Source organism: Castor canadensis, chromosome 8, assembly GCF_047511655.1.
Source record: "Castor canadensis chromosome 8, mCasCan1.hap1v2, whole genome shotgun sequence".
NCBI classification, from domain to species: Eukaryota; Metazoa; Chordata; class Mammalia; order Rodentia; family Castoridae; genus Castor; species Castor canadensis.
The window spans coordinates 128,383,514-128,455,602 of NC_133393.1; positions in this window are offsets into that span (position 1 = coordinate 128,383,514).

Here is a 72,089-nt window from a genome sequence, read left to right on the forward strand (position 1 = left end):
GGAACCAGGAGCTGGAGGATAGGAAGGAAAAAGGGAAGGGCTAGAAAAGGAAAAGTACTGGTTCTGAGGCAGAGTGGAGATACCAGTCTTTAAGGCCATCAGACAAGGTAATCTGAGCAGAGACACCTGAAGTCCCTAAGTCCATGACCAAGAATTCCTCAATACGCAGGGCTCTGAGCGGAGGCTCTTGGACTAGAAATGTAGACATGCATAAGAGCATTGTCATATGGGGGAGCCTGAGTCTTTCACTGTGACTCCTGACAACACTGCCAAGTCAGGTGCGAAGAGGGCATCTCCCCCAACCCCTTGTGACACCATGTAAAGCCTTTGTAATTGCTTAGGATTGGGCCTGAAAGATAACCCAGAATTTGGACTAGAACTGGATGTCTCAATTTTGTAGGTGTTAACTCCAATCACCACAGGTTTAATTAGTTCTTGACTATCTCATGCCACCCTTTGGTATTAATTCCATGAAAGGTGGGACTATATCTCTGCCATTCTCCTCTCTTTCCCTAGGTTCTGGTTTAGTGTCTAAGGTTATTTAAACATAGGATAAATATTTTTTGAAAACATAAATGTGCTCACATACATACATACCAAATTTAGTTGACCTTCCATATCAATGGGGTTCTGTATCTGTGTATTCAACAAATCATGGATTAGAAATATTTTAAAAAATTTAGTCTATATTGGACACAATACAGACTTTTTCCTTGTCATCATTTCCTAAAAATATAATTATTTATACAGGACTTGTATCAGGTATTTTAAGTAATCTAGAGATGATTTAAAGCATATAAGAAGATGTGTGTAGGTTATATGCAAATATTTCACCATTTTGCATAAAGAGTTGTGCAACCATGGATTTTGATTTGGTTGTTCCAGCTTGGATACTGAGGAACAACTACATTTCCTTTTTCTTCATGTCAAAAAGAAATCTATGAAAGTAAAACCTGTAAAAGTTGGGTAAGAATAGCTAAAATATAGGAGGCCTAGTTATTTTTATCATGATTATTTTATATAAACTATTATGTATAATTTATATATCATTTGAATACACTGAGATAAGCTTAATTTAAATATTGAATATACAAATTAAAAATCATTGTCCAGAGTAACTTTTTGCTTTGTAGCTTAGCTTTCTTAGCATTCTTGGCAGAGAGAAGAAAGTGATTTCAATGCTGGTCTAAAAGATTTACTCATGATGATTTTACAAGAAATTTAGAAGGACCTTCTGCAGGAGAAAGAGCAAGTGATTTTGATGTTGATTCAAGAGTGTCTGGTTAACTGTTCTGGAAATTTGGGCAGAGGAAAATGAATGCCAGCCTCCTTTTCTTGATATAGGGAATTGGTGTTATCCTGTGTTTTTGTTAAGTTGCTATGAGCCTTTGATTTTGGTTTTACTTTGTAGAATATTTTAATGCTAATCTCTAATTATAGATTGAGCTATCTGAATTTTCTCCATAGCATCCGTTAAGTTTCTGGACATCTGTTTTGAGAGCTCATTCTTAGCCACTACTTTGATTTTGTATATCCAGATTTTCATGTTATTTTTTTAAGATTTATACCTTCTTGTATAGTTAGCATAAAATGAACTATTATGGTATAATGCTGCCTGGTTGAAGGTAAAGTTTAGTGAATCAATAACTTGGTTATTTTAAACTTTGACTCAATTATCTTCACAAACATCAGTACTTTTACTTTTACACTATATAATACAGATATGAATACATTCAAATAAGTACTTAAAACAGAATATACACTGATAGTTCTTCTGTGGAATTCACCTCCACTACCATACATGCATACTTTCTTTGGAGAACACATATTTATTGCAATTTTTATTATGTATTATTAAAATGTTTTACTATCCTGACTTAATTTGTCTTGTGTTGCTGCTATAACAATACCACAGACTAAATCATAAATAATGGACTGATAAAAGGATAACCAATAGAGTTTATTTATCTTGCAGTTCAGGAGACTGGGACATTCAAGAGCACAGTGCCTGCACCTGGCGAGGACCTTCGTGCTATGTCACAATGTGGTGGAAGGCCAAGTTCACACTCTTGAGACAGAGAACTTGATCTGAGTTTACTTCTATAACAAATCCACTCTCTGGATAGTGAATTCATTCCTTCTATAGCAAAATTAGTCCACTCATGACTGAGGTCCCACTTTTCAATACTGTTACATTGGCAATTAGATTTCAATACAAGTTTTGGACAGAACATTTAAGCAATAGCACTTTCCTGATTAGCTTTATCTCCAGACTCTGAGAATTCTTTGAATGTTGGAATGTTTATTTGGTCTATACACCATCACTAAGTATTAATGACTAGAAATACAATTCATAAGTAAATGTTTAGTAAATATTTGCTTGAAGTAACACCAAGGATAACTGTTACCATTTATAAGATACCTAGCCTGTATTTTTCAGGTAAATACCTATTTGTCATACGTTCATGGGTTTTTGTTGGGTAAATACCTAGTACTCATATATTCATGAGGTTTTATAAATCAGTTATACTAATGATCGTAAAATCTCACAGTGTGGATGTTACATGTTTCAAATAAGAAAACCAAAGTTCTTTCCACTCCACCGTGCTGTGCAGTGAAAGATAGCTCTAATGAATGTTGTTGGCCTCTTTGATCCCTCAGAAATTTTAAGCTTTGCTTTTTAAGATGTACTTATTGGAATGATATCTATATTTTCTGGAGTTAATATAAATCTTATGGCTTTTGAATTTATTCAAAATCGTCTGATTTTTCTAGGTTTTTGAAGCCCTTGTTATATCTCACTGGTAAATTCCTCAATTTGTTTTGGGGTATACACACATACATAAATAAAGGCAGAACTATATGTATATGGACTATGTGTTTATATGGAATTATATGTATAATAGATGGGCATTATTCATTTCCTCTTTCCTTTTGATAATAGAATCATTGAGTTATAAAAGACTTCCTTGTCTGTTCTGCAGCCAAATGAGGTCAGCCATATGACTTCATTTAGTGTGTCCAGGTATAAATAATGCCTTCCATTTCTAAGTAACCTACTTCAAGAAGATGGTGCTCTTCTTTTGGACTTTTGTCCTGTAGAATGGGAATGTGAAGCTGGCAATCATTTGTCCTGCAGGTGAGGGCAATGTCTGTGGTGATGGTGGAGCCAAGAAAGCGAGAAGAATGGTGTCTCTTGAGTAACTTTGTGGCACTAAGCTACCTTGCAGCTCTTCACATCTCTGGACTATCATGGAAGATAAAAATAAATATCATATTTAAATCACTGTGTTTTGAAGTATCTTCTGGAAGTTCAATATTTATGACTATAATACATATGTAAATATTAAGATATGTAATATGTGTTACAGAAATTGAATATATATTAAATATAATACACATATAATTTAAAAAATAACATAAGATGCTATTTATTGGTCTTTCAGAATGGAAGGAAAATCTTCCTTACATTTTTTCCAGAAACAGAAGAGTAGCGTTGTTCTTGCTAAGAAAGAGATAGAGAACTATCTGGTTTGACTTATATCTGTTGTACAGGGTGCAACACTCAGTTTTTATCCCTAGCTATTTGTTACAACTACTGTACAATATTTGTTATAATAGATTTCAACACTGGTCTATAACAAGATAAAATTTATAAGTTTGGCTTTACTCTGCATAATAATGAGTACATTATAATATGCAAATCAATTTTAAGTGAAAAGGAAAATTCTCATAGAGATTTGTTATAATCACTGGAGCTAGGAATATGCTTTATTCCTAGAATAAATTTTAATTTAGGGAGTAGATGATGATTTGGTAATTACACTCTACTGTGACTCATGTTTCTTTCTTATTATTTCCTCACTTTTTCCCCAAGTCACCTCTTTACAATTTGTATTTATAGCACACTAGAATTAGAGTAAAAACTACAAAAAAATTATAAAGCTGGTGCAAACACCAGGGGTCATAAACTAACTTTAGTTTTAAATAATTAAAAGATCATGAAAGTTTTGAGTAATTGGCATTTGTTTTAAAATCAGCTAATCAAAAAGATTTGGATTGCAGAAACATGTGAGAAATAAAAATTATTCAAATGTCTATCAGCAGCTGCAAAACATTTTGGAACTCTTGGAAGAATACACATTATTTTTCTAGAAATTGTCTTATTCTGCAGACTTTTCCCCTGTAAATTTATTCCATGGAAAAGATTGCATTTATTTTAAAAGAAAATGAAAGATTCAGTTCACATTTGTTATAGTCTTAAAATTATGAAAATATACAGTTCTTTGTCCTTTTTAGTACCCTGGGTAAGGATGGATTTCATATTCTAACGTACTTAGAAGCAATGAATTGAAGATGGGAACAATTGACCACTTATTGACTAAGAATTATAGAAATGAACTTTAGGTTAAATCTAAGAAATAAAAATATCTGAACTTACTGTCAGTCTCTCTGCTTTAGTTATTTATTTTAATCAAAGACTTGCAATCATTGAGGTCAAATAGTCGGCCTGTCTTGAAAGTAGTCTGTGATAAACTGAAATGCAAAATACATAATGACGCATGTGCATGTTATGTATGAGGTGTGTGTGTGTGTGTGTGAATCTGTAGGGAAAAAAGTCAGGGACTCCCACATATTGTTTACTTACTCTGTTCTATCCATTTATTTTCTCATTTGTTATTCATGGAAACCCTGAAAAATAGTATATTCCAAACTTGGATTGGATATATTCCCTTTGGGAAGTTAAGGAGGGAATTCACAAGTCATACTTGAACATTTTTAAATGTTGATATTAAAAATTACTATGAACTTATTCTAAATTACGTGGAAATATTTGTGCTTATGACTGAAAGGTCAATATTTATTTCCACTATCAAGGTTCATGTGTCAAATTAATTGAGATCAAATTAAAAGAGTACCTTTTTCTTTGCATAAAGGCATTTTCTGCTCCCAGGGGTCTGGCTGCTCAGTAGAAGGACCTTCTTAAAATTGCGCCACCTAAAGTGTACAAAAGTGCCATACGGACTAGGGGAGGCCTTCAGGAAAGTTGAGCCCCATAGTGACTTTATCACTTAGACTTGTAGGGGTAGGGCAGCTTCAAAAAACTTGGAAGTGAGTATATTTGTTTGTGTATTGATTGTAGAATCCAGTTCAGCCACAAGAGTGCCCAAAGCAAGTGACTACAACCAGCCAGAACAAGGCTGAGATCCTTGACTTCGTCTTGTGCAAGTTGGCATTACCCAGGCAATTGAATAATTATAGGCCTCACAGGCTTGTAGGGAGTGACATGTTTACAAACTGCTTCATCCTCACAGCAGGGTCATTTTTTTCTTTTGCTTTCTTTCTGTTTTTCTTTCTTTCTTTTTCTTCCTCTCTTTTTCCCTTCTTTCCTTCCTTCCTTTTTTCCTTCCTTCCTCCCTTCCTTCCTTTCTTCCTTCCTCTCTCTCTCCTTCTCTCCTCCTCTTTCTCCTTCTTCTTTGTGGGACTGGGGTTTGAACTCAGGGCTTGACACTTACAAAGCAGGTGTTGTTCCAGCTGAGCCACACCTCTAGTTCATTTTGCTTTGGTTATTTTGGAGATGGGGTCTTGCAAACTATTTTCCTGGGGAAGATCTCATACCACAATCCTTCCAATCTCAGCCTTCCAACTAGTTTGGATTACAAGTGTGAGCCACTGATGCTCAGCCCACAGAAGAGTTCAATAAGAGTGAGCTACCCTTATAATAAGGGTAGGGAGCATATAAAGACAGAAATAGATTGAAATAATAATGATGAAGTCAGTGAATAATTTTCCAATAAATATTTATTGAGACAGTTCCCAGAAGGTTCAGGTATGTTTTAAGGATTAAATCATGAATTAAGTAAAAGTCTTTCCCTTCTTAGACCTTTCATTTTAGAATGAAAACAAAAACATATAAATAAAAAAACCTGTGCTATCAGTTAAACTGTGGTAACCTATATGAAGAAAAATAAAGCACTTGATACAACATAAAATGATGGGGTGCATATGAAAATGGGGTAACTATTTTATATGGGATTACTAGGCAAAGGCCCTGAAGCAGGACCCCCCTTGATGTATTTGGGAAGAGCAGAGAAGCTATTGTAGCTGCAATGATAGATTTCTGTTGGGAAAGAGAACCAAAAATAAGGTAGGGGTGGAGGGAAGATAAAACAAGCAATAAAATAATTTCTTACAGTCTACATTGTGGACTAATCTGTGGTTGGTTTTGCTGTTGACTTTGTTCCCAATATTTTTCTTTCAAATCGGTCACAAAATGATGGGTGTTAATCTCTACGGTTCTCGTCCCAGGCAGATTAAATAATCAGAGGTTACATTGCTACATTAAAAAAACTCTCCTCTTTAGCAGAGGATTAAATGAATATAAATTTATGAGTTTCTGCTTGTCTGTTTCTAAAAGTTCTCAAAATAGAAATTCATTAATCTCTAGGTAAATGTGACACCATCATGATATGTGCAATTTTAAGTTTAGTGCCTGGAATTAAAAGTATGATCTGCAAAAGCATTTCCTTAGTCTTTTACTTTTATTGTAAATTGTTTAAGGATTGAGTAAGTGGAAATGTTAAAAGGTGGTGCTTTACTCTCTCTACAACAAAATTAGAGATAAGGGGAAAATAGTTTCTGCTGGGTATTGGGGGGGGAGCGGGAGGGGGCAGAGTGGGTGGTAAGGGAGGGGGTGGGGGCAGGGGGGAGAAATGAACCAAGCCTTGTATGCACATATGAATAATAAAAGAAAAATGAAGAAAAAAAAAAGGTGGTGCTTTTACCTGTATATTATCTTATGTTGCTGTTTCTTTCTCACCAATTCTCCATCTGCTTTTATTGTTTTTTTTAGATGCATGTTAACCTCTGTAAATAGCAATCTGTCTGAAACTCAGAATTTATTGCTTTAAGCTATTAAATGGAATGATAAAATTAAAGGCAATTTATCACCCTCCCCTATCCCCATATTAACTCCCCAAAAATTTTGGAATGAAGATTTATTTTTGCTTCTAGTGGTTTGTAAATCACTAGAGTCACAACCTCTTCTGGGCTCCTTTAGTTTTGCCTAGTTCATTTGAAGGGCTCCTGTGTTATTTGAATCTCTTACACTGGAACATAAACATATTATCCTTTTACCTTGAAGTAGCACTGGAAATCTCAGGAAAGCATTCCAAATTATTCCATTTTAAGGGGTAATTAGGGCTACTTTGGATACTTTGGATCACTGTAGCACTAAGTATTAGTTAAAATAACATTCAAATGAACAGATTATTGGGGGAATAAGGATTCTGCTAAACATCTTGCATTCTCTCTTTCTTGTCCCACACTGCCTCTCCAATCTGATCAATAGTACTGATATTCTCTGAGGTGTATCTGGGACTGTCTTTCGATATCCAGCTGGGATCAGGACTTGAAACTCATATTTTTGATCTGTTAGAGGATCCATGGAACTCTCTGTGAGTAGGGGGCATTAGGGGAGACTGCAAGGTTGAAAAGGGGACAGGACTTGCCTCTTTCAGTCTGAACGTTTCCTGCTAATGTACACTTTCTCCCAATTAGTCAAATGAAAACTGGTGCTATAGTGAAGGGAGTTTGGAAATGTAATTAAGGTAAGAAATCAATCCTTAAGATGGGAGAGGTGGGGATAACTTTGGTGGGCCTGATATTATCAGGTTAGCTTTTCAATAGAATATTATTCTTCCTGGCAAGAGAGATTAGGAGCTTAAGTGCTTTTTTAATTCAAGGGATATTCCCTATCGATGGTTTTGAAGCTGAAAATGCCACATGACAAAAACTAAAGGCAGCTCCTTAAATTGGAGAATTGTTTCCAGTTGACCATCAACAAAGTAATGGGGACCTCAGTCCCAAACTACAAGAAACTCAATTCTGATAATACCTGATAAACTTGAAAGACAACCCTGAGCAGCAGCTCTAGTCAACACTTTGGTTTCAGCTGTATGAGCAGACACTTCAGTCCCTACCCTCCCATATATTTACTAATGCATATTAAATGTATAATATGAGGGGTTTCATTTTAATATTTCCATGCATGCAAATATTATTCTTCTGTGTTCACCTTCTCTGTTATTCTTTCTTGTCTTCCCTTCTTCCTCTTCCCATTTTTTTAAATCTTGAAATTTTTAAAAATGGTTTTAGTATGAGCTTTTCATATGTGGATACAATGTACTACAGAACTTTACACTAAGGAGTACTGTTTTAAACTGTGAAGTATATGGTGATTTGTGATACAGCAATAGAAAGTGAATACATTATCCTACATATGTTCCTTTTGGCTTCCAGAACCAATTGGCTATTGTCCACTCTGTAGAGGGTAACACTTTCTTTGCATTCATAATGCCAGCAGTAACCAAGCAGTGACTCTTATGTTGGAAAGGGTTAACTCTGCCCTCTGGGCCCATGGCAGCCCCGCCCCCCCATCCTGAGTCAATCTTTGTTGTCTCCAAGGATAACATGTCTGAGCTGAGGAGGACTATCAGCTTGTTTTTTGTCTATAGAAGTCCAGAAAACAAACAGATTTCCTTTATTTAACCCCAGCTCTGTGTCTTTTATTCAAGTTGAAAGTATTTTATATGTCATTCTCAATAACCTTGTGATTCCTCCATGTATTCATTCTATTAGATAAGAATTTCTTTAGCAGATCTCTCCTGGATAGTCCCATCTCTACTGGTGGCTTCTCCTTAGTTAATTGAATCCACCTAGTTGGATCCAATCAGTTGGCAGTCCCATCCCTACTCTCTTTACCAGTATGTCTTGCACATCCCTGGCCCCATTTCCAGAGCATGCTTCAGCATTCTTTGCAATCTGGACAGACCGAGAATATCTCAAATGGTCAAACGCTAGTGCATTTTTGCTGAATCTATTCTCTCTCTTATAGTTTAGTATATGCAGCAAGGAAAAGCCAGACTGTGCCTTTAACATTTTGCTTGGGAATTTCCTCCACTAAATGTCCTAAAGTAGAACCTAGTTTTGCTTTCCATACCACAGCACAAAATTCAGCCAAGGTTGTTGCCACTCTGTAACAAAGAATGCCTCTCCTTCAGTCTCCAACAATGGCTCCCCAGTAGCCTCTGAGGACTTACCAGAAACTATTACAATGGTCATATTTCTGGAAACATTGTGTTCATGACTATGGATTCTTTAACATGATAAAATGTTTTTTCTATATGTTCCTTACTTTTTTAAGTTCTCACCAGAATCATGTTTAATCTACATATTTTAGCCAACCTTTTTTAAAAGGCAATAGAACTTTTTCTAATCATACTAAAAATTCTTCTAGCCTTTACCCACTACCATATTCTAAAGCTACTTTCACAATTTTAGGTATTATTAAAGCAGATTCCTACTTCTTGTTACCAAAATCTGGATTAGTTTCTGAGGATGTTGAACAAAGTTATTATAGCCTAGATGATTTAAAACAATAGAAATGTATTCTCTCAGAGTTCTGGGGCCATAAATTTGAAAACAAGATTGTATTGGCAGGTTATGCTCCCTCCAAAGGCTTAAGAAGGGAGTCTTTCCTCACCTCCTCTAGCTTCTGGCTATTTCTGGCCTTCATTGGCTGTGGCAGCATAATTCTTGTCTTTGTCTTCATGAATTTCACATGGACTTCTTCCCTTATGTCTTTGTATCCACTTCTCTTCTTATAATGATGCTAGTCATTCAATTCAGTGTCTATCCCAAATTCCGTATGACATTATCTTGAGATTTTTTTTAAACTTAATTACATGTGATGTTGGACATAATTTTTTGGAGAACAAAATTCAATCTGCTGAAGATACCCAATAAAAACCTGTTCACCATGGATGGGTAAGCTCTGGTGGTCCAGACCTTACTTGTGTTCCTCATTGTTGCTGGGAGAATTAAGTGCATTTGTGTAACCCCAATGAGATAGGAGTCTGGTTTTGCTGGGATCTTTCCCTATACATCATTTCCATTTGCAGATTTTAATCTGTATTGTTTCAATTTAATATACCATAACCAGGAACATAGTAGAGGACCACAGCTTTTCTTTGCCTTGTGAGTCCCTCTAGCAAATCACTGAGTAGGAGAATGGTCTTGGAGACACCTGACACACTCTTCCTCAGAAACCTGAATTATAGTTCATCAGAACCTCTTTTTTAAGCTTGCAAATTTTCATATTCTTTATTGTTAGTAGATGCTTTATGGTATTGCTATGATTTTCCATTTTGACATTTTCAGTTCCTCAAAGAAGTTTTTACTTCTGTTTTTAAGAATATTTTATTTTTCTTTGCTCAAAAACATGAAGAAAAATAAAAGTGGTATAATTTCCAATGGATGTACCACTACCCTTACTCTCCTATTGTCTTGTTGTCCTGTCCACTTTTCCTGGGCAATGCTATTCTGTGTGGTGGTGACACTCGAGTCTATACCTCTAGCACAGACTGATCTGCTGTTCTATGCATGAACATCCAGCTACATTGATCATCTCTACTTGGTTGTTCTGTGATAACTTGCATTAAGTTTACTCTCTCCACCATAAATCAAGTGGTTCCTCCATCTTCTTCCTTCCCCCATGTCTAATTAGTTTTTCCATTACTTTGACCTCCTGGTTTCTCTTGTTTTATATTGATTTCTCCATTCCCTCTGGCATGAAAGACCGTTTATTGTGAAAAGAGAATAAGAGTTGAAATGAGAAATACATGGTTCCAATCTTGGCTGTTTCATTTTATGGCTATTGAGACTCCAGGCCAAGTACCATGCAATCTTTCAGTCCCAGTTTCCTATTACAATAAAAAAAGGTAATCATTGTACTCTCACATTATTTGAGAAAATAAAAGCAAATGGGTATGATGTGTCTAGAACTTCTAGAATAGTCCCATAAATTGGACGTCTATTATTCAAACATTAATTTTATGCTTCTCTCTTTTGCCACTGTTCTCTTCTACCTGGATTATTATAATGATCTCCTAGCTGCTCTCCCCCTTCTCTCTCTCTCTTTTTTTTTTCTTGTGTGTTTGTATACATTTATTTAATTAGAAAGGAAATGTTTCCCAAAAGCTTCTCAGCCCCATCCCCCGCATTGGCCAAGAGAATGAAATTCCTTGGTTTGTCCAGACTGGGTTCACTCTCTCTGAGAACATTGCCCATACCTCCCAGTATCTGAATAAAAGAGTTACACTCTTAGCAAAACAAAGTGGGAATGACATAGGGTGGGCAACACTGTCTGCTACATGTCTGATGTTCCATGGGAGAGACTCTTTGCACAAGGCAATGCCAACTTTCAAAAGCTTTGTCTTTTAACATTTGTCTCTTAACCATATATGTGTATGTGCACACACAGTAGCAGGTGTGTTTCAGGTGCTCATAGTCCTGTTACAAGGGTAGCATGGTCATCAATTCCAAAATTAAGAAACCAGAGAGAATGCTGCAGTAATCCTTGCCTGCTATTGTGTGGCTGTGTTAGTGAGGCCTCATTAGTAATTAGGAAGAACTCAGGTTGAAGAATTAGATCTGGATTCTAACTCCAATCTGCTCCTTTCTATCTGTGCTGCCTGTCTTCATTCATTTTGTGTAGCTATAACAGAATACCCTAGAATGGGTAATTTATAAAGAATAAGACGTTATTTGGTTCACAGTTCTGGAAGCTGGGACATCCACGAGCATGATGCTGGTGAGAAAACAAGAGAGCTCCAAACTTGCTTTTGTAATGACCCATCTCATTATCACTAACCCACTCCCATCATAACAGCATTAATACATTTTTGAGGGGCCCTCTTATCCTAATCACCTCTTCCAGATCCCACCTCTCAACCCTGTTGCACTGCAGACTAAATTTCCAACACGTGAACTTTGGCAGACACCTTCAAACCATAGCACCTGGAGTAAATTATTTAATCTTTCTGAACTTCAATTTTCTACTGTGTAAGACAAAAACATTATCCTAAGTTAACTCTAACTCTCTAACATTCTACAGGTGTAATGTGATTTTATTGAGTGGCTCTGAGCAACCCTGCACAATCTACCGTATTCCTTTAAAACTGTTCAAAATGCATCTTCATGTTCTATGAACGGGGGAGGTCAACATTATTCTTGTATATAAAATTAGGACATAATGTAAGAGAACTAGACATAGAATACAATCTAAGAAAATTACAGTTTTTTTTTTTTTTTTTTTTTTTTTGCTATACTGGTCTCCCCCTTCTCTGATTGATTATCCATACTACTTCCAAAAACATGTTTTGAAGATACTGCTCTATTACCTTTTGGGGAGGGGCTTAAATTACTTCAATTGCTTTTTGAAAAGCTGCAGAATAAAATCCAATCATATTATTATGACAACTAGGAGTTCTTGACCTCATCTTAGGTCTATCCAGCCCTCCCATCTTTTATTCAGCTCCTTGGACTCTATCTGTGCTACAGTTGTATCACAGTCTTGCTGATGCCATTTGCTCTGCTCTCAAATGCCCTCCTCATGCTGCCTGTTCCTGGTACCTCCCAACCCACTTCCTACCCTCACGTAGAAAACCCTACTTATCATATAAGCCTAAGATCAAGCTGTTTTTGATGATGATGTTTTGGGACTGTGGTTTTGGTTCCTGAATCAAACACCCACATCCTCCTCCTTGAAGTTCCCTATTAGAAAGTGAAAGAGCTTTATAAATAAGGAATTATAGGTGAATGTGGAAATATGACTATTTTACTTTCTGGAAAAGTACCTTTCATTGCTCCATTGTTTGTCATCTCTGGTGAACTATATGACGGCATGTGGTTTTAGACTTACTAGAATAAGAGGGGTTTCCTAGTTCTCTTATGGAATCTTAGAATACCTTATGCATCAAAATAGATACATGAATGAGATTGGACTACATTCCCACTCTTATATCATAAAAGCAGGAAGAGTGGAAAGGTAGGAAATGGAAGAGTGGGTTGTGAGCATGGCCCATATGACTGTCACAGCTCAAGAACTGCCCCACTAAACAGCAGTTCCAGAAACTATTCTGGAATTTCACTAGGAAGGTTGACAACTTCTTTAAGAATTTGCTAAGACCTGACTAGAGAAAGACAGAAGTATGGTCTCAAAGTTTTCTCCTGACTTATGGGCAAAGCGGAAAGTATGAAGGGACAAATATTCCTCTTTCACCAACATACCCTTTTGAAAAACATGAGTTTATGTCTAATGTAGCCTCAGATATACCTGATGCATCATTCACACCTTCCCCTTCTTGTCACAGTTTGCCCTAGTTCTCATCTTGTACCTGTCTGTCAAAGCCATTTGCAGCTCTATTTCCTTGCTAACTGAAAGCTCATGGTATCCTTCATTACATTAGGAAGGATGGGTGTTTTTCTATTTTTCTGAAGTTTATAATTCCTGTTCTATTTAATTAACTACTCAAGAAATATTTGTTGAATTCATAAATTGATTGTGAAGCTTCAGGCAGGACCACTGGAAACTGCTTTCACCTTTATGGGTATCATTTTTCCCTTCTCCTTAGCAAAAGTAAAGCAAATATTAAGACCTAGAGTTTCTAGCTTATTTGGGGACTGAGTTGAAACATTTCACAAATTCATTTTGTGTACAGCAGGACCTTGAAATGTGCACTCTGAGATTACCTGAAAACGTGGTAACACTTTACCAAGAAGAATGCTTAATACTTTGGAAATTAGGTCATTCATTTTCTATCACTAAGGTATCTTGCAGTCATGGTTTATTATAGTTAATTTTGAAAGGTTAAAGGATTGAGATTTCTGCATTCAGAAATCATTCATATTCCAGGAGCGGATTCTTAATAATTTGGAGAGAGGTATATTTTATCAAAAGTGCTAAGTCTTGGAAGATGCTGCCACTTCCTTCATAAGAATTATGGTTCAATGATCTGTAGCTGAGACTTACTACAAGGTTTGAAGGAGTCTACTTTTCTGAGCTAAGGGATATAGAAAAGTTGATTGATTTTTCTAGGTGGGCAGGTATTCACTATTTCAAACCAAACATTCCAAAAGAGGAACAGGACTAAACAGGAAACCTTGTAGCTGAGGAAATATTTATGTACAATTGGGAAGAGAGAAGGGAACTTAGATGAGATTACTCTGTGCTCTGTATGCAACTGTGTCCTCCAAATTTCTCATACTGTAGCCTTAGCCCTTGCTGTGACTATATTTGGAAATAGGGGTTTTAGGAGGTAATTCATGTCAAATTAAGTCATAGGGACAAGATCCTTGTCTGATAAGATTGGCAACCTTATAGGAAAAATAAGATATTTTCTCTTGCTCTCTCTCTCTCTCCCTCCCTCTTTCTCTGTCCACACACTATGGAAAAGTGAGACAGTAGCCAACTACAAGACAAAGAAGTAAGTCTTCTTTAGACCCTGATCTCAGACTTCCAGCTTCCAGAACTGTTAGAAAATAAATTTCTTTTGTTTTTAAGCCATCCAGTCTATGGTGTTTTGCTGTGGAAGCTGGAATGACTGAGCATGAACTTGGGAAGATATTAGAGAGGAGGATTGAAACAGAATTTCATTTTTCTAGAGAAGAGTAAGCTTGCTAGGTTGTATATCAAGAACAATGTACTCAATAAACTTTATATGCCTATTTATTAGTTATCAACACCATTCTCCTTCTATTTAAAGCCTGATAGCTTCCTAAGGCCCACTCTAATCATATATGCTTCCTTGAAACTTTTCCATTATCTTTGTAACTGAGTTAGTCACCCCTCCTCATAGTTCTCATATGTTGCTTAAGCTTTAAATGACTCATGCCATGTTTTGTGTATTCCAGTTACTTACATGCATATATCTCTATGATCGCACACCTAACCTCAACAACTGGGTGAGATCATTCAGTACAAGGGTCTTTGTGCCTTTGAAAATTATAATTTCTATTTAAGTCATAATTTTTATCTTTGATTAATTGCTCATATATATTTTCTTAAATTCTTCTCAAATTCTTTGTGGAATGAGACTAAAGAAGAGGTTTGGTATAGAAGGAGAGAAAAATAGTGATAAAAGTAGCAAAGATTTAAAAAAAAACAGGTTTCATATATCAATATGCTTTATTTAATCCTCATAGAAGTACGATAAGTTAAGGACTGTTGTTATCTTAAATTATACAGGAAATAACTAAAACATGGAGAATTAAATAACTCCCAAGTCAATGGCTGATCTAAAGGTTTAATGTTGAGTAATTTAGCTTCAAAAGTTTCCTATTGGTGCTGTAAAAAATTACTACAAACTCAATGGCTAAAGCAGCACAAATTTATTATCTTATAGTTTGGAGGTCACAAGTCTAAAATAAATTTCAATGGCTACAGCCAAGGGTCTGAGTTTCTTCCGGGTGACTCTGAAGATAAATCTGTTCTCTTAGATTTCTAGCTTCTAGGGCCTACCCACATTCTTTGGCTTGGTCTTCTTCTGTTTTCACAGTAAACCATGACATTACCTTTCTCAGGGGATGATCTCTCTTATTGTCAATCTCTTCCCTATTTAAGGACTTTGTAATTACAATGGGCCCACCTAGGTAATCTTGTTGGAAGGTCATCCTTTACAATACATCTAACATATTCATAGGTTCCTAGAGTTTGGTTCTAGATATCATTGGTAGGTCAGTGTGCATTATTCTACCTACCATAACAACTCTGAGTCTTGTGAAATTAGCAACCACTTTTTGAGCACTTACGGCATACCAGATATTATGCTGGGTGCCTAAGTACAAACAAGAGTCAGACACAATCCATTCTTCAGTCTAGCGTTTTAAGTGAAAATACTGACTCACTATCAGAGGTTGTGTTCTTTGTTTCTCTGACAGTATGAGTCAACTACCCAAAGAAAACTATTGCCAATTCAATAGTATTTATTCCTTGGTTATGTCCAAAATCAGTCCATAAAATCCCGTGCCTCAGAGGAATCAACCACATGCTTCGATGTGTTGCCCTGTTAGCTAAATTAATGAGTTACAGAAAGGCTGTAAGGAACCCAATGCCTTCAGTGCAGTGCTATGTACTTTGAGCCTTTCATTTCATGTTATATTTGTTTATAATCCTCAGTGCCATTAAAGCAATAAAGCAAATAATACTTTTTCTGAAGATAATAGGATGACTGTGGGAAATTTTATCTCATAGAAAATATAATTCTATTTCAAAGCTGTACATGTTCATGTATCAAAAGTAAGACATTTAGAGTATTATATGAATCATTCAGATCCCAAAATACACTTGTGACTTAGTTAATCACAACTGTGGGAAGGAGTTGGTTTAAATTATAGAGTCAATCTTTTTCCATTGCTTTGGTGACTACCTGGTAAACATTTATTTAGCTTTTTAGATGTTTTGCATAGTTTTGTTGTCTCTCCATTAGACTATATGCCCTGAAGCATCTAAGAATGACACTTCTACCATATTTTTCATATTGCCTGGCAGAGTACTATGTTCATAAATAGTACACTATTACTATTTATTGAATTTAATTGCTATTAGATTTCCAGACCCCTCTCATATTTACTTCCCCCAATTCTGCCAATGCATAAGATAAAATGCGAAAATCCAGTTTCCCTGAAGGGAAGGGCAGAAGAAAGATGTGTAGGTGGGGAAGTAGTCTGAAAAACAAGGTGTCTTCAGGTCTGGGTCTTTTTTAAAGACACACAGCAGTATGTCAGAGATAAAAGTCAACAGTGGTCAAACCAAAAGCAAGGGCCAGAGGCAGACAATAAACCTTGGAGACTGGCAAAAGAAAGAGATGGTCCAGAAATTAAGCTGAAGATTATTCCTAATTGAATGCATGCAATTGTTGGATTTTAGATGCTCCCTATCCTCATGAGTGGAATTAATTACTAAGTTTAAATGTCAACAGTCATAGATGACAGAGGCAAGTATGAAATAATGAGTATTGTTAGAAATTAAAAGTTAAGGTTGAGTAAATAAGAATCCATAGCTGGATTGTCTGAGAGTATGTTTGTCAAGCTTTTACACTGTTCTTGATAGAACTAGCCAGGGCAAACAAAATTGAATTCATTCTCTGCCTTCACAAATATTTTGCCATCTGTCTAAATAGCTCTTTCACTTTCTCTAGGAGAGCATCTCTTATTCCTTTGAAATATTCAGATAACCTCATGCAACAGTTCCCTTGTGTTGCATACATGGAACTTTATGTGTCTGGAGACTTTTACCTCTGTCTAACTTGTATGGTAGGCTTTCCAGACAGGCACTAAATCTCCTTTAATTTCTTGAACTGGGGTAGGAGAACTCCCAATGCTCAGCAGATAAGAGCAAGTCCAATGGGCCCTTCAAGATGAAAGTAAGACTATTGAACAAGAAATTTCTGTCACTTTCTTCAGCCAAATGACTTTATAGCACTTGACACACTGTCTGCTACTAGAAATATTGTTATTCGGTTTAGGATATGTAGAATGGAGAAGGAACAAAAGTAGTATCAAGATTTACCTATGGTTTCCTTTCTTAAGAGGGCTTTTTTTTTTGTACCTTTAGTTAGAAAGTGATGTGTTCTCCAACTATCCTAAAGTGTGCAAATTCTTAGTTGTTTTCAAACAGTCTGTTCTCTCTTTCTGGACACATGGTTCCCGAGGCTATTCAACATCCTCCTAAGCAGTTATGCATTATCCCCTGAATAAATTTTGATTAGTACAAAGTGAATGTCAATGATGTACACAAAATTTACCTCATTCTTTAAAGAAATCTGCCAGCCCTGGTCACTCTGTCTTTTCCCATCTACTCTGAACAAACAGGAATGGATTTACATTGATTTTCATGCTAGAAAATGCCATAAATAGAGCAACCTCAGAAGCCACCTTTTCCAGATGGCAGAACTGCTGTGCCAAGTATTGCCCCTGAATAGCTGTATGGGTTAGACTGCCTATCCCCATTGAGCTGTAACAACATGGAGAAAGAAGTATCTACTTACTTGAACTGGAGTATCTTGAGGAGTTGTATAGCAGCTTAGACTTTATTCTAATAGTACATTGAGTAAAAATTAGGTAGAAATCATTCCTCTATACTGCAGAGCTTTTGACTTCATTAAAATTAGAAATCTCAAAAGAAATGAAATGAAATCTTAAGGCACCAAACATTGAGGAGTAGAACTCTGAGATTCTGACCTCTTTTTGAATGTGTAAGAACAAGAGTATCTAGAAATGTCAAGAGAAGCTGTAAAAAGTACCCATGATAAAACTCCACATGTGCTTTGTGAAAATAGAGGAAGTCCAAAGTTAGTTGGTCTCTCTTTTATAAGCTGGTTTTTCATTTCAGAGAAGAGTAGAAAAGATGTCCTCAGCATTTAGTAAAGTGGTAGAAAAAGAGTTCAATTCCAAATGTATTTTTGAAATGTTTTGTATAAGCTACCTAGCTGCAATTCAGACTATGTAGTGTTTTCTAGGTGTTATTGTTTGGTACAAAAATGTATATAAAGTCATTGCCTCTTGGGTTCTTATTATTTATTTGCACACAGTTTGAAAGTGGTCAAGTAACCTAAGAAATTTTAAGAGTTGAAAAACCCAAATGACTTTAAGCAAACTTGGTTGATCTTGCTTTGTGGTATAATGTGTTGTTTATATTTACATTTTTCCTAATTATATTTTTTGAGGTCATGGTATTAAGTATTACAGTTTAGAAGTATGATATTTCTAAGAGTTGCAGTCACTTCCTTCCATGAAAAATGTTCTCAACATTGAATTTCCCATAATCATTGGACAATTATATTAATTAATGTCTAGAAATGTTTAATTCTCAAAGATATTCACCAATATATCCTTAGAGAGAACTGACTTGTTAAAATGGCTTAACAGAAAAACACCAAAGGAAAGTTCTTAGTGTACAGCCTCGCTTCCTGAAATAAGTTCTTAATAGAGTTTGTTATGTAATTGCACGTTCAAATTGACAGCTTCACTGTATTTTTTAAGATGTAGATTTCTTTCTGTGTGTAGGTGCAGTAAAATATTCTGGGAGCTATTTTACTAAAAATAAGGCATCTGTGTCAATAATGACTGCTCATTGCACAATGTAATATCATTTGCACCTGCAAAGGTTCAAGAAGGTAACTTTAGGTGAAATGAAAAACCCTTTTATATAATTGAGCAACATACCATCCAAAGTCTTATTTATTAAAGTAATGGGGGTCTCCTTAATGATTTGCTGTCTTCCAAATCACAGCTTCTTCACATTATAGGCACAATGGTAGGATATACCTTAGTAGAATATATAAAATTAATAACAGCAATAGCTCCCTTAATCTATATGTTCTCTGTAGGACTCTCTTGGCCACGAATTATCTACCTGTAATATTTTGGCACTTGTGCAGTAACTTTGGATACACAGTGTGTTTCTGAATCCACAATTTTCATGACCATATGTAAATGATGTTCTATGCTGTAATAACTGGGAGTACAATTAGCCATGGTTCTCCCAGTCTTGGAGTCATGGAGTTTATTTGAAAAAAATCAAGTACAGATTATCCCAGAATATCTAATTACAGGCCATTCTGCAAATATAGGTGAATAACAAAGTAAACTCACAGGATGGTAGATAGAAAGACTGTTCCCAGCACCCAGAGTTAATGCCAAGGAACCCTCCCTATGTTTCTGTTTTGAAAAATGTAGTTTTTAAAAGAGAAAAAATAGAGGTTGGAACAATTAGTGATTGTTCCAACTTTTTGTGTGCATCAATTACTCAATATATATTTTTAGACCTTTTCCATGGGAAGAGTCCTAATGGAAACCTAATGGATCTTAATCTGTCAGTAAGATAATTAAAGCATTTCTACATAGCATTAATTAGCTTTTGGCAGCTGGGCATGAGGAAATGGGAAAACAGTATTTTAAAATTACAGGTAATTAGGTTATCTCTACAATGTGCTAAATTCTTTAGGCCCTCAGCTATGAATGAGGGTCTGAGAGATTGTATGAAAAAACTGAGACCCTCTACTCTGGCACTTTTCAATGTGCCATCATGAGGAAAGAAAGCAGATGTCTCTGGAAAGGCTCATAGATACAGAAGCAACACAAAGTTTAACTTTACTGAGTTTTGGAAGGAGCCATAATAGGCTTTGGGGGAATCTCACTGCTGTATCTTTATCTCCTACTATAGTGTGGGGGTGATAATTAAATCAGAGTAGGTGTTAAGAAGGCTATAAAAATATATACTCATTGATGGGATAGTTTTACAAAAATAGTGTTAAGGTCTCATACCCCTCGCAGTGATCTTTGTATAAGAAATGGCTGGCTGGAGAGGGAATAGAGCCCAGTCATGAGCTGTGGATCTGATTTTTTTCTGTTAAGGAGCCCACTCAGAGAAACAAACCCAAAACCATGCCCCAATCAATTGAGATTCCTTAGAGACTCAATAGAATTGTGTGAATGGAGATTATAAATGTGATGGAAATGTGCTTCATCTTCCTCGTTTCTTTTTTGTTTGTTTTTTTGTGTATCATTGATGCTCAAAGTAGGCCAAATATGCTATGAGAAAATTTTCCAGTTTTACTGTAACCACAACTTTGATTCCTTGTGCCAACAAGACTGGATTTTAGGCAACCATTCTGTATCAGAAATATTCTCTTCCCCAGTAGAGATGCATGCTTCTAGTTGGGGTGGTATTGGTATATTTTTCCAAGGTGGTTCCATGGCTTACCTGGATTAAGGGTCTGTGCAGTATTACAGACAGACTGCAGCTTTGTCAGAACCATGGTTGGCTGGGCCTTGGGCCTAATGCCAGCTTCCCTCTTCATGAGTTCAGGAAGTGGCATTACTGGTAATAATGATGACACTGTAAGAAAAAGAGGTATTGTATATTGAGGACTGTTCTAGCATAGGTGAATTTCCTTCTCTCTTTTGTAGAGGACAAAACTAAACCTTAGAAACTTATGTATGTTGCCCTTTATCAGTGTTAAATAAATTGGAGAGCTGTCCAGACTTTGTACTCTTGATTTTCTCTGCTGTTTCAATCATAACATTGTCATAGCTTCAGGTCATTCTCTCTTTTTACGCGAAGGGCCTTCTTATCAGAGTTAGCTTCTTAGTGCTTCCACAACAAATTACCAAAAACTAAGTGGCTTAAAACAATGGAAATAGGCGTGATGGTGCATACCTGTAATGCCAGCTAGTTAGGGGGCAGAGGTAGGAAGGTCAAGAGTTTGAGGCCAGCCCAGGTAAAGGTAGTGAGACCTTGATTTAAAATTTTAAATAAAAGAGAGGATACTGGGATATAGTTCAACTAGTATATAGTGCTTTCTTAGCATGTGTGAAGTCCTTGGTTCAATCACCAGTACCACAGAAACAAAAACAAACACAAACAAAAAACACAAAATGTTTACCTATGCCTATATCTTACAGTTTTCCCTATTTTTTTCCTGTAGTAGTTTCAGTGTTTCAGGTTTTTCATGAAGATCTTTGATCTGTTTAGAGTTGATTTTTATACAGAGTGAGAAATAGGGGTATAGTTTTAGTCTCCTGTACCTAGATAACCAGTTTTCCCAGCACCAGGATTGAAAAGGCTTTCCTTTTTCTGGTGTATTTTTTTGGCTCCCTGGCCAAAGATCAGATGATTGTAAGTGGTGTGGTTTTATTTCTGAGTCTTCCATTCTTTTCTATTGGTCTTTGTGTCTTGTTTTTTGTGCTAGTATCTTGCTGCTTTCGTTATTATGGCTTTGTGGTATAATTGGAAGTCTGGTATGGTGATACCTCCAGCCTTGCTCTTTTTGCTCAGAATGCTTTTTACATTTAGTGTTTTTTATTTTCCCATATGAATTTTAGGATTGATTTTTCTATTTCTATGAAGAATGACATTGTGGTTGATGGGCATTGCATTGAATCTGTAGATAGTTTTCAGTAGTATAGCCATTTTCAAGATATTATTCTGCCAATTCATAAACATGAAAGGGCTTTCCTTCTTTTAGTGTCTTCTTTGATTTCTTTCTTTAAGGTTTTATAATTTCTATTGTAGTGGTCTTTCACCTACTTGGTTAAGTTTATATCTAGGTATTTTATTTATTTATTTTAGGCTATTGTGAATGGGATTATTTTCCTGATTTTTCTTTCTCAGTCTATTCATTGTTGGTATATAAAAAAAACTATTTATTTTTTATGTTGATTTTATATCCTGTTCCTTGCCGAAAGTAATAAAAACAGGTCTAGGGGTTTTTTTGGTGGAATCTTTGGAGTCTTTTAAGTAGAGCATTGTATCATGTTCAAATAGGTAATTATTTCTGAGTAGGATTCTAATTGCCCAGGATATAAGAGCAAGAATTGACAAAAGGGACTGTATCAAATTAAAATGTCTCTGTACATCAAAAAAAAAAAAAGTTACCAGAATCAAGCGACAACCCGCAGAATGGGAAAAAATCTTTACCAGCTGTTCAACTGTTAAGGGATTAATGTTCAGAACATACAAAGAGCAACTATGTACAACCACTAGTTGCAGACCTACCTTATGACCTTGCCATGCCACTCTTGAACTTATATTGAAAAGAAGTAAGTCAATATAAAAGAGAGTTATCTGCACACTCATGTTTATTGCAGCCTTTGTCACTATAGCCAAACTGTGGAGTCAGCTGAGTTGCCCAACAACAGATGAATGAATAAAGAAAACATTACACATACATATCTATATCTATATCTATATATATACATGTATATATTCCAAATATTACTCAGCCATAAAGAAAAATGAAATTATGTCATTTTAGGAAAGTGAATAGAACTGGAGATCATCATGCTGACTGAGACAAGTCAAGCTGAAAAGGCCAAATTTCACAAGTTCTCGCTCATTTGTGGAACGACCTAAAATGATGATGGTAATGATAAGAATAACAATGGGGTGTTAATGCATATGGGGACTGTCATGTGGGGAGATCAGTGGGAAGTGGGAGGGAAAGCGGAAAGGATACTGAGGGCTGAAGAGGATGGAAGTACACTGCATTTATAAATATGAATACAGCATAATGGATGCACCAAACACAAAAAAGGGAAAGGGGAGTGGGAACATGGTGGAAGAAGTAAATTTGTTTGAGGTTCACTGTATGCATATATGGAATGACCATAATGAAATGCCTTCATCTTACTAATGTATGATAAGTTAAAAATAAAAACCAAATAGACAAACAATGACCAAACCCCCTCCAGAAAACAAAACAGAAACATATTGTTTTAAAGTTTTGGAAACTTTATACATAATCATGACATTGGGTCCTGTTGTAATCTTTTAGGGAGAATCCATTCCTTTCCTCTCTCCTAGCTTCTGTTGGTGGCTGACAATCCTTGGCATCCCTTGACGTGCTGTTGTATCACTAACACCTCTGTCTAGTCATCACAGGCATTCTCCCCGAGTGTCTCACACATGCACATAAGTCATTGAATTAAGACCCAACCTAATTCAGTATGATTTCATCTTAACTTGATTAGTACAATGACCCCAGTTCCAAGTTAGGTCAGATTCATAGGTACTGAGTGTTAGGACTGTAATATATCTTTTTAAAGGCACACAATTCAACTTCTACACTTTTTTTCCTATTGCTTTTTAAATTACTCACTCGTAATTTTTCCAAGAAATTCAGTTGTATGAAATAAATGTCTATAGGCATCCTCTGCTATCAACCTGATAATATGAAGACAGCTTGCAGCAAGGGTGTGCATAAGGAGCCTTGTTTCTTTTTAAAATGGAAAGTAGACAAAACACAAATCAATATCCCAAAGATTTATCCTGTTAGTGTGATGGGAAGATATTTTCAGTGTTTGCTCGTGAGCCTTCAGTGCAGCTCACGAAACAGTACTTTCCTCTCCAACCATGCAATACAGACAACATTATAGCTCATGTCAGATATTTCTTCCTCCGCTTGTTGACAGAACCACATTATTCCTTGGAGAATGGATGGTGCACGACCCCTCCCCCCATCTACAAATCTACACACATGTGCTGGTTGAGGGGCAGAGTAGAATTGCTTGGAATCAGAGGTTCTAATCAACTCAGAGCAGAGAGAGCTACGAGTGACAAGGTTGGAGAAAGCAATTCGGAGAAAAAAATAGGACTGCTAAGGTTATCAATAAAAAAAAAAAGGAGAGAAATGTCACTTCTAATTGCTACTAATGCAGTAAAACATGGTCACCGATTAGGGAATCCAAGCAGAAAAGACTCTTGGGTCCAGATGGTGAGAGGTAAGGCTATTATGTGTATTGAAACACCATCTGTATTTTCGAGAACACTGACACCATATTCCAATATCCAAGGGGAACCTGTGTGGATTTCTGCTTGCTCTAATTGCTGTAGTACCTGAAATGTATTTGCAGCCTCTCCATCTGCACCACATTTCTGATGCTTGCCATGCACCATTTGACAATCTGCAGCACTGTGCTCTTTGTGTGACCCCATCTTTCCCACTGCATCATTTACCTCCGATATGTTCAGCCGCAATGGCTTTCTAAATCATTCACTTAGCGACCGAGGGCAGAGTTACCTACCACCCACCAGGGAATGAGTCATTGTGTCATGAAGGTTGTGGAAAAAAAAAAGAGAGAGACATTTGTCAACAGATTCTGCGTGTTGTAGGAGATGAGTTCAAATGTAGGACACCAGCAGATTTAGTGGTGCGTGACAGATAATGAATTTTTGACAAGAAATGTCAGGGATCCTCAGAATGTTAAACAATAAGGAAAAGGAAATCTAAATGTTTGTTGTGAAATAGGCTCAGTGGGATCATGATTTAATAACAAAGCTCTTTCCTCTGCTAGAATCACTCTCTGAGAAACAACTCAAGGGGATAAGGCTCTTGAGTCATATTGTGGGTTTGCTCTATCACCTCATAGCACTTCCAGGATCAGAACTGACTTAGAAACAAACTCTGAGTTAGGAGGGCAGAACAGATTCTGCCAGGAAGCAGGTAGGGGTGTGTGTGTGTGGCCCAAACAATGTATACACATATGAGTAAATGTAAATAAAATAAAAAAGATTCTGTAGGGGAACAGAGCAAATGACTGCTATAAATTATAGTGACAATACTAGCTCAATGATTATTTGAAATAAAACTAGCCAACAGTTAAAAAAAAAAAACAACACTGAGTTAGGAAAAATTCAGCATTCTCACCATCCTTACCTCCACGGATTGAAAATTTTCTCTTCACTCTCCTGTCTATTAAGCTTTATTGAATGAATCCTCCTAAAAGTGATTCCTTAAGCAAATGTACAAAAATTGGAAAATATAAACGAGCAATATCTACAGATGTTTTGATACATACTATTCTGGGATTTCAATGTGTGTAGTGAGAAAAGTTTGACTCTGCACTCATTTTATAACCTATATTACTTGTAGAATGTAGTTTCTACATTCATGAATATATATGACCATTGAAATTTTTAATCAAGACATTGGCTTATAGTTGGACTCTTGGGCACAGAATGTTTCTATATTTTTGTTATTGCAAATATAGTGGAAGTCTTTATTATATTAACTGGTGGGTGACAAATGGTAAATCTTTATTGCCCCAATATGAATTTCTTTATGTGTCTTTATTTTTGCTTTTATGAATGAGCTATTCATAGGAATTTCTTTTCATTTCTTTTGGGTTTTTTTTGAGACAGTTCTCACTATGTGTGCAAAACTGGCCTCGAACTCACAATTCTCCTGCCTTAGTCTCCCTAGTGCTGGGATTTCATGACTATATCACCACACCTGACTCTTTTTTTTTAAATTCATTTATTCCTATGTGTATACATTGTTTGGACCATTTCTTACCTCCCCCCACCCCCTTTGCTTCTAGGCAGAACCTGTTCTGGCCTTTTCTCTAATTATGTTGAAGAGCAGACATAAGCAATAATAAGAAAGATAAAGCGTTTTTGCTAGTTGAGATAAGGATAGCTATACAGAGAGATTCCTAGCATTGCTTCCATGCACAAATGTATTACAACCTGAATTGATTCATCTCTACCTGACCTTTTCACTAGTTCCCAATCACCTTCCCATATTGACCTCTGTCATTTTACGGTTACTGTATTAGCTCCTCTGTAGTGGGGACATCAAACACTTTCAAGTTTTGGGTTTCCTACCTATCCCCATTCCTCCTGTATGTGCTCTCCCCTTAGCGTGTGACCCAAGTCCAACAATATTGCTGCATTTGCCCTAGATCTAAAGTCTGCATATGAGGAAGAACATATGATTTTTGGTCTTTTGAGCCTGGCTAACCTTGCTTAGAATGATGTTCTCCAGTTCCATCCATTTACCTGCAAATGATAACATTTCGTTCTTCTTCATGGCTGCATAAAATTCCATTGTGTATAGATACCACATTTTCTTAATTCATTTGTCAGTGGTGGGGCATCTTGGCTGTTTCCATAACTTGGCTATTGTGAATAGTGCCACAATAAACATGGATGTGCAGGTGCCTCTGGAGTAACCTGAGTTGCATTCCTTCAGGTATACCCCTAGGAATGGTATTGCTGTATCATATGGCAGATCTATGTTTAGATTTTTAAGAAGCCTCCAAATTTTTTTCCAGAGTGGTTGCACTAGCTTGCATTCCCACCAGCAGTGTACGAGGGTTCTTTTTCCCCCACATCCTCTCCAACACCTGTTGGTGGTGGTGTTTTTGATGATGGCTATTCTAACAGGGGTGAGATAGAATCTTAGTGTGGTTTTGACTTGCATTTCCTTTATGGCTAGAGATGGTGAGCAGTTTTTCATGTGTGTTTTGGCCATTTTAATTTTTTTGTTTGAGAAAGTTCTGTTTAGTTCAGTTGCCCATTTCCTTATTGGTTCATTGCTTTTGGGAAAGTTTAGTTTTTTGCGTTCCCTATATATTCTGGTTATCAGTCCTTTGTCTGATGTATAGCTGGCAAATATTTTCTCCCACTCTGTGGATGGTTTCTTCAGTTTAGAGACCATTTCTTTTGTTGTGCAGAAGCTTTTTAATTTTATGAAGTCCCATTTGTCCATCCTTTCTCTTAGTTGCTGAGGAGTTGGTGTTCTATTGAGGAAGTTCTTGCCTATACCTATTACTTCCAGAGTATTCCCTACCCTTTCCTGTACTAACTCCGGAGTTTTGGGTCTGATATTAAGGTCCTTGATCCATTTTGAGTTGATACTAGTACAGGGTGATAAACATAAATCTAGCTTCAGTTTTTTGCAGGCAGATAACCGCTTTTCCCAGCAACATTTGTTGAAGAGGCTGTCTTTTCTCTATCGTATGTTTTTGGCATCTTTGTCAAAAATAAGGTGGACATAGCTATGTGGATTCATATCTGGGTCCTCTATTCTGTTTCACTGGTTTTCATGTCTGTTTTTGTCCCAGTACCATGCTGTTTTTATTGTTATTAATATAGTTTGAACTCAGGTATTGTGATACCTCCAGTATTGCTCTTTTTCTGAGTAATAGTCTTGGCTATTTGTGGTCTTGAACTTTAGGGTAGATTTTTCAATCTCTGTGATGAATGTCATGTAGATTGCTTTTGGTAGTATAGCCATTTTTACTATTTTTACTATGTTGATTCTACTGATCCATGAGCACGGAAGATCTTTCTACCTTCTGTAGTCTTCCTCAATCTCTTTCCTCAGGGGTTTGTAGTTCTCCTTGTAGAGGTCATTCACAACTTTTGTTAAATTTACTCCTAGGTATTTGATTTTTTTTTGAGGCTATTGTAAATGGAATTGTTTCCATATATTCCTTCTCAATTTGTTCATTGTTGGTGTATAGAAAAGCTAATGATTTTTGTAAGTTGATTTTGTATTCTGCCACCTTGCTGTAGCTGTTTATGGTGTCTATTTTGGGGTACAGTTTTTTGGGTCTTTAAGGTATAGAATCATGTCGTCCGCAAATAGGGATATTTTGACAGTTTCTTTACCTACTTGTATTCCTTTTATTTCTTTTTCTTGCCTAATTGCTCTGCCTAGGAATTCCAGTACTATGTTGAATAGGAGTGGGGATTGTGGGCACCCTTGTCTCATTCCTGATTTTAGGGAAATGGTTTCAGTTTTTCTCCATTAAATATGATGTTGGCCAAAGGTTTGTCATATATAGCTTTTACAATGTTGAGGTACATTCCTTCTATTCCTAGTTTTCTTAGAGCTTTTATTATGAAATGGTGTTGGATTTATTGAAGTCTTTTTCTGCATCTATTGAGATGATCAAGTGGTTTTTGTCTTTGCTTCTATTAATGTGGTGTATTACATTTATAGATTTGCATATGTTGAACAACCTCTGCATCCCTGGGATGAAGCCAACTTAGTTGTGAATGATCTTTCTAGTGTGTTGTTGGATTCGGTTTGCCATTATTTTATTGAAAATTTTTGCATCGATGTTCAATAAGGAGATTGGCGTATAATTCTCCTTTTTGGAGGTGTCTTTGTCTCACACCTGACTCTTCATAGTTATTTGTAATTTTTAATTAACTTCTGATCCATTTTCAGGAGCTTTTAATGTATTAGTGGCATTATGCCTTTATGCAGCATATATAATTTTTACATTTTCCTCAAAATAAACTGCTTATGTTTTTTGTTTATGGTTATTTTTTTCTACAGTCAAATCTATTAACTCTTCATTTTTGATTTACCTTTAGGGATTTCATAATGCAAAATATATATTTGTTTCTATTTCATTGTAGGATTTTTACCTTTCTACTTTTTATATTTTTAATTTGGCTGAAAATACAAGGGGTGAGAGTCAAAGTTTATAGTTCTCATTGTAGTTAGACAAGTATTTTCCTCCATGTTCTTTGCCTCTGATTTGAAAGACTGCATTTTCCATGCTCTAAATTCACTTGTTCTACAATCTATGCATGGATTTGTACTTGTATTTTGTTTCTGTAGATTCTGACACTAGTATGACACCCTTCTGATTATTGTTACTTTATAATACTTTCTGCTCTCTGATAAGTTATATGCTTTCCACTAGAGAAAAATTAATATGTTGAACATTATTAAAGTGACAATCTTTTACTCTGCGCATATTCTGTTGATTAAAATGAAAGACACAAATTGAAAAAATTTGCAAAATACATATGTGATAAAGAACATATCTAAAATAAACAAATAACTCATATATCAACAACAAGAAAACAACCCAAATTCAAATAGGGAAAAGAACTGGACACCTCATCAAGGAAAATACATACATAGTAACCATGCCTATAAAAAGATGCCCAACCTATGCCATAAGGGGATTGCAAATGAGAAACAGATAACACAATACAGATGTCAGGATTTTTAAAATCCAAAACATGACAATATCAGATGTTGGAAAAAATGTAGAACAATGGAAGTTTTCATTTATTGCTGGTAGGAGTGTAAAATCTTACAGCTACTATAAAAATCTCTTACAAGAAGCATGATCTTAACAAATGATATAGCACACTGTCTTAGAGCTTTTTCCAAAGGAGTTGAAAACGTAAGGTCACACAAGAACCTGCACACAAATGTTTATAGTAGTATTATTCACAATTACTGAAAGCTAGAAGCAACCAGGGCATCATGCCATAGGTAAGTGGATGACCAAACTATGGTATATTAAGACAATGAAATAATATTCAGTGATGAAAAGCAATGAAGTGTCAAGCCATGAAAAGACATGGAGGAAACTTAAATGCATATTTCTAAAGGAAAGAAGCCAACTTGAAAAACAAGCTATGTACTACTGAATGATTCCAACTCTGACTCTCTTTTTTTTTTTGGGTACTGTGAACATTTTATTTTATTTTTTTTTAATTTTATTATTCATATGTGCATACAAGGCTTGGGTCATTTCTCCCCCCTGCCCCCACCCCCTCCCTTACCACCCACTCTGCCCCCTCCCTCTCCCCCCCACCCCTTCAATACCCAGCAGAAACTATTTTGCCCTTATTTCTAATTTTGTTGTACAGAGAGTATAAGCAATAATAGGAAGGAACAAGGGTTTTTGCTAGTTGAGATAAGGATAGCTATACAGGGCATTGACTCACATTGATTTCCTGTGCGTGGGTGTTACCTTCTAGGTTAATTCTTTTTGATCTAACCTTTTCCCTAGTTCCTGGTCCCCTTTTCCTATTGGCCTCAGTTGCTTTTAAGGTATCTGCTTTAGTTTCTCTGCTTTAAGGGAAACAAATGCTAGCTAGTTTTTTAGGTGTCTTACCTATCCTCACCCCTCCCTTGTGTGCTCTCACTTTTATCATGTGCTCATAGTCCAATCCCATTGTTGTGTTTGCCCTTGATCGAATGTCCACATATGAGGGAGAACATACGATTTTTGGTCTTTTGGGCCAGGCTAACCTCACTCAGAATGATGTTCTCCAATTCCATCCATTTACCAGCAAATGATAACATTTCGTTCTTCTTCATGGCTGCATAAAATTCCATTGTGTATAGATACCACATTTTCTTAATCCATTCGTCAGTGGTGGGGCATCTTGGCTGTTTCCATAACTTGGCTATTGTGAATAGTGCGGCAATAAACATGGGTGTGCAGGTGCCTCTGGAGTAACCTGTGTCACAGTCTTTTGGGTATATCCCCAAGAGTGGTATTGCTGGATCAAATGGTAGATCAATGTCTAGCTTTTTAAGTAGCCTCCAAATTTTTTTCCAGCCAACTCTGACTGTCTGAAAAAGGTGAAGTAAACCCCATCCTGACCTGTAGATGAAACCAACTGAATCCAATAAGACTCAATTGAAATCAGATAAACTTCAGCTAACTCCCAAACATTCCCAAACCTTTGTGTAAGAAAAAAATGTTTGTTACAGTAAACCACGTGGGGATTGTTTGCGATGCAACAAAAAAGCTGTGTCATATAATAGCTATATTATAATATATTTGTAAATCCTTCAGAGAGGTATTAAATATCCTTTCTCAGTTTTATATTTACAGAAATATTGCACATGTAGTACAGAGTTCTCAAGTAAACCTGACCATCACTTTGTTTCTCCTAATATTAATACCTTGCATTATTACAGTATAATTGCTACAATAAATGGAGAATATAGATATATAATTATAAACAAAGATTTATATTCCACATTAAGGTTTATGCTTTTTATTTTACAGTTCTATGCATAAGGAAAGTGGCTAAAAGAAATAATGTTCTTATTCACCATTACATTTTATATAGAATATTTTCATTGTCTGAGTGTACTGATTCCCACGTGATCTCCGTGAATTTGGAGGCCAAGATCAGAGGACTGTGGCTTGAGGCCAGCCTGGGCAAAAAACTAGTGAGACCCCATCTCAATCAATAAGCTTATTGTTTGAAGGTTTGACACTATTCACAATAGCCAAGTTATGGAAACAGCCAAGATGCCCCACCACTGACGAATGGATTAAGAAAATGTGGTATCTATACACAATGGAATTTTATGCAGCCATGAAGAAGAACGAAATGTTATCATTTGCAGGTAAATGGATGGAATTGGAGAACATCATTCTGAGTGAGGTTAGCCTGGCCCAAAAGACCAAAAATCGTATGTTCTCCCTCATATGTGGACATTAGATCAAGGGCAAACACAACAAGGGGATTGGACTTTGAGCACATGATAAAAGTGAGAGCACACAAGGGAGGGGTGAGGATAGGTAAGACACCTAAAAAACTAGCTAGCATTTGTTGCCGTTAATGCAGCGAAACTAAAGCAGATACCTTTAAAGCAACTGAGACCAATAGGTAAAGGGGCCCAGGAACTAGAGAAAAGGTGAGATCAAAAAGAATTAACCTAGAAGTTAACACCCATGCACAGGAAATCAATGTGAGTCAATGCCCTGTATAGCTATCCTTATCTCAACCAGCAAAAACCCTTGTTCCTTCCTATTATTGCTTATACTCTCTCTTCAACAAAATTAGAGATAAGGGCAAAATAGTTTCTGCTGGGTATTGGGGGGTGAGAGGGAGGGGGCGGAGTGGGTGGTAAGGGAGGGGGTGGGGGCAGGGAGGAGAAATGACCCAAGCCTTGTATGCACGTATGAATAATAAAAGAAAAAGGAAAAAAAAATTTTAAAAAAAAAGCTTACTGTGGTAGTACATGTCTCTGATTCCTGCTATGTGGGTGGTTGTTAAGTGGAAAGATCATTGTCTGAGGCCAGCCTGGGCAAAAACAAGAAACCTTACCTAAAAAATAACACTTTAAGGCAGTGGCTCAAGTGGTAGACCAGCTGCCTAGCAAGGACAAGTCCTGAATTCAAACCCCAGTACTAACAACAACAACAAAAATTTCATGTTTCAGTTATTTATTCCTCTTACTCCCCAAACCCCTGCTAACCACTTAGGTTTTTTACCATCTGAATATATTAAGTGTTCTAGAAGAAAATTCTGTTAGTCTATTAGTTAAAACAAACTTACTGACTTCCTACTACTTTGTATAAGATAGCTCCAGTTTTGTTTCACTGTCTTTCCTCTGTCTCTGCATATTTTTTCTTGTTATTGTTGAATCACCATTCAATGCAGAGATGATTATGATGACATAAATATTATTAGCATCTAAGCAATGTTACCTATGATTACACTTGTTTGTTTGTACAGCTACTCATTATTTTTTTGCTGTGGTTTTGATTATTTTTCAACAATAACTAAAAATATAACTCTAATTATAATCAAACACCTCAGTCATTTAGCTTCACATTTTTTTGAATCTATAGTTTTTGGAGATATCTGTCATGTTGCTCCAATCTTGATGAGCGTCTTTGTAGACATTTTGCGCAGTTGTTTTTTCCCTTGGTCTTCCCTTCATTATCCTCCTGAGTGACCATGCCTCACTCTTTACTTGGGTCCTCTGGGTCCTGAATCCCATTTCTCTCTTTGTAATGGTTTGGACTGCATTCACTTAGACAAGATAGAATTCCATTTCCCAGAATGCCCCTCCTTTTATAACCTTAAGTTACTACTGGCTTCGGAAGACATTTTGCTCAAGGTTTGGACAACGGAAGTAAATCAAGAGCAATAGTTCATTTCTGGAGTATTTGATGCAGACCATCACATACTGCCAACCTCCTTATATTGGAGATGGTGGCTCCTCTTATGCCATGGAACAGCATGTGGTACCACAGATCCTCCAGCTCCTCTCAAATTCTTCCTTCAATTTCTCTGAGTTCTGGTTCAGGGCTTGTGAAGCTCCACAAGAGTATGCCACCTTCTACATGTCACTCAGTACACTGAGCTTGGAGATGCCAAACAACAAATATGGGTTCTTTGCAGGCTCTGGTTTGTCTTCACAGGCTCCAGTTGTCCTCATGCCTTTCAATGTACACTTATTTGTTCTATATTGCCCTTCTTCTTGTCTACATCCAGTTTTCCTTCCTAACTTCTTGTCTGATTAACTTACAGTGTCTTGGGCTTGACAATAGTTGCCCCATGAGTACTTAATATGTTATAAGTGCTAATATTGCAATGAATTTTATATTCTATATCATATAGAACATTTTGATTATCTGATTGTATCCTAAATCATACACTCATTCTAATACTCTTCAGGTGAATTACTGAGAGATGATGTATAGCAAGTAAATTTCTAGAAATTTTACATGTCCAAACATATATATATATATATATATATATATATGTATATATCTCCATTATTTTCATGTTGATTGATAGACTATTAGACATAGAACTTTAGGTTGAAATATTTTTTCCACAGAATTTGAGGACAGTTCTATACTACTTCCCATTTCAAATATTGCTATTGAGAATCTGATGCCATTCTGACCTCTAATACATTGTATGTGATAGTTTTCATCTCTGGAAGTTTTTAAGATATATCTTTTACTTCTGAACTGTATCTCTGAAATGGTGTGATTGGATGTGCTTCTTTTTGATTCACTGTAATAGATATTTAGTGATCTTTTGCAATCTGGAAACTCATGTTCTTCCATCCTGTAAAGTTTCCTTCTCTTATTTTATTGATTTTTTCCTTTTTTCTTGTCTGCTCTGAACCTCCTAATGGGAAGTTACAACTTCTGAATTGATTCTGTAATTCTTTTTGCCTTTTTGTTCTGCTTCTTAAGAGATTTTTTCAAGTACTTTCTTGCTCTTTCTTTTCGCTATTTTCTCTGAATTTTGTGTTTATACCGTTATATCTTTAATTTTGAAGTACTTTTCCTTATTGTTTGAATCATTCTTGGGCCTTTGATCTTGTTTATAAGATGCATTACCTTCTCTCATTTTTGGTAAAACATTGACTATACAAATGTATATTTAAATTTATGTTCTCTCAAAGATTTTTCACTTTCTTTTTCATCTGCTTTTTGTTTATATCTTTTTGATAGAGACTGTCCCTGAAAGATCAGTGGTTCTTGACTGCTCATTCACATTTAAGAAGGAGGCATTAAGGCTGATTGGAATCTGGGTATACAGGCAGCACATGCTGATGCATAAGTAACTACCTTATAGGGGGTTCTCCCCCAACTATCACCAGTAAAGCTCAAAAGAAGCCCAACTCCTGTGATGTGTGTTAATCAGTGTAAGACGCCAAGAATGGGTGGGTCTTTGTTGGCTATGTCTGCCATGAAAAACTATCGTAGACCATGTTGCTTAAACAATAGATAATTTATTTTCTCACAGTTTTGGATGCTGGAAGAGCTGCGAGTAAGGTATTGGCATGGTCTGGTTTTGATGACAGCTTTCTTCCTGGCTTGCAGATATCTGTCATCTCACTGTGTGCTTATATATCCTTTGGGTGTGTGCAGAATGAGCAAGCATAATGTTGTCTCTTCTTATAAGGGTACCAATCCTATGATAGGTGCCTCGCCTTTCTGAACACAAAAACCTGGTAAACTTTCCAAAGGTCCCATCTCCAGATGCCATCACAATGGGAGGTAGGGCTTTGATATGAACTTGGGGTGCAAGGGAAACACAACCCAGTCCATAGTTGCCAGTGTCCACTTCAATGTGTGATTAGTTACTCAATTCCTCTGGATTCAATAGTGTCTTTCCTCTCCCCCTCCATTCTGCTTGTGGTTTTCAGTTTCTACAGAGAATAAATTACCTTCTGAGGTGACGGAAGAATAGTCACACATGTGGTAGGGATGGGATGGGATATAGCAATTTGCCCCTCAAGCAGACTTTTATCCACTCCTTTCACTTTTAGCACCTTTCCTCAGTCACTTTCAGAGCTACTTTTTGCCTCTACTTTGTTTTCAGCCTCTTCTTGTTTCTTTTCACTGGCTTTTTCTGTTTAAGCTCCATAAGGGCACAACTTTTGCCTATTCTGTTTGGTGCTCTAAAACAGTGCTTCACACATAGTAGGTGCTTAGTAAATAATTGGTGAATGATAAATGCAAGTCCTTAGCTCCACTTCTTGTCACTCTGTTGCATCAGTTATTTTTCCATCTTTTAAGTTTTATGGCCACCTTTGTTCTGTTTTCTTCACATGCATTGCTTTTGATTATGTGAGCAGTAGCCACTTAAAAATATTTTTTATTTATATTTATCTCTGTTCTTATTTTAGAGGGTTTTAAGGCAGAGTAGATTAAGCACATGTTTTCATATTAACATACTTACCAAGTATTAATTTACAACTGTTTTTTAAAAATGTTTTCTTTTGACTCTTTTTTTTTTAAATTCTCTGAGTAAAACATGAGGCTTTCAGATACAAATATTTGTGTTTTGGTTTGAAGATCTCATGGCTTCTCCAACTTTTTCTCTCATTCACTTTACTATTACTTTTAAATTTCAATAGAAGTAGTCCTCTGACCATTTATGATTTTTCCATGAAGTAAGTGCACTAAACTTCAGGAACTCTTAGGCTTTCTCCTTTCCCTGAACTTTAAATAAATTATGACATATTTATTTTGCAGCAGAATTAGGTGCCAGGAAAGACCAGAAAATCTATCCTCTATTTCTCGGATAAAGGTTGAACATCCTAGCAGAATTTGTATAATGACTCCCTCATTATTGATCAAGGGTCTAGAAAGTCTGGGGATTTTGCATTTTGAGAATTTAGGAGTAATTTCTGGTAATAAGCAGTAATGGGAAGATGGTTGTTCTGTATGTTTTGTTGCTAAATGCAGCTGTAAAACCAAGATGCCAAGTGGTATAAATGTGAAGAATATTGTCATAACACCCAATGTTTCCTGAAGTAAAATAACTCAGTTGCATAGTATTGTATAGTCTAATGGTCCTTTGACTTATTTTCTCTTGGCTTCTTACAGAAGAGTAAGTTTGATTATAAATTATGAATGTGAAAATTGTAAAATCTTATGCTTTTTATCTGTTATGAGTGCTGAAGATATATGCCTTTTATCTTTTCAGATTCATTCTAAGTTTGTTAAGCATCTCACCAGAGCTATAAGACTACACCTATTGTCAAGAATTAAATTTTAAATAAATTGACATCACTGGATGAGCTCTCCCTGATGACGAAAGTTTGTTGAGTTTCTAGCATTGCTTCTCTCTTACACAGACAGTAATATTATTATTGTTCTAAAGAGACATAAAAATTGTGTTACTTCAATTTTACATGTAAGAATTTTGTTGAATTCAGTAAAGTGTTTAGTAAGCAAAGATAAAACCTGGTGTGATAGAAAGCACTTGTCGGGCAGTCATACCAAAGGGCAAGAGAAAAGATACTGAACCATTAAATGACACACGATGTACAATCAAAAAGGACAGTGGTTAGAACACTGACATTCTCCAATGTGTTACCTATTAGTTTCTAAATGGCTAGAAAGTCTACTGGGCCCTAAGGAAAGGGCCAAGAATATGCAGGGGACTCTTGGCATACAGAAATATTTCAATATTTTAAAAACCACCATTGCTGTCTGCGGGTTGAATATTAGCCCTAGCCATGCTGAATTCGAATTTCTCTTATAGCAATTTCTAATAGCATAACCCAGAGGCCGTTCCCTAACCTCTCCGAGCTTAGTGTCTTCATTTGTGTAACAAGCTATAGCTCCTATGTGCCAATTTGCAATTCCTGTTCAGATTTTCTAGGTACATCTTTGACAAGGGCTCCCTAACCATGTGTTCTTAGGAAAGGAAGACTCAAGGGGAAAAACTATAAACTACACAAATGCATCACAAAGAGAGAACTGAACTCTACCATGAGATGGTCCTGTTTGGGAAATTAAGAAGCCAACTCTACAACTGTAACCAACAGATTTTCACTGCCATTGTTAAGTTCAAGATGGTTCCTGTGCCAAATCTGGCAGGTATTAATGACATTACTACCTGATCTACATGTGGGAGATGGATGACTTACCTTTTGCCCCAATTAACTCGGTCTGAATTCAATTCAATTTTTTCACTAGTGCATTTGAATGTTTCTTAAATGTTAAATTTAATTTCTTAAATGTTAAGTCCCATTTGGCATTCTAGTTATAAGGGGGTTAGGAAAATAGCTTTCTATCCTCTGTGGTAGAAAAAGGCAAACTGAAGGGTGTGAATTTTGAAATACCTGGTCCCCATTGTATCATACAATGTGATCTCTTTGATGCCTAAGGAAATGGTAGCATGTTATAATCTTCCTAAATGCCAGTTCTATCTGAAAGATTCTGTGATTGGCTGTAAAGTTTCTGAAGTCAAATTTGCATAATAGTGTTGGACAGAATTTTTATACTTACTAGAAAAACACTACTAGCATGTTTGTGCTGACATTAAAGATTTAATGGACTTTGACAGAGAAAAATACTATATTTTATGGGAATAAATGAAAAATTGTCCTAAAACACAAAAGCTCAGGTTTTTGAATCCAAAGCATTTATTATTAAGATTATACCCTACCAAAATTCTTGAATTTATTTTTAAAAAGCCCTAATTTATCTACTAATTCAATAACGGGTAATTTGGTATTATCTTTGGTTAGTCAGATGTGGTTTTAAAGAATTTTGTCTGTGCTAGCTTTGATATAATTTGGTGGGCTATGAACCCTTGTAAAGACAATCAGTATGATAGTTAAGTCTATGTGTCAACTTGATTGGACCCCAGATATTGATTAAAGAATATTTTGGGTGTGTCTGTGAGGGTGTTTCTGAAAGAGATTAATATTTAGATTGATGGGTCTATCTCTTCCCTCAAAGTCTGGAATAGAGTAATGACACTAAGACAGAATTCATCCTTTCTCCGCCCTATGCTCTTTGATCTGAGACATTGATTTCCTCCTACCTTTGAATTTGGAATCAGACCACTAATGCTTCTGCTTCTTGGGCCTTCAGACTCAGACTGGAATTATGTCATCTTTTGTCTTGGGTCTCCAGTTTGCCAACTGTACATCCTGGGAATTTTCAACCTCCATAATTATGCAAGTCAATCCCACATAATAAATCTCTTCACATGTACAGAGTATATACAAAACATATTAGGAGAGATGTATGTGTACAAATTACATGCATTTATATATTCTATAAGTATACAGCATAGAACATATAAATATATAAGAAATGGATACATATTCTATTAGTTATATTGGGTATACACATACACACATATATTCTATTGATTCTGTTCCCCTGGAGAACTCTGACTTATACAGTGAACTATGTGAGGAGTCTTGAATGATGCTGTATTTAAAAAATATACCAAACCACTGGATTAATCTTCCTATATGTAAAAGGGTAGAAAATGGTCTAAAAAGGAAATTTAATTTACCTTTTCCTTAATTTGCCTGGGATTAAATAAACTGTGTGAAATTGAGCTGCATTTACTATAAACATATGAATTGCCAATAACTTTTGTCCTAAGTGCAATTCATTCTTTATTGACATGACACAAGCTATAATCAATGGGTGTTATATGTCAGCAAAACTGTTGGAATTTTAGAATCTTAATTGCAATTGATAATGTATTTTACTTATTGTCTTTGGTTAAATTTATGATGTAGAACTGCCATTTTATACTATATACACATGTACTATTTATTAATTTTGCTGTTTTATCATAAAGCATCAGAAATTCCAGTTGTCTGGGAAAGACCACAGACCAGGAAATGATATTTCTGTTATCTAGAAATATTATTCTTGTATAGCAAGAAATGATTTGACACCATTTGTTACACATTCACCTCATGGATTACTGACCTGCTCTCACAAGAAATAATATCAATTAAGAGGTGAATATGGTGGAAATACTATGTACTCGTGTGTGAAAATGGGAAAGTGAGACCTGGTGAAACTATTCCAAGAATGGGGAAAGGAGAAAGAAGAGAATGATGGAGGGGGTGAATTTAACTCAGATATTTTGTAACCACTTTTATAAATGTCACAGTGTGCCCCCAGTACAACAATAATATGATAAAAAATTAATGCAAAACCAAAACAGAATAAAAACTTAAGAAAATGTCTTAAGAATTATGAAGGATAATCAATCACAATTTCAAGCCAGGGTGTGTCTTGGAGGCAAAATGGGTGTAGGTGGTACAGGGTTTATGAGGGACTGCTGTTGCAAGGAGAGATGTTCATCTAGATGAATCTTTTACAGTGCTTATGCGGAAAATAATCATGAGAACAAAACTAATTGAAAGAGAAAGGAGAAAGTAGTTCTTTAAGATCTTTCATTTTTGTCAACTTTGTTTCTCTTTTATAAGTGTTTTACATTATGTTTTGCTTTTCCATCATTCTAGGCAGGACAAGGGTCTTTAATGCACCATCAGTACTTGCTGCAGCCAAGGCCTATGCTCCTCCAATTCATTTACATCTAGTCTTATATACATCATTTTCAGAGACTTTCATGAATGGCTTGTTTTGTTTTTTCAAGAGTGAGGTAAATTATAAACCAATTTAGAGGCTATATGTAATTTATGAAGTTAAGTAAAAAACATGAGGAAGATTTATAAGCATTAAATTATGAAAATGAAAACAAATGTCCTCATAGCTCACCCATTAATGAGGAATTTGAGTGATAAGGTCCAGAACTCAGATGAGGCTGGCTTGCTTTCTTATGAATTAAGCCCCCGTGTATGCTTCTAAACTATAAATTAGCAGGATGAATCCACAAATGGAATGATCATTGTTGATTTCCAAACAATTAAAACCAAAGGAAAAACCTAATCTGAGATAAATTGTAAAAGCTTTTTTTCTACCGTCAGCAGCATTCACAGCAAAAACATATTTTTATGTTAGGCTGATAGTGCTAACAATGGAAGGCATTTTCTTTGGCAAATCTGATTGGCTGTTAAATTATCTTTATACAGTTGTCTTCCTGTTTTGATGCTTGTGAAAATCCAGTTTTCTTCAGAGTGCTGATAATTGTTTCTTAATATGAGTTTGTAATGCTGTGTTCTCACACTACTCTTTCTTGAGTAATATCTATCTTATCCTAATCTCCATCAAAATGGCACATTCCTTCAATAAACCGGGAAGTGTTTTTCTCAAGCCCAAGAACAGTAGAGAATTTTTTTAAAAAGTGTATGACTTAAAAAAACCTTGTGATTATAGTCAGGAAAGCAGATTAGCAAAGTATTGTCATGCTTTGTATGAAGATAGGAAAGGCTTCAAGGAAAAATCATACTGTAAATATCTTTATTTTTTCTCCCTTTCTCTGAGCTAGGGCCATTTGAACCATTGCCTTGAACAAACACATTTTCAACTTTTATTCTCTGTTCAATGTTAGTACTTATACTTTTATGAAATGCACAGGAAAAAGGCCTACTTGCTTTGAATGTGCTGAGTAGATTAGTTAAGTATGGTTGCTAAATCCTATTTTTCTTCCTTTTTTATGTAGTTGACACACAAGATTCAAAGAGGTATAAGTAGCATTGATGTGAGCCTGAGTTAAGGATCGGAGTGTTGACACTGTTCTGTGTGCTCATCTTATAAAGAGTTGATGTGATAGGACCACAAAGGACTCCTAATAGCAATGAAACAAAAATGGAAACTCAATCATGTTTTCTGAGTCTTAAGTGTTTTTATTTTCCTTTATTAGAGAGAATTTTGAATCACAAAGTACATTGCAACATGTGACTAGCTTTTCACACGATGCTTGTGAAATTCACTTTGTTGTTGTTTCTTTAAACAACCACGAGTCTTTAAAGAGTTCATGAGTTTCCTACATTTGTACAGTTGGGTCAAAGACATTTCAATTTCCTTCAGAAGAAACAGTAGTAGGAAAGAATTAATTTGAGTCATGTTACCAAGTGGAATAAGACATCTCTTTTATCTAAGAGATTTGAAGACAGAGTGCCAAGATGAGCCAATTTTCAGAGTTTCTAGATGCATCTATACAGAAAGCTTAATTTTCACCATCAGCTTATTCCTTGGTATGATTTTATACCTTACTTCCAATAAATTCTAAATCCAATTTAAGACATAAGGCAGGAAATATGTATGTTCATGTATGTATTATATATATTGAAATCACATTACTGGACAGTATAAAAAATTGACAAACTGTTTCATGAATTTTGTTTTCACATATAAGTTTTTCTTTTTTTTAATAAACAGAGATATACTACTTCTAGATGGAAAAACACCTGATTCTGTGTCTCTTTGGTTTTTTTTTGTATGCTTTTTTAATTTTCTTTTGTTATACTAAGAACATTTAACCTGAGATCCATCTTCTTAACAAACTTTGAGTTCATGATATAAGATTGTGAAGTACAGCAATAGATCCACAGTTTTGTGCAGTAGATCTTTGGATCTACTTTAGTTACTTAACTTATGTAACTGAAACTCTACTTTACTGAACAGAAACCTCCATTCCACCCTGTCCCATTTTAAATTGCCCATCGCAAACATCATTGTATGTTTTGTTTCTATGAGTGTGATTACTTACTTAAGTAAATAATTGATACCGGGTCTGTCTATGTAGACCAAGCTGGCCTAGAACTTGCAATCCTCCTGCTTCAGCTTCCCAAGTGCTAGGATCACAAATGTGTACCACCATCCCAGGCTGAGGGTGACTATTTCACATGCCTCATATTAAAGATAAGTATGCAGTACTATATTTGTCTTTCTGTGACTGTCTTATCTCACTTAGCTTAATGAGCTGTTACTTCACAACTGTTAGGATGGCTATTACTTTAAAAAGAGAGACATGTGTTAACCAGGATGGTAAAGAAACTTGAACATTTATGTACTATTAGCAGGAATGTAACTTTGTGCAGCTAGTATGGAAAGTAATAGAAGTTTCTCAAAATGCAAAATAAAACTACCAAATAATGTAGCATATCCAAAAGTAGTGAAATTAGGATCTTGAAGATAGAGCTGAACTCCCATTTTCATTGTAGCATTGTTCACAATAACCAAGCTATTAAACTAAACTAAACATCTATCAATGAATGAAGAGATAGGAAAACTGTGAGACAAACATATAATAGAATATTGTTTGGCTTTAAAAATATGAAAATCCTGTCATATGCAAAAACATAGAGAACCTGGAGGACATCATGCTGAATGACCCCATGTCTTGAGACAGGCTTTGAAATCAACCACTTTTCTTCAGCAGGTCTTGTTAGTGGCTATTGCCTGAATTTCATTGTCTACTTTCTTCTGATGGGGAGATCATCCTTTATCACTCACTGAATATATTTCAAGATTACGACTTCAAACTAATATTGCATCCAGTTCCCTAAGCAATGACGTCTTTTATAACTCAAAAGCTTAAGGCTTTGGAGACTAATTTTGGGATATTAGTTTTCTTTGTAACATAAAATCCACCAGATAGTTGATATATGAAGAAATCTGTTAATATTTCATATGTGTTAACTCTCTTCAAACTATATTAGTTATGGTTAACAGAGTCTCTAACGTCAGTCACTCACCTGAATTTCCCTGAGTTGGAGATAGTCACATGATGATGGGATTCACAGAGGCAGCGCAAGGCTGTCAGCACCTAGAACCACCTGTTGGGCTTAGAGCAGAGAGGTTCAGTTACAATAGAAAATAGTTGGGGGCGGGCAGAGTGGCTCAAGTGGTAGTGTATCTGCCTAGCAAGTGTGAGACCCTGAGTTCCAACCCCAGTACCATCAAAAATATATATATATTGTTGATGGTTTTGTTGACAATACAAGAAAAGGTATTGGTAGGAAATACTATTCTAAAATATAGCAAGATGGTAGGTAGTGTGTGAGAGGGGAGAAAGAAAGTATATGAATAGAAGCTAATTAGCAATCATAAATCCACTTCCAAATCTCAGATGAACAAGTAGTGCCAGAGACAATCCTCAGAGATCAATGCATCAGGGAAAGGGCAGGGATACAATTAACCTCATGGTATAGGAAGCCATGAATATGAGACAATGAATGTGATCTTGGGGTTAAAAAAAAAAAAGTGGAACCTGTTTAATGGCAATTGAGATCCAGTATCAGGGCTGGATCAAATTTATTAGGGCAACAACTTGTTGCTAGTTGTTCACATGAGGGAATCTTAATCTATTAACTCTCCCACCTTGCATTGGCTTTGATAGATAGAAACTAATGTAGACTTGAACCTAAATCAGAAGTTGCTGTCAAAGTCCTAACTCTGGGGAAAAGAGGATATCAGAAAGTGGGAGTTAGTAACCTACAGTGGAACTCCTCACAGATAAATCATATAACTGTAGAAATTGCTATTGTGCATATAGAAGATGTGAGGAATCTTTCATGTGCTTTGCTTTCATTACCCTACTGAAAGATTAGAAAAGAGAAATAAAAGCTACTTACGGCATCTTTCAAAGACAATTGAGACTCTGATTCTTGTTGTACATGCTCTTCTTGAACATAAATTCCATGTAATGCATGGCTTTGGTTTATTACAACAAAAAGTGTTTGGAAGGCCAGGAAAAGAGACACTTCCTTTGGTTGCTGGAGAATAGTACTTCAGGGAAACTAGAGAGACAAGGAACTCTTAGTAAATATTTTTGGAACTAAGAAAGAACTACTTGTCTTTTTAGCAAATATCTATTGAAATATGTGCCATGGGCACTGGATACATGAAGAAGGATGGCAGAAGTTGGCTGCCTTAAGGCAAGGGTGATGGAATGGAAAGCTGTGCAACTAGATAATTGCAGCACAAAATCATAGTTTCAATAAGGAGTTAATGCAACAGAAGGGAGTTAGATACCTGAAGTCATCGCTGCTTCTACCTGTGGCCCATCGTTCACAGGTGAATTATGAAGATACAAGCATTCCTGACAATATGAGTACCTTTCATTTTCATAGCAAATCAGTTTTTAAGATATTTTCAGTGTATCATTGTAAGTGCTACACAGAATCCATTAACAGTGGGATTGTCTCTATTTTATAGATGACTCTGAGCCAAAAAGTGACTCTACCCAAGCCACTCAAGCAGATAAGGGAACAGGCTAGATCTCATAACCTTATAAGTGCTTCCTCATGTACCAGACATTGCCTCCTTTATCATCCAATGAGTTGAGTTAAACATATTCTGATTTTTAACAGTTTTGCAAAACAGCCTCAATGTGAGTTGTCTTCTCAACTGATCCTGTCCTTAGGGCTTCTGTTTATCTGCCTAGTCCAGTTGTACCAAAAGTTTGTTAACTCAGTTTATTCAGAATCCCCTGACCCTTAGTATCTCAACAAATTCCTCATCCCCACCCTTGATATCTGATCACCAGAGCCTGCATTCTGCAAGATTTCTGTTAAATCAGTTTAACAAGAATTCCTTTACTCTTGGTATTTCCTCTTAGTAATTTTCCATCCACTGACCACATTCCCCTCATTGGCTGTAAATCTCTCACCGTCTTTGGAATTGAGCCAGATGTAGCTCTTCCTTAATGCCAAAGCCATGACACCTATTGCAGTAGTCCTAAACAAAATAAACCTTACTATTTTAAAAAGTGTCAGAATTATTCTTTTCTATAACACCCATATCTAAAATTGAAATTGTGCTTAAAAACTAGAACAGTAAAGATTTATAATTATCCTTTCAGGAAAACATATTAAAACATGTTAATCTTGAAAGTCAAAGTGTTATCTACTTATTTAACTTTATATACCCATTACACTGAACATGATACATTTATATAAATGTTTAATATATTTTTGGTAAATGAATTACTTTATGCTTGTTATAATTCATCTTATTACAAAGAGATCATTTTCTCTTCATAATCAGTATAGGTCTTGAGTCAACAGTCTTACTTATTGATGTTATATTAATCTTAGTAAAACCCTAATATAGCCTTAAAGTTTTTCATACCTAATCTATTTGTTGGTTCTGTTATTCAAATCAATATGTGCCCCTGTAGCAGGGGTAATTCCTGGAGTAAGCACTAGAGGAAGAAATGGTAATTCCCTTTAACTTTGTCTCCAAATGTTTCACAACAATAAAGAACATCACACATTACACAGAACAAGCAAAAAGACTTTTCACTTTGCAGTCTTGTTTCTTAGAAATGATTATTTACCTGTGTGTTTGGGGCAGGTTGGGTGTGGGGGAAAAACCTATGACTTGAGTTCATTTTAACAAATTGAACAGAAAAGTCAATCCACAGTTTTCAAAATTACTTTTTAATCTTATATGTAATAACAGCTGAAGAGAGTTATTTGCCTCTCACAGTGAGTTTTAAACTTATCTAATTTCTGTGGGGAATTACATAAAAAATTGTAGACTTAGCGCCTGCCCTGAAGGAACTTATAATCTAAAAGTAGAAAGAGAATAAACAAAAGTGAAAGATACTTAAAGGCAAAACAAATTTGCACTTTCCTAGTTTTAAAGGCTCCAGGGAAAGCAGAAATTTTCATTGCATATTGCACTCATAACTTTTGAAGAAAAAAAAAATCAATGCTTTTTCATATATTGCCAGCTTAATGGATTCTGTGATGTGAGCATTAAGAAATGAATGTAAGAGGTGAATAACAAACAAATCATAAACTTAGAGGAGATTTTTGGTTGAGATTTCCAACAGGAAAAGAAAAGAGACAGACAGAAACTTCAGACTGGAACATTTTTGAGAACCAGGAAATGTTGAAGTACTGTTCCCCTGGTAACCTTTGTGTACAGTGGTGAGTTAGCACAGCAGTTCCTCCTGTTTTTATATTGCAATCACGAACTTGATTGTCTCGTTAATGTGATTATTTTGCATTTCTCTCTTTTCCTTTCCCTTGTGTTTACTTAACAACAAGCCCTGAAATCTGGTGGTTGTTCTTAATTTGTCAAGAATGCAAATTCTTAGAAGCAAAGAAAGAAGAACTGAGGCAAAATTTTAGAGGAAATTTTAAAGACTTAAATTCTAGATAGTGAACTGTATGATACAAAATTAAATTTTCAAAGGAAACCCAAAGAAGAATTTCTGAATAATAACAAAGACATCATTGAAATTCTATCATCTTAAAAGATATTCTAAATTATAGGAAATCTAATCACTGGCACATAAACTATATTGCAAGTAAACAAAGCCATGTCTACTTGCAAATTTTTTTAAAAAAGCAATTGCTGTAACTTTGCTATCAGTTCTGTTGTTCAATTAGTTTGATGGATGTTTTTTCTAAGTGGACTAAATGTGAAAGATTACCCTTCAACCTCTTCTTCACTTCACTTGTTTCTCTTCAGATTTCTATTTCTGTCCTGTTTGTAACCCTTCTTCACACCATTGGGTGCCAAGGCTTCTTAATGGTCTATCATTTCCAATTTAGTTAAACTATATCACCCCTGTTTTGTCTTGCTTTGCTTTGTTTTCTTTTAACAACTCTCTTGATCTTGTTCTGCTAAGCACTGCTGGAGAAATTCAGGGGAGCTTGCCAATTGAGTTCTGTGCAATTAGGCCCTCTGTGCAGTTCTGCTATCTTTTACTCATCATTAACTAACTTCCTAAAGCATTTTCTTCAGCAGTTGTTCTAATTTGTTTTCAATTTCCTTCAGCCTCCAACCACACTATTGTCTTCTTCAATCTAAGCAAAGACTTTTTCTTCTTAGTCAATTCAGCCAGCGTTACTTTCCCATATTCTCTCCTCTTTATCTAAAAATTCACCATAAACTTTAAGCAGAAGTTTTCAATAAGAGAAAAAAAATGATACACTCAAATTAGGGTCATTCAAGAATAGGAGGGTATTAAAAGGAGTTCTTTACAAATGAAGGGGCTGGGTAGTCACCTAGGGCTAATAACCTCTGTGCCTGAATTGACAAGTAGATTAGAGGAGTCATTGGATTTTGAAAGAAGAGGGTTCTATAGAGTTGACCACCTTGAGTGGGGCAATGACCTTCATTTGAGAAATGCAATGAACCTAGGGTGACTTTGAGATGAAAGAGACAGAAGTTGACTTCACTCTTGTCTCTTTTTCTGATTTCTTGCCTGTTCCCCTCCATTCTCTCATGAGGTCCATAGATCAATTTGCCAGCACAGACAACAGGATATAGTATGGGTTTGGAGGGACAAATGGAAGATAACTACTTCAACAGTTTTTATTTTGTGTGTGTGTGTGTGTATGTGTGTATGTGTGTGTTATGTCTATTATATAAAACATAATTTTAAATTTCATGAAGGTTAAAGAATTGATCCCGCTCCCAACTTCTACAGAAGTTCAGAGCCTAGAATCAAAAATGTATAAGCCTATAAGTATTTAAAATACATGTGTAAGGCAGTAAATAAACATGTATAGAGATAGAATTCAAATTTTAAAAATGTGCTATTAAATAGGTGCATATAAAATACATTGGTAGTTAGAGGACGTAAGACATTACTACTGGATGAGAAAAATCACAGAAAATGTTCACATGATTGGGACCTTTAATAGTGAAAGAAACTTATAAATACAGAGATAGAGATTGTAGGAAAGTCATACTAGTCAGAGAGTAGTCTGAACTATGGCAGTGAGATGTGAAAAATGGGGGCATATATATAACAGGCATGAGATTTGGAGAATTTGGCTAGCATCAGGGGGAGTTTTTTGTATGGTTGATAACGGATGTTAATGAAAACTAACATCACTGTACTTACTATATGGCAGGATCATACTAAATAATTAACAATTCATTAATATTTTCTATGCAACAGATTCATGAATCACATGCTATTATTTTAAAGATGAAGAAACTGACTCTCAGAGCAATGATAAAAGCAAAGGAGCTTTTTGTGAAAATTCAATGGCATAATGATGCATGTTCAAGGCAAACACAGCAGCTGCCATGTAACAGATATACAGCAGATGCTAGTGAGTGTGATGGTTCATTTTATGTGTCAACCTGACTAGGCTAAAGGATGCCCAGATAGCTGATAAAACATTATTTCCACATGTGTGTGAAGATTTCTTTAAGAGATTATCATTTGAGTCAACAGACTGAATAAAAATGACCCTCATCAACAAACATGGGTAAGCATCATTCAATCTATTGAGGGATTGTTTATAGTAAAATGGAGGAGGAAGATGGGATTCACTCTATTTGAGTTGGGACATACATTGTTTCCTGCTCTTGGACATTGATGCTTGTGGTTCTCAGACCTTCAGACTCAGACTAGGACTAATATTGGATTCCCTCCAACCCCTATTCTCAGCCTTCCAAACTTGGACTCAATTATATCCCAAATTTCCTGCTTTTCTAGCTTGCAGATGGTGGGAGTTCCCAGCTTCTATAATCACATAAATTGGGCTGAGGTTGTAGTTCAAGTGATAGAGCACTTACCTACAAAGCACAAGGACCTGGGTTCAATCCCCAGCATCACTAAAAAGGGAAAGAAAAGAAATTATAATTGCATAAAACAATTACTGTATTAAATCAGTCTATCTCTGTCAGTATTTCCATCACTATCTCTTTCTACGACCTCAGAAAGAGGTCATGCTTTTCTAGAGAGCCCTAATTCAGTAAGTATAAGCCACCTGAATTATCTTGACTTTTAGCATGTAGTAAAGTTAATCTGACAGTAGTATTTGATGATCTAGAGTTGAGACAACAGTGCTGGTCAGTACATTAGTAGGAATAGAAAAAAATCATGTGCGTTTTGGAAATTATAATGTGATCAGGTTGCTTTAATTTGGCAAGTGATAAGATGGTGGTATAACTAAGAAAACAGAAGTATAAAAGGAACTCAACCAAACTGTGTTGTATCTCTTTGTTCCCTTTATTCAGAGAGAGCTTCTTGATCTCCCTAACTATCCATGCTTAGTCTGTCTTCTCATTACTCTTCTTTTTACCACATGGTAAATAAGAATAATTATGAACTTAAATTATGGTATATGAAATATCTATCTCTTACAGTTAGTTTTAACTCAAACTCTTTGTTATTTTTTTTTTCAGTACTGGGGCTTGAACTCAGGGCCTTCACCTTTAGCCATTCCACCAGCTCTTTTTTTGTGATGAGTTTTTCAAGATAGGGTCTTGCGAATTATTTGCCCTGGCTGGCTTTGAACAGCAATCCTCCTGATCTCTATCTCCTCAGTAGCTAGGATTACAGGCATGAGCCACCAGTGCCCGGTTCATTGTTACACTTTAGTCTATTGAAATACTTTTCTGCTTTCTTCATCTCCTGTTTCCCTTCTTTTTAGGTTACAATAATTATATTCATTTCCTTTTCTACTGAAAAATTTCAATGGCTCTCAGATGGCTAAAGAGTAAGTCAATAGTAGACCATACAAGCAATTTTATGTTGCAATTACAAAAGATGAAATAAATCTCTATGTGCTTTCATGAAAAGGCATCTATGTAAAAACATCATAGAATTACCTGTGCAGTGGGAACCTATTTTCACATTGAAACAACTTATATTCAGTAGATATTTTTTACTTGTTTGTGAACTTACATATAAAAGTTAAGAATATGCAATTCAAAGAAGGAATATCTACTTTAAATTAGTATTGGAGAAAAGCTTTTACTTTTTCACATATACTTTTAGGTTTTAGAAAGTCTCATAACAAGCTTTGTATTACTTTTGTAGTTAAAGTTTAAAAGTAGGAGAGCATTTGGGGCATACTATCCTAGAATATGGTACATTGGAATATTGACTAGTTTAAGTTAAATGAATTTGAGAAATGGTATGTGCAGGAAAGATTCTATGATGTTACTCTAAAGCAGATGGTAAGACTACCATGGACCCAGAGGAAAAGAGCCTCATTTCTCTGAGGAAGGAGGGGTGCTATGGAGGGATGTTAAGAAGAATCTGGATGAACAGGACTTGTTAAGTTTCCCTAGTTCACTGATCATAGTCTGTATCCCTGTTGGCTTGTCACATATGTCCACAATTCTCCATTCTTTATCAAACCTAACATAAAACCACACAATTGTAAACATTTCTATGGGTTATCATTTATGTCATGTTAAACATACTAAATAAATTCACATGCTTTTCCCTTGTTAATCTTTTATTACAGAGACCTAGCTGACAACCTAAAAAAGAAGAAGAGAAAAGATCTTTCTTCCTCCCCTACAAAAGAATAAAACACAGATGCATCAGGATCTTGAGATTTCAAGCCCTTCAATTTCATTGCCTGAGTTAGTTGTCTGTGCTTTCTTCGGACCATACTTCAGACAGCTTATTCTTAGCAACTTCATGTGCCATGGCTGCCTCTTCTCCCCTCCTCACTTTAGCAGCCATGGCTAATTGCTTACAGCAAGTTTTTTGTTGACCCTGGATACTGTTGTATAATATTTTACAACTTCAGACATACATTACAGTTATTTACTGGAGGTAGAAATTTTGCTAGCTCATTAAGTTCTAATTATTTATAAATCTACAATTCTTACTATTATCACAGTAGAGACTTTTCTACCATAATAACAGATAATTAATAAATGTTTGAATGAATGAAGAGTAAAATAATGAAATTGTCTTAAATTTATATACTTATCAGTCAAAAAGATCGCTTTCAAATATTGTTCTTACATTATCAATGATTATTATTTCATGTTATCAATAATTATCTATCTATCCTTCCACCCTTTTATTTACCTTATTTCTTATTTCTAAAGCTGAGGTGTGCCTTTGGTGGTTCACATTTTGGTAAGAATCTCAGAGGCACTATTGACTTGAAGGCTGTATGAGGAAGCTAAGTACAGATTAGGCCAGAAAACACACTAACCACACCACTAAGCACATTTTATACAATTGAAAATGATTTACTAGCATATTGAAGCTGATAATTATTATGCAAATTTGAAAAAAGATTACCAATTAAATTACAAATGCAGAAGCAATGTAAAGTAGTGATATGTTAAGTACTTAACGATAATGTGAAATGCAAAGGTCTAGTCACTTGCTGGTAGAGGAACTAGCCAGCCAAAGTAATAAAATAGAGAAGATTGCTCCTAAGAAGACGCTTTCCCTTTTTAATGGTGAGATCACCTCATGTCAAACACATAATGTTCCTGTTGACATAATTCAAGACAACCAGAAGAATATTAGTTTGGTTTAAGAGTATGTCTTGTCATTCAAGTTTAGGGATATTTCAGCTCCTGAAAAGGTTCACGTACAATAGAAATGGTATTTGTTCTGTGTGTGTAAAAACATTTTCAATCTTATATGTAACTCCTGAAAATACTGCTACCATTAGTCCCTCTCCAAGGAGCTTCCTGCAAATACCAAGAAAGAACACATTGTCTATTCATTTAGCATAACATAATAGAAACTTCTGTGTTTTCCTATGAAAGAGCCTAACCGTCTCCCCTTTTTTGTTTAGCTGTTGCTCTAAGTGACACATAATCATTAAGTAGCCAGTGAGTAAATATCCCTGGTGACTTGCATGCATGTGTAATAAACTTTACCCTTTTTCCTGTTAATAAGTCTGATATTAGTTAATTTTCAGGCTCTCAGCCGTTTGGACCTAAGTTGGAAGATGATGACAAGTTGTCCTCCAACAGATTTTGTGCTTTGGATGGGATGGGCAGCATTCCTTGTTCGCACTGGAGATTGCATCTGAGATCCTGGGACCATTGATTAAGTAGGAAAGGCCAATTTTCTTACTAGTCAGACTGTTGGATATCTGTTTGGGGTCCACTTGAACAAGGGTGGTAAGAGCGTCTTCTTGTGTTTCTCTTGCAAAGTTTACATTGGAATGAGAAAATACTGGTAGGAACTCATTCTTTGAGCATTGTAACCGTTGGTTTGAAAGCTCTTGATACAGATCTTTTCCTTTCCAGGAATAGCCATTGTATCTTGTTCATTTGCCTCTATCTTTTGTGTTGTTTGTCATAAGGAGGAGAATGATGGGATGGAACAGAGGCAGAACACAGATATATAAGCCTATTGTTTGAGATGGACCTATAGACTGGCATTTATGGGATGTTGATCAAACTGGATGAGGTTCTCCTTTTATCTTAGTTTTGTGACCTGAGAGCTTGACTTGGATGCAGAGAGAACTTTCTCTCTGGTTTTTCATCTGTCAGGCAGCACATATTGTTGGACCTGTGCTTGCAGGTGGCCAATTTCCAGGTTGAAGTCTGAGAATTTGTAGCTGACCAAACAGAAATGTGGGTAACCTGGGCAACCTATTTCAAGCTGGCATCCTATTGTTCAGTGCTAGATCTCAGGAGGTTCATTTAAGTCTAAATTCTAGAAAGTCTCAAACCAAGGACCTTAAATCATTTCCCTTGGTTTTGCTCAGCTGTCTTTGGTAACGGTATTGGACTGTGAGGTTGCATAGTCTGCACCATTTTGAGGGGTTCATCTTGGGTCCATGGGTAAGTCATACAAAGGCTTATTGGTATGAGCTGCATTTGGAATGAGTACATGCTTTGAAATTGGGTTAGGATCCTAGGCTTCTTTGGAAGGTACCTCTTACACTGGAATTTTCCTCCTGGTTTCTTGTTTTGAGGCCCTGTCCTATTTGACTGTGTTCTCTCTACCCCCTCATGTGACTTCTCAGTGAACAGACCCCAAACTTTCTCAAGACTATATACTTTGTCACTATAATGCAAACTCTCTTTTCTTTTCTTGTTGGCATGAATTTACTAAGGATAATTAAGTTCAATTTAAGATCTCTAATCTGTCCCCACAAGACTTTTCTCACTCCATTCCATTTTCTCAACTCTCTATAGCCACTAGAACTTTAGGTTCATAATCACTTCCCCTGAGGGAGCTCTCCAGAGACTCAAAGACCTCATGAGAAACCACCTGGGGCTACAGAGACTGATTGAAATGACTGGACATTTATTTCATCCACTCACATGAATTATAGAGATATCTATAATTATATGAATTATAGAGATGACTGGGCTGCCTTCTCAGCCCAGTCATCTGAAATTTAGTTCACAACCTCTAAAATATTACATATGTGGCAAAAGTCTCCCTTAAGATTTAACCCTCATATTGAGTAGGTAAAAACTTGCTCCATCTGTTAGAAACATAATTTGAATAAACATATACAAAGACAAACACAAGAACCAATTTATAGGAGCAGTGAATTTTATATTACTGTATTTATACTTGATGCGTGACTAAGACTTTGAAACCAAAGCAATAAAGATATCTACTTGAATCTATCTCAATGGAAACCATATGTGTGATATTTTCTAATCTTTGGATGCTATTACCAAATTAATAAAGAAGCTCTACTCTAACTGGATAAGAGAAAAGTAAGTGTTTATATAAATCAACTATCCCTAAAATTTTTTAAATGCAACTACTAACTCAAATGTTCAAGTTCACATGAATTGGGTAAATCATTGGTAAATTCAACCAGTTTAATATTGTTAGTTTCATAAAGTAGTATGTCTTCTGGGTTACCAGAATCTAGCATGATATCAGCATATACTTTTATTCTGCCTCAATGAACAAATCATATAAGCTTATGATATACCTGTTAGAATTTGAAGGTTACATAAATTATAAATTCAACCTAAGAACCAACACCCAAGTAATGATGCAATAAAAATGAATTGCATGACATCCATTACTTTATGTAAGCAAAGAACAGCAGTAAGACAATCAATCAAAAAAATCCCCACATATTCAAGTTTTTGGCTCTTTGCTTTTGTGGTTTTTGATAGTTGTCTAAAATGCATACGTTGTAAAACACGATTAGAAGGGAAGTAACCTATAATAGTGTTTATATTTAAACAATTCTCTTATTTCCAACTTTCCATTAGTCTTTTTTCTTTGAATTATGAAAATGTTGAATTTTATCAGCAATTTAGATCATTTTAGTTGTGTTAAATTCATTAATGTGATGGATTATTTTAATTTATTTTCTAATGTTAAAAATCTTTGCATTCCTGGGCAAACCAAATAGTCATTTTGTATTCCATTTTTATACATTGCTGAAGTTAATTCTATAATAATTGTATTTAGGACTTTTCTAATATTTTCTTTACCATATTTAGCATTAAGATTTAATAGCCTCATAAATTAAATTTAAGATTGTTCACCTGTCCCCCTCTCTTTTCTTTAAAATGGAATTTTCTGCTTCTTGACTTTGGAAAGAAGTTTTCAATAAACTAAATAAAGACATTTAACTTGGGGGAATCTTAGCTTAATGGGAACAAGAAACTAGATGTTTTAATATTTTTCTTGACTTAGGTCTAATATATAATATTTTTATTAGGAATTACCTATCACACATGTTTCCAATATTACTCTTCTTCATTCATACTATTTATTTAAGCCTCCTTAGTTTTTTTTCTTGATTACTCTCACTTAGGGTATTATTAATTTTATTAGCCTTAATTTTTCGGCATCATTGCTCATTTGTTTTCTACTTCATTATTTTTGACTGTTTCTTTAAATTCTCTCTGGGCATATTCTATGTCTTTATTTAACTTCTTCAACTGCATGCTTAGTTCACTGATTTTGAATCATCCATCTCATCTAATAGAATCATTTTGTAGTTCTATGGTGTCTGCTAAGAGCTGTTTTAGTTACCAGCTACAATTCTGACATGTTGTCTTTTCACTAGCAATCAGTTCTGCATATTTTGTCATTTTCAGGGAGTTCTTCTTTGACCATCAGTTATTTAGAATTTTCTACTTTCAAAACACCTGGGATGTTTCCAGTCAGCCTTTGAACACTGCTTTCTAGCATAATTGTTTTTCAGACAGAAATAATGGTTTCTTTGACTTCAACTTTTTCAAAAATTATGGGCTAGCATGTAGAAAATATTCAGAAATGGTCCAAGTTTATAAGAAAAGATTAAATGTTCTTTAGTGGTTTGTTAATGCTGTTGTTTAAAGTAGCTTCCTATCAGGTTATTATTTTTGTTACTAAAATGTCTATAAGTTATTTTTTGTTGTTGCTGTTTTAGGTCTACCATTACTCACAAAAGTACATTTAAGTCTCCCATGATAATGGTAAATTTGTCCATTTCCTTTATAGTGCAGTCATTTTTTATAAATCCTAGGTTGTCAGGAAGACACTATTTTTAATTGTTTATAGCTTTTTAATTAAAAGGTCTCATTTTCCACCACAGACTATAAGCTGTTTAAAGGCAGGTCATAATTTTTTCTCTTTTATTTACACATCTATCCTATTGTGTTGAATTATACCACTGGTGTGATCAAATACTTTGTCTTCCAGAAATGGCCACATTGATAGAATGGTCAAATAACTGTTGAAGGCAAAGCTGAAGTGCCATCTCAGGGCAAGTACCTAGTGAAGACTGGATTTCATATTCCAGGGAGCAATTAATATCTGAAGTCAACGGCTGTTATGTGGTTCGGTGTAACCAATATATGCCTTGTATGAAACAAGGTATAGAATTAAGAATGGCCTTATGTTCACAAAGCAGACAACATAGACCAGTGGAACAAAATAGAGAGCCTAGAGGTAAATTCAAGCATATACCATAAACTAATCCTTGACAAGGGCACCAAATGACACAACAAGGAAAAGATAATGTCTTCAGTAAATGGTGCAGAGAAAACCAAATTCCCATGTGAAAATAGAAAAAGAAAGACAAAGAAAGGAAAGAAAGAAACTGAATATTTCATACCACACTCACAAATCAACTCAAAATGAAAGAAGGATGGTGAAATATAAGACTTGAAACTATAAAACTCCTAGAAAAGAAACTGTAAGATAAGTTCATGGTTGCTAGTCTTGGCAATAACTTTTTTTAAGTTTAGGTCATAAAAGCAAAAATAAATCAGATTACATCAAACTAAAAACATTCTGTACAACAAAAGGATCAACAAAATGAAATGGAAATTTATAGTTTGGGAATAAATGTTTGCAAATCTTATATCTGGTAAGGATTATTATGGATTTAAATCTCATAAACCATGAGCCAAAGTAAATCTGCCCTCCCTTAAGTTTTTATCTCAGGTACTTTGTGATAGTAGAAAAAAGGTAAGAAAATGCTCAACATCATTAATCATCAGGGAAATGCAAACCAAAACCACTGTGTGATACTACCTCTTAACCATTAGGATGGATATTATCAAAAAGTCAAAAGATATGAAACTTTTGTGAGGATGTGGATAAAAGGGAACCCTAATACACCAATGGTGGTAATGCAGATTGGTACAGCCATTATGTAAAATAGTATGGAGGCTTCTAAAGAAATTGAAAATAGAACTACTTTATCATACAGCAGAGCCTCCTCTGGGTATATACCCAAATGAAATGAAATATCAACCATCTCAGAAGGATATGTGTATTCTCATATTCATTGCAACATTATTTATAAGAGCCAAAATATGGAAACAACCTAGTCTATGAATAAATGGATAGAGCAACTGTGGTGTGTAGATGCATGTATATGTACATACATACAGACATATATATATATGTATATTGCATTGTATATTTATATAATAGAATTTTACTTAGCCCTAGAAAAGGAGACCCTGCCATTTGCCACAACTTGGATGAACCTAGAGAACATTATGCTAATTGAAATAAGCCAGACATAGAAAAAAAGTATTGCATGCTCACACTTATATGTGAAATTTTAAGAAGTCAAATATACACAAATAGAGAATAATAAAACAGTAGTTACTAGGGATGGTGGGGGTGGAGGAAATGGGGAAATGTAGATTAGAGGATATAAAGAAGCAGACTTTTAGGATAAACAGTTCTGGAGATCTCATGTCAATATGAGAACTACACAGAATTGTTCTGTAATTGAGAACGTGGCTAAATGACTACTTTCTAACTGCTTTTGCAACAAAAACCAAAAAAATTTATGTGGAATGATGGATATGCTAATTTGCTTCACTATAGTAACCATTTATTATTTCTAAGTAGTCCATTAGTTCACATTGTATATCTTACATATACATAAGAAAATTTATCAACAAAAAAGCATGGCTTCATATACCACCATTCCCAGTGGCCTAATTGGGGAAACTTGTGCTTTCCTTTCCCACAATGCTGGATTTTAAAGGTTTAAAAGTCCTAGTTCCCAAAGCAAGACAGATTTTACCAGGAGAAACAGCAATACCCGTTGACTTGAAGCTATGCCTCCTGCCAAGGCATTTTGGAGTCCTTGCTGCAAAAGATCAGAATCCGAAAAGGATTTGCTTTCCTAATGGAAAAAAAATTGACCGTGATAACCAGGAGAAAGTAGACTACTGTTACAGTATGGATAGTGGGAAATAAATATGGTACCCAGCCAGTCCTTTAGTATGCCCTTGCTCACAGTGTAAGAAGAGTATGATCAGAGATGAGAACCTGGACCATACCACAAAGTAGGAACCAAGAGTAACAAAAGTGCGAGGTGCAAGTGATCACAGGAGGGGATGTCCTTTTGTAAGTTTTCCCTACAAAGAGGCCCACCTGGACAAGATGCTTCCAAAGTGGATTATAGTGGACACAAGACCCTCCTATTCAGGATTGAAGGACCTATTTCCTCTGCTGCTTAGAGTGTTGCTGGCTGTAGTCCCTCAATTGCAGCAGTTTCTGGGAATTGTCCTTGACTGAAGCAAGACATTTTCCTAGCATCATGACACTTTTTAATTTATATGCCTGCTTTCTTTTATATTAATTACTCAAATTTTATCTAGCATATTAATATTATAAAAATTAGATTTCAGTTTTGTTAATCTTTTTTATTATTTGTATTTTGTTTTTCATTATTTTCTCTCATTGTCTTTATCTTAGTTTTCTTTCTTTTTTTTTGCAGTACTGGGGATCGAACTGAGGGCCATCACCTTGAGCCACTCCACCAGCCCTATTTTTGTGAAGGGTTTTTCAAGATAGGATCTCACAAAGTATTTGCCCTAGCTGGCTTTAAACCACAATCCTCCTGATCTCTGCTTCCTAAGCAGCTAGGATTACAGGTGTGATCCATCAGTGTCTGGCTCAATTTTGTTAAGGCTCTCATCTTTATGATTATTATTTTGAAGAGATTGATAGTTCTTAATTACCTGATATGTATAAGATATGTAATCATATTTTCCCTTGTGTATTTGATTACTTTTAGTTTCTTCTCTATAAATTTTACACAGGTCATATTTTATTTTTTCCTATCCTTTATTTTTTACTCAGCAGCTGTTATATCTGAAATTTTAATTAAAAAACTTAGAATATGTACTAACAGAAATATATTCCCCTTGACCCTTTATCTCACTTTAGATGGGATATTTGAATATTTTTTTCAAAACATAGATTCTGCTGTTGGCGTTCAGAATTTATTATTCTATCAATTATATTTGCTTACACACTGGAATAGGATCTTGAGCAGCTATAGTCTGAATGGATTTCATTCTCTATAAATTTTTTACATTCTAAATCTAGGGAGAGTTTGAGAATTTAAGGTTCTTTTTCCAGTCCTATCACTTACAGTCATCATCTCACCAAATTTGAGGATATTAGCAAGGTCAGCTTTTTCAGAATCTCATCTATATTTTTCTTCTGAATTGTGCTGCTCTCTCTAGAGAGAATGTCAGTTTCCTACATCGTTCAGATTTATCCTTTATCCAGACACATTTGTTCTTGGATACCTGAGACCATGTACTGGGATCAGTGTCAATGTTAACTTTTTCAATAGTAGAAGAGGATCAGTCATTGATAAATTAATGTGAATGTTGTAAAGGAAACAAACTCACTATTGTGGAACTAATTAATAATTGGTTTCTGTGCTCCATTGATGAAAGGCAAGTAGTTTGAGGAACAAATCATCAGTATGAGCTGTATTTTTCTAGAACAATTAAATTATATTAATAGAATTGGTTAAATGAGGTCTTATTGACAGCACACATTTTCCTCAATTATCCATGCTAGTGAAAACTTACATTTAATAAGCAAAACAGCTTGTGTAGCAGAGTTCTTCAGAGAATCAGATCCAAAAGTTTCTGAGAGAGACAGAGAGATAGACAGAGAGAGGTGGTAGAAGACTGAGGGATTTGGCTCACATAATAATAGAGACTGAGAAGGTCCACAATAGGCCATCTGCAAGTTAGAGTAAAAGGAAGGCTCACGGCATGGTACAGACCAAGGCCTAAGAACTCAGAACCAAGGAAGACAATAGTGTATTTCTCAATCCAAGGCCAAAGGCCTGAGAACCTGAGGGCTGCTAGTATATATTTCAGAGTCTAAAAGCCAGATAACCTGATGTTGTTATGCTCAAGGGCAGGGGAAGAAGGGTGTCCCACATCCAACAGAGATAGAAATTTATCCCTCCCTTGCCTTTTTGTTCTATTATGGCCTTCAGCCAACTGGATGGGGTCTGTCCACAGCTAGTACTGTAAGCGAGGACAGCTGTTCTTTATCCAGTCCACTGATTCAAACGCCAGACTCTTCAGGAAACACATTCAAAGATGTATCCAGAGATAATACTTTACCAGTGATCTGAGTATCTCTTAATCTAGTCAAATTGATATCTAAAATGAACCTCAGCATATGTAATGTTATGTCAAAACCAATAAGTGAAGGCATATGACTATTTTTTATTTCTTTTTCAGTAACATTTAATTATTTCAGTATATTCTCTTATCTAAGTTGAATACTTATATATTTTATTGAATTTTCTTCCTTGTGAAGGGATGCCTAACATATAGGATATCTCTGTAGTGTGATTGGGGGAAAATGGACACATATTCTCTTCAGCATATCCATGTGAAAACTTCTTAACTTTCTATTTGTGTGAATAAGATTCTAGATAGATAGACTACTGCTTAAAACACTAGTAGGCTGGGTGTGTTTGCAGTGTTAAACCTAGTTTGAGTGATAGATGGTGAGGAAGGAGGGTAAATATGGTGCAAATACTGTGTGCACATGTATGTAAATGGAAAAATGATAGTTGTTGAAACTATTCCAGGTATAGGTGGAGGGGGGATGAAGGAGAATGGTGGAAGGGTGAATTCAAATATGATATATTGTAAGAACTTTTGTGAATGTCACAATGCACCCTCACCCAGCACAACAATAAAAAAATAATGATAAGGATATGGTTGTGCACACAGTGAATAATTAGGATCAGTGATTTCTGCTTTATTTAGAATATATCACTCTATTCACATTTTAAGAAGAATGTATATGATTTGGATTTTATATTTTATTTATGGCATTCTATTCTCTAATATCTTCATTTAATGAAGTCTTACCTAGCTGTTCTGAAGTGGATATGGTTTGAATGTGTTCCTCAAAGATTCATGTACTGTAAGGTTGGTCATCAGTGTGATGTTGAGGTGGTAGAGTCTTCATGGAGTGGAGCTGGTGGCAAGTCCATGAGGTACCATGCTGAGGAGATGCAGAACCGGAGTACTTCCTGCTAGATCAGCCTGTGCTTAGCTTTCCACACTGCAAAATATTAGAGATCAAAATTAGGAGAAAATTTCAAAGGGCATTAATATTATTATTTATCTTATAATTTAGCCAATTTTTTGTGCTTTAAAAAATTGCTCACAGGCAGGATATGCACATGATCCCAACTTAAAAATCATACTGGAGTTCAGAGTGCTTGAAAGAGTTTTCAAGGTCACATCGTCATTAGTGAAAGTATTCTCAGGTCTAGTGACCTTTAATAAATTCTGGTTTCCAAACACTACTGAGGTTTCTCATTCTTTGAGTTGGAAGCGATCTTTCTTTCCTAACTTGCCCTCACAGCACTTCAAAATTTCCAAGAGAAAGCAATCACATCCTATCTGTGTTTTTTCTTTTCCTCCTCTTCCTAAGTATCTTAAAAATAAAAGGGCATCCTGCCATCTTTGCCTTCCCCTAAACAAACTTCTACAGTGTGACAGACAGTTTTATGTGTCAACTTGACCAGTTTTTCAAATACTAATTTTTATGTTTTTATGAAGGTATTTTATAGACTTGATTGAAGTCCATAATCAGCTAGATTTAAGTAAGAGAAATCTGAGACAATGTGAGTGGTCCTCATTCCATTAGTAAAAGGTCTTAGTGCAGAACTGACGCATCCCTGAAGGAGAAATTCCACCTGTGGGTAACACCTTCAGCACACACAGAGCAAGTCCAGTCTGACGTTCAGATTTCAGACTTGCTTTACGAGCTCACACAATCACCAAAGCTATTTTGCCATAAAAAAAAACTCTTCTACTAGATTTGTTTCTTTGTTTGAACTCTGACTGGTTTCCTGTACATTCTAGGTTCTCTAATAACGTTAATTTTTAAAAAAGCATAGGATTTTGGTACTATTTGGTATTATGTATTGAAATTAAATTGAAGAAACTCATATAACTCTGAATTACTACATAACATACCATTTTAAAAGGATTAGGCTTTTTGACATGGTCTGAAGGATCTTAAGCTTGTTTTCTTGGTCAAACTACATAAAATGTTTGAGTTTGAGTTGGTGTTTTAGCTCTGAAGATATGCATAACTTGGCATTTTAGGAGTTTTTATGATTGCTGCAGTATCTAGATCTTTTATGACCATTTACATCTAGGTATTTATTGTCTACATTCTAAATTATGAAACTATAATAGCTAATAGACAGAAAGAGATTCATCCACTCTGTGCTTATAGCAGAAGGAATGTAGAAATAAATAGGCAGGCATTTTCCTAGTTCTTGCTACGGTAGCCAAGGAGAGCCATAATTTCTTGCTGAGTACCACATTGTACTTCCTTAAAATTCACAGTTGAACACTGAAAGGGCCTCCAGTTTTTACACTTACTGTTCTTTCCTAATGGGAGAGAGTTAGAGGCTGACACAAGACATTTTCCTCCTTTCCTCCTCCACTAAGTACAAATGTCTTGTTTAAGTCAAGAATAGAGAAGGTCAAAAGATGGAAAACCTCTGCACTCTAGCTCAGGAAATTCCTGGAATGCCAGGCTGTTTCTAATAACAGCAGGTCATTGCTTGTATCAGCCTGTATTGCTGAAATGCAATAAGCACTGATTATACCACAAGTACAAATGCCAAGTGATGCTCATAAATCTTGATAGAGACTTGAGTCATAGAACTCACATTGCACGTTGACTTTTTGCCTTGGTTCTTACTGAAAAGAAAGATTTTGGAGTCAGGGATTTCCATCTAAGAAGATGCTCTAAGTCCATTAGCTACAGGCTTCCTGGTGGTTCACAGTAACTATTTCCCTGCACACTTATTGATGTGTGCAAATGTTCTAATTCACTATTTCAGTTTTTTAAAAAGTAAAACTATTACAATGTCCTCTGAATGACTCTGTTCCTTTAATAATTTTATCTCATAACCTACTTTATTGATATTAGGCTTGCCATCTTTTAATGAGTTAAAAATTCATGATTTCTCTAAGAAATAAAACAGATGCTCAGCAAAATGAGTTTCGCATTCAAATAACCCTTGAACAAGGGAAGACTGTCCTAGGAAAATGGGACTCTACTTTGAAAAGAGTTTTACATGAGATTTTAAAACAGATTTTTTTTTTCACCATCATTTTTTCTTTAATCCTTACTGAGTGACTCAGAATTAGACTATTTTTCAACATACATAATTACCATGTTATCTGTGGCAATTTGCAGTAAAAATCAGCAAAAATGTTCTTGCTCCCAAAATGGCATCTTTGAGTGGCTTTTCATAAAGTGTGTCTTGCAAAGAAAATGCTCCTAAAAGTTTTTCACAAGCCTTGACATTTTCATTTGAAGTTCTGGGCATGATGGAAGCACCTATAATCTTCCCTCTCTCCAGCACTGGAAGAGGCAAGAAGTTGGACATAGTTTTTTTGGGGGGCTCTGCGGGGGGCTGTACTGGGTTTTGAATCAGGGCCTCTCACTTTCTAAGCAGGTACTGTACCACTTGAGTCACATTCTCAGCTCCACAGTCTTGTGAACATAGTTTTCGATAAAGATTATGGCCACTGACCAACATCATTAGCCTTGCCGTGGAAAAATAAAAGCTAAGGGCCAGTTTTCACCCTCTCAGCAGGCATTCATGAGTTATTGTCATTTATTTTAGAAAATTTAAAAAAAGAGAAATCTAAATGCCCTTTCTAAAAATTGCTAATTAGCAGATCTGGTAATGCACCCAGTTTAGGTAACAAGCCAAACACTTTTGACCAAATTTTTCACTTCTTTGAGTAAAACTAGAAGACAGATAGAATTCCAATATTAACCTTCTTTTGTAGCTTCCAAGAAACATCCTTGCTCCTCCGTGACAGGAATTTTGGTCTCTCTCTCTCTATATATATATGGATTTCACTGTTGACTAATTGACTAATAACTGGTAATGATCTAGAAACAGCTTCTGTCAAACCAAAACAAGACTGACAAGACTGAGAGAAAGAGCAGTGTTTTTAATGCTGCAGTCATAAAACCGGCTGCTATTTTTATATTTAACTGAGATATCACTCATCTATTTGGGAATTATTTGCAGTCTGAAAGGAAGCAGATTTATAACAAGAAAATACAGATAAACCATGAAAGGTGCACTAAATTTTATAACTTCTTAATTATGAAAGTAGTTCATATGTATGATATAAAGAAATCCAAACTGCTCATAAAGGCACAAAGTTAGAAGGAAAAGTTCTACATTTCTCATTCATTTATCATTTCCTAGAAGTTAGTCTCTGTTGGTGGTAAATAGTATACCTTTCCATACATTTTCTCTGCATGCATAAACATAATATCCAAACGTGTAAATACTGCTGATGCTGTGAAATGCAAATGTGGCCCAAACTTACTAAAATTTTCACACCATCCATAAAGAACAGAAAGTTTAGCATGCAACTATATATATATAAATAATTACATAAAGCTAAATCAAATATTTTATGTAATTTATATATCACTTCATTTTATTTATGAATCATATGACTCACTTTTCTCTCCCCAAAATATTGCTTATTTTTTTATATCAAGTATTAATGATAGAGGGAGAAAAATATGAATGAATTTGCCTCATTGTTTATGAGGTCTCATTTTAACTGTATGTGACATAGCAATCCCAAATTTCTTATCTCTATTAAGTTTGCTTCTATTTGGTTTTACTCACTGATGAAGTGAAAGGCAATGTTTTACAAAGAAATATGGATGCAAAGGGAAGAAATGTACCATTCTCTCTTATTAAATCATGGTATTCAGTTTTAAATCCTATCCATTCATTTTGTAGAGGTTTCTGTTGAATTTTGAGAAGTAAATTTCCATCTTTATTAATATCAATCATTTATTCTTCCCAATTTATAAGACGATGTTATAATTTTGTGCTATTAACAAGCAGCTTCTAAATCTAGTAAAATTGTGAACATGGAAGGTATTTGACATGTAAAAATCTCTTCTCCATTTTTTAAAAAACATGAGTTTTTTTTCCCAGCAATAAAATCACATATGGATAGATATATTTACAAATACCTATTTTTAAAACGCCCTCTACATATCTTGAGTTCTTTCTAACAGGTGCTTTACCACTTGAGCTATGCTCCCTGCCCTAAAACATTTAGTATTTCTAAATGTTTTTAGATAAATATAGATAAGCATTTGAATGTTTACCTTGTGAACCCCAATAAATTCTATGTCCTCTTTTGGAGACCTCTATAGTAGAAAACTGAAAGCCACATAACATTTCCGAGGAAGAGAGTTATATTATTACACTGCTGTTTTAGGGAGTTAAAACAGATGCTGGTCTGTTCTCAAGGCCACTTATGGGATGGATATTAGGGAAGACAGATTAAGATTAGAAGTATAAAATAGCACAGTGTAGAGAAATTAAACAATAAAACCAACATAGGTAACGGGTTAATTTGACAAGCTTCATGGATATTGAGTCAATAATTACATAACAGTAGGAGTCATGTGAGTGAATATAAGCCAGATAGAAAGAGAGAGAAAGAGAACATCTTAGTGGAAAAGAATGGCACGAATGGAAATAGGAAATATATGAGAACGATTAGGATTGTTTTATATTTAGAGCAGGAAGAGCTAGTGACCCTGTCAGCTCTTAATGGTTTTGTGATGAGTGGTCTTTATTCCTGTAATAGCAAAGAACTTTTCATTTGGACTTCAAATCAGTGTTACTGTGGTATTAATTGCCTAGGAAAACAAACAGCATGGCAACAGAATGTTTACCAACAAATTCTAGCTGCTCTCCATTAGTCATTGTTGTGCAATGATATCAATTAATCTTGTGGAAAAGTTTCAAGAGTCTTTACCCTGAGGAGAACAAGTTTTGTTGTTAGAGTAAAATATAATTTATTAAAGAATAAATATTAACACTAATTTCAACATCATCTTGTGCTTTAATAGATGATGACTGTTATAAATCTGCCCCCACAGAAAGAATACACCCTTGTCCCATCACAGCTCAACTTCAAAGATACTTTCTCAGAAATCATCATTCTTGAGATCTCCTATCCCCCCAAACATAGCATAATATAATATTTAAACAAATGCTGTATAGACCCAGTTTTGAGGTCCTGTGCAGAGGCCAAACAGTTCTCCTACTTGAGTATCGTGATCTTACTGGCACCTCATACCCTATACCACTCCTCACTTCCCTACTTGCCCCAGGATCAGACACCAGATTACCAAGGTGCTGTGGTTAATTTTTAATTTTAGGCATCAATTTGACTGTATTAGAGGATACAGAGATAGGTGGTAAACATTTCGTGTCTGTGAAGGCGTTTCCAGAAAAGATCAGCATTTAGATCAAAGGACTGATTAAAGAAGATCTGCTCTCTTGAATATATGTGAGCTCCATCCATTCTGTTGAATCCCAAAAGGTAGAGGAAAGGTGATTTCTTTCTACCTCCTAGACCCAAAACACTCTTCTTCTCTTGCCTTTGGACATCAGAACTGCAGGTTATCAGACCTTCTGAGTTTGGCACATACACCAGGGGTACCCATGGTCTACTTGGTCCTCAGACTGTGTTAGACATCAGATCCCAACTTCTCAGACCTTTTGGACTGAGTCTCAAGTACACCATAGCTGCCATGATTCTCCAGCTTGTAGACAGTGGATCATGAGTCCTCCTGCCTCCACGGTTTCATGAACCAATTCTCACAGTAAATATTCTCTTACATACTTATCTCTATATAGGTATGTGCTCTGCTTCCCTGGAGAACCCTGACTAATACACAAGGACAGCCCAATGTCCTAAACCCGAGAGAATGTTTTAATTAATCAATCACAAACCTGTTTTACCTGGCTCCCTTTTCTTCCTGCAGAAACCAGTAAAGATGCTTGTCCATTGGTAGTTCCCCTCTTTCCCTCTGCCTGATGACCGATCTTGGTCCTCCCCCAAGAGTTTTTGTGTGTTGTGTTGTGCTGTCTTCAGGAAACTGTGGGTATAACAATCTGTAAAACTCCTTCCAATTTCTGTCTCTGGATCTGCGTCTGGTCTCATCAGACCTCATCCAAAGTAATACCATATAGTAAAAGCATAAACCTAGTGTAGTTTGGGTATTCCTTGCCACCTATAGCATCTTAAGACACCTCTACCAAGGCATTTATTATATTAGCTTGCAATTACCTGCTCAATTGTGCTTTGTTCCAGTAGCCAGTGAGCTCCAGACATCAGGGATCTCCAATATTTCTCTAATTCTCATTTTTATCACAATTTCTGGCATACAGTAAGTGCTCAATAAAAGTAATAGGGATCTTTGAAATCAACATTGGTGAAATGAATGGGTAATGCGTTAGGTATAAAAGAGTACCACAAAGCTATTGTCTGGTCCTTATGCTATAAATTCTTCCCCTACCAAAGACATTGACCCTTATTTTAGACAAAAGCTACAAGAAAATATCAACTTGTTATATTCCTTTTTAAGTATGTGGTCCATTTTAGAACTATATTATTATAAGATCATCCTCATAACCACTAAAGTTCGTAAGTATAGTATTTATAAATGAAGCAAGTTATTCTATGTTTTTAAGTTTCATCCTTATCTTTCACTGTAATGGGTGGAATGGATGGTGTGAATGGCACAGAGATCTGCTGGCATCCTATTTCAGTGGTGATTCATTCTTTCAGCAGCAGTCTACAATGTTGTCTACTGCAAATAGTTCACAGCTGAGGTCTTCTCTAGGAACTGGTTCTAACCAAAAGGAACTGCTTAATCTAAGGTGATGTCCACTCCTGGGGGCAGTCTGCATCCAATTACTGTTCAGTATAGAAACAAATGAGGTAACTACTGTTCTTCTCTCTTTGTGAAACATGTCTGACGTGTCATTCTTCTCCAGAGAATGACTGAAGAGATTGACTGAAGTGCCCATGGCAACTCCTCCCAGATCAGTTTCTCCTTTGCCTAATCCTGCTTCCTTTGCTTCCCTCACTTCCTCACAGGTATTGTTCCTGAGTCTCTCCCCAGTAAACTCATACATGTGCATCTCTGTCTGAGTCTCTTAATTATTTCCTAGGGAAAGCAATTAACACACATGTTTATGAAATTAAAAGATGCACAATTAATCTCAAATGTGAAATTAACATTGAAAAAATTGCTTGACCCAATGTATCAAGTTCATACTTTTGTGAAAGACTAGATTTTGCAAACTATATCAGTAAGTACTAGATATTCTTGGATTATGAGGAATTTAATGTTCTATTTCTGTCTTGTTCACATTCTCCCAGTTTTGTTGATATTTTATACAAAGTTATTTGGAAAAATGTCTTCTTAAGAGAGAAACTAATTTTTTTGAAACAGGGTCTTGCTATGTAGGCAGGCTGACCTTGAATTCCTGAACTCCAGATCTTCCTGTCTCAGTCTTCCAAGTGCTGGATTGCAGGCCAACGTCAACTCACCTGACTTGAGAAGATCTATCTTATTTCTTTTAATTTTCACAGTAAAATAGAATTTAAAGAAATTTGCTGTACCTTCTTTAAAAGAAAGCCTGAAACATTAATATTATATTGTTATTTAACATTAATTATTATTAGCATTATATTAACATTAATATTGTGAGATAGTCAAAGTAATTGACAATATATTTTACAGTGTAACTAGACAAACAAACCACAATGTTTACAGACGATTCGTGATGTAAGGATACTGAATAGAAAAAAAAAATCCCAGAAACATATATAGCTCTTAACAAAAGCTATATATTATTATGTAATTATTTTTATAGTATTATCTAATGCTGTGCCAGTTTCCTTGTGACTATTTTAGTCATCTTTTACTAAGTATCATTTCCTAGGGGAAATGGCACACTCTTATGATTCTTTCTCATATGTTCCAACTCAATTTTATTTCTAAGTGTTAAACGTTAGTGTGACCCTAGTATAACAAACACGCTAAATAAAATAATCTAGAGAATGATTATTTGGGGTACATTGGAGCTTCCTCAGCATTACAGAGACTTCCCCTGACCTCATCCATCTCTGTTCTTATTTAAGATGGTCACAACATTATTGAGAAATTACTAAGAAAAGGTGGGGAAAGAGGTCCTTGTTTGTTTTTTTCTAACAAGAAAACATTCTAGAGTTTCTGAGAAAAAATAAGGAGATAGAAAAGAAAAAAGACATCAGCCTACTTTGAGAGCTGAAGTAGTTCAGATCAATTATTCTTTATGATCATATTTTTGTTTGCTTAGAATAAAGCAAGCACACTAGTGTTTTGCCATTTTGGCAAAGAACAGAACAGTAAAGGCATTAGGCTACCCTAGTTTGAAGTCAAATGTCTTCATCTGATTAGAATACATTTTTTAAAAAATAAATAGGCAAAAGAGCTCACAGACACAAGGACATCAGTCACCTGGCTGAAATGTGTTTCAGATAATTTTGTTTCTGTCTTCTACTGCCACTGTAATTGAGGTCGTTCAAAATTGGTGGCATTTTGCACTTTCTTGTTTTAAATCTAGAAAAAAGCAGAAGCAGGCAGACTTCTGGCTTTTGTTCCAGAGGTAGAACAAATTGTTAACTATTGCAATCAAAGTAGTTGTCAATCTTTCTCCTTGAAATCGCAGCTTCCTTGTGATGGGAAGTTCTTTAACACCACCATCTGTTTTTTTGTGAAACCTGGCATGAATGGACAGGTATGCATTAATTCCCCAGTTTTTGCTTATAGTGTCAGCTAATTTTGTACTAGTGAGAATTTCAGTATAGCCAAATAGTAGTTATATAGTGGTTAAGATTTATGGTCTCAAATTTGACCTGGGTTTGAAACTCAACTCTAACAGCAACCTTGGAAAAGTATGAGAAAGTATCTAAACTTGAGTTTCCTCTGCTCCAGAATGGGAATGATTATTGAGTCTTCCTTTAGTGCTATGGTGAGGAATCAATGGGGATCGTGCACAGAATACACTCAACTCTTGATCTGCCATGGGATTCTAATCTGCTTTGAATCCAGAGAGAGAGAAAGGGTATAATTTAGCAGTTGACTCAGTAACCTCACATTTGATGTTTTTGCTGAGAAAATCAAGTATATAAAAGAAGTAATAAAAATAGAGGTCAAAAGAACACCTGTTTTAATTATAGAAATCAGGCTGGAAGGCATATGTGAAGCCAAATGAACTTTCAAATCAGACTCCAGAATGAGGCAAGTTTGTCCACCAGCTTCAGGCTGCACAGCTGCAGTCATATATATCATGCTGTGGAAGAAGTATTGTGAATTAAGGTCAATAAATAATTGTTATCATTATAAACTGACAGTGTGATTGAAAACATGAAAAATATATGAGTTATTTGCTCTTCCATCTTCATTTTTCTAAAGTGAATATAATGATGTGTGTGTGTGTGTGTGTGTGTGTGTGTGTGTGTATCACAAGCTAGACTCAAATTCATGATCTTCCTGACTCAGTCTTCTAAATTCTGGGATTGCAGACATGTACCACCATGCCTCGCTATAATGACTTTTGTAGAAGTTAAAACTAATTTAAAAACTATGTTTAGTGAAAAAGAAAGAAATCTGTGAAAAATAAAAGCAAAAACATACTCAAGTATGTGTAATATAGAATAATAAGTGCTTTCAATGCTATGACTATGATAATAAATTATAGGCATATGAAAACAAATGTTACTTAGAAGAATGCATTTTTAATCTCTAGTGACTATACCTAGGCACAGAAATTGCAATCTGATTTGAAATATAGAAATATATATTCATTTGCAAGACATAAATTTCATTTATAACTGTAATATTGCTTGATGCAAACATCTCTATTTGATTCTCAGCATATAGCCAAGGAGATGAATTACATGTTTATTAGTTTGTGACATTCATGGATATTCTCTTCTCATTCCTCTGTATTTCCATATATCATGCTAACACCACTCTATCCCTCACTGTCTCTGCTTATTGATAAGGAGTACATCACAATGGGAATGGCACTTTACAGTGTTCTCAAATTTTGTTTCTATAGCAGAGGTAATAGACCCTAAGAGGCAAGGACACATGTGAAACAAAAATAAGTTTATCCAAAATCATCTGATGTAAAGGTCATGATTTTCTTAAACTATAGCTTATTAAAATTTAGCTCAATAGAGACCCAGGGGATGTAAAAAGATCATGGGTGTCTAAATATTTTTGAGAATTATGTAATCAACAATTATAATTTATTCTATAGATTTTTAAAAACATCATGAACAATATCTATTATTTTTTATTAACCTGTATTCATTATACATGTTAATGGAGTTCAGTGTGATATTTTAATACATGTATACAGCTTGCTCTGATAAAATCCAACTTCCATTTACCTCCCTAGCTCCTCTCCCAACCTCTAGCAATCACTCCTCTAAATTCAGATTGACTTTTTAAAAAAAACTTCTACGTGTAAATATTGCACTTATCTTTTTGTTTCTGGCTTATTTCACTTAACATAATGTCCTCTCTTTCTATTCGTTTTCCTGCAAATGACAGAATTTCATTTTCTTTATGGCTTAATCCTATTTTAGTGTGTGTGTTATGACATTTTCTTTGTGCATTCATATGCTGATGGGTATTGAGTGTGACTTCATGTCTTAGCTATTGTAAACGGTGCCACAATGAATAAGGACATGTTCTTTGGCATGCTTCTTTCATTTCCTTTAGATGTATACCCAGAAGTGGGGTAGCTGGAGTTTTTGTTTGTTTGTTTTGTCTTGAGACAATGTCCTGTGACCCTCCTACCTCAGTCTCCTGAGGGTTGGGATTCCAGATGTGTGCTGCCACACCCAGCCTTTCTTCTAGTTTTTTGAGAGACCTCTATACTATTCTGCATAATGGTTTTATATTGCTATTAACAGTGTATGAGAATTCCTCTTTTTTTTCACATCCTCACTAGCATTTTTTAATGATAGTCATTCTAACTAGAGTGAGATGCAATTTCATTATAATTTTAATTTGCATTTCCCTGATAATTAATAATTTTGAGCCCTTTTCACTCTATTTGTTGGTACTTTGTTTCTTCTTTTGAAAAGTTCTTATTCAGATCATTTACCCATTTTTAAATGGATTATTTGTTGTTCTGTGCTAAGCTTTTTGAGTTCCTTATGCACTCTGGATCTCAATCATTTGTCAAATGAATAGTTGGCAGACATTTTCCTCCATTCTGTAGATTTTCTTTTCACCCTATTATCATTTTCTTTACTGCAAAGATTTTTAGTTAGATATAATCCTATTTATTTATTTTTGTTTGCTGTGTTTTTGGAGTTGTATCCAAAAATATTGTTGCCTATACCAATTTGTTCTCCTACTTTCTTCTGGTAGTTCATAGTTTTGGCATATTATTTTTAGGTATGACACTGTGATATTAAGTTGTGTAAATGAGTCCAATAGGCAGATCCATCCCAGGGACAAAAGACTCATTCTTTTATCTTTCTGAGTTCCTTGCAGAGTGTCTGCCACTTGGTGATTTCACTCATTTGCTGAAGGAATATTTGTTGGAGTCACTAGACATTGGTTAAATAAATAACCTCAGGTTAAAAATATCAATGTCCACAGAAATGAATTGTCTGATTTGTTAATGGTTATTTATTCATTAGACATTATTATCCATACATGGTAGCATGTACATTTGAAGACAAATGCTTAAGTCTTCTTTCAACTCTACTTTTTAAGACTACAACATCCTTTGTTTGTAACACATTAAATTTGGCACCTCAGAAAAGAATATTTTTTTTCATTGCTTTTCAAGATAGCCATCCAGCTTTCACACAAAGTC